Below are 72,089 nucleotides of genomic sequence, written 5' to 3'. Positions count from 1 at the left end.
AAGGCATTCTTTCTGATTATATTAGACATGTTTGTGAAATTAATAACTGGTTCGATAGTAGGCAATTCGGTTTTAGGAAAGGTTATTCCACTGAAGCTCAACTTGTAGGATTGCAGCAAGATATAGCAGATATCTTGGATTCTGGAGGTCAAATGGACTGTATCGCGATTGACCTGTCTAATGTATTTGATAGGGTGGATCATGGGAGAGTACTGGCAAAAATGAGTTCAATTGGACTAGACAAAAGAGTGACTGAATGGGTTGCTATATTTCTAGAAAATAGATCTCAGAGAATTAGAGTAGTTGAAGCTTTATCTGACCCTGTGAAAATTAAGAGGGGAATTCCTCAAGGCAGTATTATCGGACCTTTATGTTTTCTTATATATAAATGATATGAGTAAAGGAGTGGATCGGAGGTAAGGCTTTTTGCGGATGATGTTATTCTCTATAGAGTGATAAATAAGTTACAAGATAGTGAGCAACTGCAACGTGACTTCGAAAATGTTGTGAGATGGACAGCAGGCAATGGTATGTTGATAAACGGGGTTAAAAGTCAGGTTGTGAGTTTCACAAATAGGAAAAGTCCTCTCAGTTTTAATTACTGCGTTGATGGGGTGAAAGTTCCTTTTGGGGAACATTGTAAGTATCTGGGTGTTAATATACGGAAAGATCTTCATTGGGGTAATCACATAAATGGGATTGTAAATAAAGGGTACAGATCTCTGCACATGGTTATGAGGGTGTTTAGGGGTTGTAGTAAAGATGTAAAGGAGAGTACATATAAGTCTCTGGTAAGACCCCAACTAGAGTATGGTTCCAGTGTATGGGGGCCTCACCAGGATTACCTGATTCAAGAACTGGAAAAAATCCAAAGAAAGGCAGCTCGATTTGTTCTGGGGGATTTCCGACAAAAGAGTAGCGTTACAAAAATGTTGCAATGTTTGGGTTGGGAAGAATTGAGAGAAAGAAGAAGAGCTGCTCGACTAAGTGGTATGTTCCGAGCTGTCAGCGGAGAAATGGCGTGGAATGACATTAGTAGACGAATAAGTTTGAATGGCGTTTATAAAAGTAGGAAAGATCACAATATGAAGATAAAGTTGGAATCCAAGAGGACAAACTGGGGCAAATATTCATTTATAGGAAGGGAAGTTAGGGATTGGAATAACTTACCAAGGGAGATGTTCAATAAATTTCCAATTCCTTTGACATCATTTAGGAAAAGGCTAGGAAAGCAACAGATAGGGAATCTGCCACCTGAGCGACTGCCCTAAATGCAGATCAGTATTGATTGATTGATTGATTGATTGATTGATATGCCTCGAACAGACCACATCTACAGTACCGTGGTACGGAAGCACGTGAGAAAGTATGAAGAGCTAAAATAAATTAGCATGATCAAGAAGAGGTAGAAAGCCTACTTATGACATAAATTAAGGGGAACAAAAAGAACCGATGACCGATGAGATCGGGGCCAAAGAAGACGCTCTTGGCAGAGAAAAATACCATTACGAGACTGATCAGGAATTGATTCAGGAACATCGATGAGAACAACAGGATATCGAAATAACTCCGCCAAGATTATAACCAACCTTTAGTAATGGAGAAGGTACCCAGAGAAGAAGAAAATTAGCTTAATGCAAGTACAATTTCATCTCACATTAATATTATCAAGATATATTTTGTAAGTCTTTTAAACTATATAAACTCAATATTATATATTTTTCATCAAAACGCAATAAAACGCACGCCAAATTCAAACGTGTAAATGTTAAAATATGTTTAATGTACAAATGGAAACGCTGAATTACTGATCGTTAATCCTAGTGATTGCAAACGATGAATGATAGATGTATTTTGAATCCTCAGCCCGAAGTCAGGTTAAATCCGCTTCAGTACCACTATCAGATGTCGCTGAAGAAACATAGCAGGAAATGAGAAGTTATTTAGATCCCCGTTGCTTTTCTCGCTGTGATAAATTATGCTTTTAAATACACTGACTGACAGTGACAATGCAACACCAAGGAGGAGTGGTTCGAAAGGGATGAAAGTTGGGAAAAAAACAGAGACGGCACGGATGAATAATTGATGTTTATTTCAAACCGATATGCAGGTTACACAATGCGCACGGCATCGACTCAGTAGGATGTAGGACCACCGCGAGCGGCGATGCACGCAGAAACACGTCGAGGTACAGCGTCAATAAGAGTGCGGATGGTGTCCTGAGGGATGGTTCTCCATTCTCTGTCAACCATTTGCCACAGTTGGTCGTCCGTACGAGGCTGGGGCAGAGTTTGCAAACGGCGTCCAATGAGATCCCACACGTGTTCGATTGGTGAGAGATCCGGAGAGTACGCTGGCCACGGAAGCATCTGTACACCTCGTAGAGCCTGTTGGGAGATGCGAGCAGTGTGTGGGCGGGCATTATCCTGCTGAAACAGCATTGGGCAGCCCCTGAAGGTACGGGAGTGCCACCGGCCGCAGCACATGCTGCACGTAGCGGTGGGCATTTAACGTGCCTTGAATACGCACTAGAGGTGACGTGGAATCATACGCAATAGCGCCCCAAACCATGATGCCGCGTTGTCTAGCGGTAGGGCGCTCCACAGTTACTGCCGGATTTGACCTTTCTCCACGCCGACGCCACACTCGTCTGCGGTGACTATCACTGACAGAACAGAAGCGTGACTCATCGGAGAACACGACGTTCCGCCATTCCCTCATCCAAGTCGCTCTAGCCCGGCACCATGCCAGGCGTGCACGTCTAAGCTGTGGAGTCAATGGTAGTCTTCTGAGTGGACGCCGGGAGTGCAGGACTCCTTCAACCAATCGACGGGAAATTGTTCTGGTCGATACTGGAACAGCCAGGGTGTCTTGCACATGCTGAAGAATGGCGGTTGACGTGGCGTGCGGGGCTGCCACCGCTTGGCGGCGGATGCCCCGATCCTCGCGTGCTGACGTCACTCGGGCTGCGCCTGGACCCCTCGCACGTGCCACATGTCCCTGCGCCAACCATCTTCGCCACAGGCGCTGCACCGTGGACACATCCCTATGGGTATCGGCTGCGATTTGACGAAGCGACCAACCTGCCCTTCTCAGCCCGATCACCATACCCCTCGTAAAGTCGTCTGTCTGCTGGAAATGCCTCCGTTTACGGCGGCCTGGCATTCTTAGCTATACACGTGTCCTGTGGCACACGACAACACGTTCTACAATGACTGTCGGCTGAGAAATCACGGTACGAAGTGGGCCATTCGCCAACGCCGTGTCCCATTTATCGTTCGCTACGTGCGCAGCACAGTGGCGCATTTCACATCATGAGCATACCTCAGTGACGTCAGTCTACCCTGCAATTGGCATAAAGTTCTGACCACTCCTTCTTGGTGTTGCATTTGCTCTATCAGTCAGTGTATCAATCTGCCACGCCCACCGAAATGTACATACCAATCGACTGTAAAAGCCATGAAACTGTCCGGCTGAGGAAATGTGTTACCAGCCTACCGTCGTTGCATCTAGAAAAACCGCTATGTGATAATATTTCAGCTTAGAACTCTGAACAGAAAGGTTCTGTCATCTAAGTTCCAGTATTGCATGAACTATATCGAGAGCCTCCGTGAATCAGGCGGCAGCTCTCCAGCCTCTCACCGCTGGGTTCCGTGGTTCAAATCCCGGTCACTCTATGTGAGATTTGTCCTGCACAAAGCGGAGGTAGGACAAGCCTTTTCCCGGGTATTCCGGTTTTCCCTGTCATTTTTCATTCCAACAACGCTCTCCAACATAACTTCATTTCATCTGTAATTCATTAATCATTGCCCTAGAGGAGTTCGACAAGCTTAGGAAGCCGGCACTATTCCTATCCTCGCCGCTAGATGGGAGCTTCATTCATTCCATTGCTGACCCGGTCGAATGACTGGAAACGGGGTGTGGATTTTCATTTTCATTAACTATATCAACGAATTTTCGTTCTGTGATACATGTGCTGCGGGCCAGTATTTCTTCTCTCAGTTTGTTACAAAAATCGAAATGACGTATGGCGTATAGTGCCGGGAGTGTCCGAGGACAAGTTTGGCTCGCGAGATGCAGGTCTTTTCATTTGACGCCCGTAGGCGACCTGTGCGTCATGATGACGATGAAATGATGATGAAGACGACACATGCACCCAGCCCCCCTAACAGCGAAATTAACAAATTATGGTTAAAATTTCCGACCCTCCCGGGAATCGAACCCGGGATCCCTGTGACTAAAGGCCAGCACGCTTACCACTTAGCCATGTAGCCGGAAAACTTTGTTACATAACGGTATTTTTAGGTGCAACCACCATGCAATGATCGTTCTGTTACAGGCAAGCTATATGTAGACATGTGGCTGTACCGTGGTAGCCGTCGGATTAACCGGCCGACCCGGTGAATAATATCCTCTCCGGTTTCCCGCTCTCACGAGCTCCATTGCAGTCTCCCACTTCGCGGGCAAGATGGAACTTGTTTCAGCTTTCTTACAGCTTACAAGAGTGGAAGTACTTTTCTAGTCCAGCTCCTTGGCTGAATCGTCAGCGTAGAGGAATTCCGTCCAGATGGCCCAAGATTCGATTCCCACCCAAGTCAGGAATTTTAATAGCGTTTGGTTAATGTCCCAAGCTCGGGAGTTTGTGATCGTCCTAACACACGTATTTATTTACGTACAACCCATCACACTACTAATTACCACAGACACATACAGGAATGGATGCATCCTTTCATATAGTGCTTGTGTCAGAAAGGGCAGACTTCGGGTCAACCTAAGATAATTTGCAGGTTATTTTAGGCGCTTTAAACTTGATTTCCTGGTGCTGAAACTTCTGAGGTCTGATTGAATCAGACATTTAAGAAAGGGCACTTGTCCAAAACTACAACTTTTCAGAATCAACAAGGAATTGCTATGTATGTTAAATACGTAAGTGATCTTATTATTAGTACGGATGATTTTGAAGATCATAATGTATTCGAAATATATTTTAATAGGACACACGCCTTTTATGCAATGCAATGTTAATAAACGGGTAAATGGAAAACTATTTTGCAACAATAATATTTTTTCACCCAAATAAATTCAATACTCCCTGCCATTTTTAAACGAATTACAGTATGAATACCACTTCCATTAAGCCAATAGTATTCATTCAGTTTCTTCATCAGCAATTGACCACGCATGAAATTGTATAGACAAATTCTCCGAATGTTTAAAGAACGCATATCTCATGGCAATCGAAGTCCTTCATGTTATTCCTGCTTATATGATTTTATTCTTCATAGGGTCTCACTGTTGAAAGCTGGAAATTTATTCCCAGCCTCAGGCAGAAAGCACTTTTAAGAAGGCCATCGATGCTTTGTTTAGTATATTCAATTCCTAGAATTTCAACAGAGTGTACACACTGCATGGAGGCTTGTGTGACTTTGGTCGTTACAATAGATATAATGCTCCTACCTCAGCTGATGGAGTTCCGTATCTGTAGGCTAAGAGCATTCATTCATTTATTTCTGCAATAATTAATTAATTCATTCATTCATTTATTCATTCAGTCAATAATAAGGGCCCTCTACCCAGATAGGGTTATCCGTGATTGGTAGAAAGAGTTTTCTCCTTTTCCTTTCAATTTTTAATTTTTTAATTTTTCATGCATGCTTGAACTCAGTTCATTCATTCATTCATTCATTCACTCATTCATTCATTCATTCACATTCGAATGTTCTCACCTAATCTAATGGGCTTCTGTAGATTTAGGCCGAAAGCATTCGATTCATTTAATCATTCAATCACTCCTTCAGTAATGAATTGTTTCTGCCCAATTGGTGGTTATTCGTGACTGGGAGAGAGTAGTGTTTATTCATTCATGCATGCATGAATAAAATACAATCATGGAATCATTCATTCATTCATTCATTCATTTATTCACTCATTCAGTCAGTCAGTCAGTCGGTCATTCGATCATACAATCATTCAGTTAATTTATAATGTGTATTGTAAGGTAAGGCACTAATTTGATACTCGTGACATAAATAAATACTTGCAATAATACAAATTCATAAGGATAATGTACATTTTGTTCTAGACTAGCGATGGCAAACCTTTACCGACTAGGGTGTCAGTTAAGGTCTTGTTTATTACTTTACTGTCTAGGATGCCATCGATTATTTTCCTTTAAAATCATCATGAAGCCCAATCATTTTACTTTATTTAGGCATTAGATCGCATTACATATAAATCCGTTGCACTGAATGTTTCATAATTTTAGTTTGCGAACTTCACAGAAAATTACATCTTTTTTAACAGATACATTTTAAGAATGTCTGTCTGTTAGGTCACGAGCCCAGAGGCTGGTTAGATCCTCAAACAACACCACCAAAGGCTATGCAGTTATAGGGAAACCACAAAACCATTGGCAGAGCCCAAATGAGGTGTACTAGGCAAGATGAGGAGTGAGGCAGTTTCCCCATTGCTTTCCTCACTGGGCCAGAATGTGCCACTGCAACACGACTGACCCTATGAGCAACACCTTTCATAACACTCAGACACTACTTGTGCTCCGAATGGCATTACTCAGCGGCATCCGTATTGTCACAGCCATGGATGAGACTGGGACTTCAATGGAAACTACACTTTGCTTTGGCCAAGAGACGGATACAAAAGTACTGCATCCATCAAGAAATGGCAACAGGCAGATTTTAAGAATAAAGTGTAGTTTTGCTCTAACCTAACAACACTTGTAAAAAATATGGCCATATAATTAATTGAGACATACGTTTTTATTAATGCGTAATATTAAAATAAGCTATGTTGCTAGACTTCCGACCTACTCATTATAAGTTAAAGTATTAAAATATGGTAGTATATTGTGTGACGTGCCAGAAAAGTCTTGTACGCGTGTCACTTAGTGGCACGCGTGCCGTAGGTTCGTCATCCCTGCCCCAGACTACATAACACTATTAACGTCCAGGACAAAAGTTAAATAAAATTTTGAAAACTGCAATATAGATATTTGGTGTTAATTATAATTAAATTTAATTGGAGAGTTCTCTTAGCCTCTCTCATCCTGATTCTACCTACACATGGTGGCCCGGTTAAGCTGAGCAACCCAGTGAAATGTTGGGTATCAACCCCAGCAGGAATCTGGGTCAGCGAACCAACAAGATGTGGAGGACAGTGGAGTGCAACGGGAAACCATCACTGGCAGTACTTCCCAAGACGATCAGATGAAATCAACATAATGCTAGAAGAATATGGAATGAGAATGAGGAAGAAGGAGACCAAAATAATAACTGATGGAAGAGGTAGAATTTGTCGTATTAGTATAAGGGGGGGGGGGGGAATAGAGCAACTCAGTAACTGTAAGTATTTGGGAAGTATGATCAGTGATGATATGTATTGCACGACAGAAATTAATAAAATAATTGCCATAGAAAAAGGAGGCTTTAAGGGAAAATCTAAATTCCTGTGTAAGCCACTAAACAAAGATTTGAGGAAAAAACTTGATTTGGAGCATGAAGATGAGAAAATATTGGAGGCTCTAGGGATGTGGGTATGGAGGAGAACAGAACGAGTGACATGGGAAGACCGGGTAAGGAATAAGGAGGTATTATGAAGAGTTGGAGAAGAACGAAGTATGTTACAAATCATTAGAAGGAGAAAAATGAACTGAATCGGACATTTACTGAAAGAAGGAATGGTGAAAGGCAAACGAGGAAGAGGAAGGAAAAAATATCAAATGATCGACATTGTCAAAGGAAATAAATATTCGGACATGAAAAACTTGACGCGGGACAGGAAAATTTGAAAGAGGTTCATCCCATGAAAAGACCTGCCATAAGGCAGAGCACCTGGATGATGATAATTGTATTTTTAATGTACCGGTAGTAATAGATAAATTAATTGCAACAAGAAATTCAAGTATGTATCTAAAAGAAAGTAATTTGGATTCCAATAAATGATTACTCCCTCCCCAGTTCCAGATGATCCAAAACTATGGGATGTGAGTATTTTATTCTATTTTATAACTTTGGTCACCCTGCAGAGTTCAGAACATTTCCTCTAGAATAATATTGAACTCATCATGACCATGACTTTTGCTGCTTATAAGGTACGTCCAAAACACGCTTAACATCATAAATTCGATCAATTTTCTGAACAGATATCGAGAGATTAATGCCAATTTTAAAATGAACTTCAAGTCATCCCCTATTCATTCTTCATTTTGTTTATGCTACAGGCTGGATAAGTGTCCTTTATTTTATAAAAGAAGGAAGACCGTAAATTTGGACATATACCCTTTCAAAAATGATTGCTCCAGTTATAAGTTATATACATCTAGTAAAATAGTATACCGGACAGGACCGAAAACCGGTAAATTTATCTGTACCTAAATGGGCTAAATGTTCTGAGTATCTTCCAAAGCATTACTAAAATCATCGAGCAGGGACTGGAATTTGTGTTTAAGAACTTGCTAGTTATATAGAACGCCTATTAACAAGGCTAACCGATATATTTAGTAAAAAGAATGAAATACATTTGTGGGTTATGGGCGCAAGCTACAAAACACCTCACGAAACAATTCATGTTCTTGTTCACATAATTGTAGAATTGTGGAAACAATAAAACCTTTTGGTCACTTAATGAACATATTTCTTAGTTGTGAAAGAGAATAATGCAGTAATGAACGTCAGAAACTCTTAAGTCTCATGTACTGCCAATAAACGCATGAGACAAGAAACATTACTTTTCTAGCCCGCAGGGTAGCCATATTAGGATATCACCACATGTGAGTGTAATAAGGAGAAGTTATTAATAGGCACGGATTATTTTATAATTGGAAGTTTAATTTCGCCCCTATATTGATGTGCAAAAGTTTTTTTGTAGACGGCTGTATATTATACCAAACGAGAAAAGTCTTGATACGTTAAGGCATGAGAACGCCACTTAAATATCCAATTATGAAGAATATTACTTTCAGCACAGTTCATTAGGAATCGATACGAAAACATCTGTTGAACAGAAATGTTCCACAAAGGGAAAGGAAAATATTCTTTAGGAAGACGATGAAGCTGCGGGTTTTTTAATGTGAGTTGTTATTAATGAGAAGCTACCTCCAATAGCGTGTCCAGACTCTTAATTAAAACTTTAGCCAATAAGGCATGTTAGAACAATGTCGGATTACCTGTCCATGGAATGACATCTTCATTCGTCTCATTACACATAATGAGTGTAGACTTAAATGACGTTGAAGCTTATATTGCTTTATGGCCTGAGTCCTTTTGTTTTATTCGTCAGGCACTCCTCTTCCAGCTTGTTGCCAATCGCATTCCTTTAACCTTTCCAGCACGTCCATTAAGAACTTGACTGATATAATGACAAGCTAAACCACCGATTAGTTTTATTTTTATCGTGAGAATAATTGTTTTTTATCTATCAAGGAACATCATTATATATTTGGTCTACTAAATCAGGATAAATTACATATGCACAACAATGTTTATTAGGTTAACTATCACGTCAGATTTTATGCAAATACTAATTTAGTTCCTTTTACAAACGATGAGTAGTGGGGGCTAAACCTACATTACTATAAAGTATGACACACTCTAAGGGTAATATAACGCGTTTCATCGTGTCTCTAATTTCACGAGCTCGTAGCGCGAGGTTAATATTATCTGAATACGATGAAAATACAACTTCTATTTGGTATGTCTATGTATTGAATTAAATGTGGTGTAGTGGTTAGTGTGATTAGCTGCCACCAGTGGAGGCTGGGATACTATTTCAAGCTCTGCCGCGAGATTTGAAAAGTAGCACTAGGTCCACTCAGTCTCGGAAGGTCAAATGAGTAGAGGAGGGTTCGATTCCCACCACTGCCATCCTCAAAGTGATTTTCCGTGGTTTCCCACTTCTTCTCCAGGCAAATGCTGGGATGGTACCGAACTTAAAGCCATGGCCGCTCCCTTCCCTCTTCCTTGCCTATCCTCTCCAACATTCCCATTCCCCACACGGCCCCTGTTCAACATAGCAGGTGAGGCCGTCTGGGCGAGGTAATGGACCTGCACTTCTGTTGTACCCCGACTAAATGTCTCATACTGCAGGACACTGCCCTTGAGACGATAGAGGTGGTAACCCTCGCTGAGTCCGGAGAAGAAACCACCCCTGAAGGGTAAACGAATGGAATATATACATATAAGGTCGATATTTTATATAACGTTATATCATTTAATTTATTGTATATTAATGTGAATTGGAAATATTTTAATAAAACAGGTGCACAAGTTCTGCTACTTAGGATCAGTTATTACCGATGACAACAGATGCACTGTGGAAATAAAAAAGAAGGATTTCCCTGTGTAAGAAAGCCTTTGAGGAGAAGAAGCAGCTCTTAACTAATAAATCCTTAAATACTGAACAAAAGAAATTATTTATCAAAACGTTCATTTGGAGTGTGCTGCTATACGGCTGTGAAGGATGGACTCTCTTGAAGGAGGACGTGAAACGACTAGACGCAGTGGAAATGTGGCTGTGGAGGAAGATGACAAGAACTAGCTGGATTGAGAAGAAAACTAATGAAGCAGTGCTTAGAGAAATAAACACCCAGAGACATTTAATAACAACGATAAAAAGGAGAAAAGCATCAGTTTTCGGTCACATTCTCCGGCATAATAACTTCATAAAGAACTTGTTCGAAGGCAAGGTTATGGGGAGAGAAAAAATATTAAAAAAAACCTAAATATATTTATATAATCTAACAATTTCTAAAATTAAATCCTTGGGAGTAAAAGTTGATGCTACTCCAGGTCGATTAAATCAAACAAGTTTTTTATAAATCGACCTGGACAAGAAAGGCAGAGGGAAACCACGGAAGAAGATGATTGAAGAGGTAGTTGAGATGATGGGATGCCAAGGTTATGGAGAGATGAAAAGGATCGCAGAGAGAAGAGATCAATGGTTGCAGCGACAAGGCGAAGCCTTTAGATGATGATGATGAATGTGATAACATTGCTTCTGAAAATCTCTTTATAATTGCCACCATATTTGACTTATTCACTGCCTTGTAAATACTGCGCATTAGGTTAAAGGTCGGTAATAATTGCTATTCGTCCGCCTCTGTGGTGTAGTGGTTAGTGTGATTAGCTGCCACCCCCGGAGGTCCGGGTTCGATTCCCGGCTCTGCCACGAAATTTGAAAAGTAGTACGAGGGCTGGAACTGAGTCCACTCAGCCTCGGGAGGTCAACTGAGTAGAGGTGGGTTCGATTCCCACCTCAGCCATCCTGGAAGTGGTTTTCCGTGGTTTCCCACTTCTCCGCCAGGCGAATGCCGGGATGGTACCTAACTTAAGGCCACGGCCGCTTCCTTCCCTCTTTCTTGCCTATCCCTTCCAATCTTCCCATCCCTCCACAAGGCCCCTGTTCAGCATAGCAGGTGAGGCCGCCTGAGCGAGGTACTGGTCATTCTCCCCAGTTGTATCCCCGACCAAGGGTCTGAAGCTCTAGGACACTGCCCTTGAGGCGGTAGAGGTGGCATCCCTCGCTGAGTCCGAGGGAAAAGCCGAACCTAGAGGGTAAACAGATGATGATGATGATGATGAATAATTGCTATTCACCTTCGGTAATTTCCAAGCACTTGCCTATCAGGTGCAATAATCTCATCTCCTTAATGTCTGAGTGATATTCGACAGTGATTGTTTGAAACTGACTCGGACTATAAATTGGATTGGTCAAAATATTCAATGCGTCGCGGGATGGGGATCAACTGAATCAACTGTTAATTATACAATATATATCTGAAAAATGAAAACCTACAACCTGTTTTCCAGTCATTAACCGGGTCAGGAATGTAATGAATCAACAAGATATAGGCTATTATTACCATGGTGTCGCCACTCCTAAAGTGATTTAGTAATGACTGATAGATGCTATGATATGAGAATGGAGAGTGTTGCTGGAATGAAAGATGACAGGGAAAACCGGGGAAACCGGAGGAAAACCTTCCCCGCCTCTGCTTTGTCCACCACAAATCCCACATGGAGTGACCGGGATTTGAACCATGGTATCCAGCGGTGAGAAGCCGACGTGCTGCCGTCTGAGCCACGGAGGCTCACAATATTTATCTAATACTTCAACATAATGTTAAAATGTGCTCTTGTGATACATTCAGTTGTAATATTTAGGATATATAAGCAGTTTTTCTGGTAATTCCGCAACATGGTATGGATAATTCCACAATAGTCCGTGAATTAATTGCCAATAACACTCCACTCCTGCTTGAAGTAGTAAGAAATGTACAAGCATTCACCTTAAAGAAACTTGTCATCGAAACACATTACACAGGATAAGTACTGACGTATCCTGATGATATAACCAAAGGAATGTACTGCACAATTTAAAATTATTACGCTGGAGTAAAATAAAGTTCTATTTCACGTACTGCGGAATTAGTTGTACTCTAAATTTAACCGAGCTTCCCCTATATTTTCTCTAATAAATCAAAGGAGATTATAAGTGCACGACAATGTATGTTGGGTTTTATTTTCATTGCACCTCAGTTATGGTAGATGGCAAAATGGTTAGCGTGCTGGCCTTTGGTCCAAAGGACCCGAGTTCGATTCCCGGCTGGGCCGGGAATTTTGACATGATCTGGCTAATTTCTCTCGCTGGGGGACGAGGTATGTGTGCCGTCTGAGTGTTTGAAATTATCGTAGGTAAGTCGTCATCCTCACAGACGCGCCAGTTCCCTATAGGCGTCAATTCCAGGCCTCTCCACAGGGCATAAGAAAAAAAAACCTCGGATTTTATACTAATGCTTATTTACTTCATTTATAGGGGAATGTTACGTAATAACACATCTTAACGGCGGGTGGCAAATAAAGAGTACTGGAAGCATTTTATAGTGGCAAAATTGTCCTACGGAGTGAGTTGCCTGTACGTATAGAATTGCGCAGCTGTCAGTTTGCATTCGGGAGCTGATGGATTCGAATCTCACCGTCAACAGCCCTGAAGATGCTTTTCCGTGGTTGCCCATTTACACACCAGGAAAATGCTGTGGCTGTACCTTATATTTCCAATCCTAGCCATTTCCCACTTTTTAATCGCCTAAAACCATCGATGAGTTAGTGCGACGTTAAACTACTGGCAAAAAAGAAAGGAAATTAAATATGGGTTATTGTCTATTTCTCATATTATTGCCTAAAATTAACCATTTTAAAACTTTGCACTTTTACTGAAGAGTTACATTTTTGCTTTTAAGGGCGGTCAGAGTACGAAATAGAAAAAAAATGAGACATGTTTAGGTTTTCGTTCTAGAAATTATTTTAAAATTTCTGTATAAAGTTCTTGTTAAGAAAATCGATCCAGAAACAATTTTCTGACTTTCAAAATTACTCCATTATTAACTTTAACCTGTTGATACTTCACGATAACCTGTAACAAATGATGCTCAAGGTTTGGTTTCTATGAATTTGTAGAGATTGCTTCACTTTTCAGTAGATAGTGTAGCCATTATTAAGTATGATCATTTGTAGTTTAGTGCCCTTTAGCCTGAGACGAGATTCAGAGAAAATGATATGAAAATTAGTGTATGGAAGACTGTTCTCAGTAGGGAAGGAATGTAAGAAGATTGAATACCAGGCAAAGAAATATGAAACAGAACTAGGCTCAAGCACATAGGACGAGTATTTTGCCAGGTTGGTAGTACACAAGGTGAAACTGGATGAATGTGCGGCAAACCTAATGCTTTCAACCCGAAGTTACATATAGAGAAACGTCTGTGCGTTCAGTACACTAAACCATGCAATGTAGAGGGGCTCAGTTAATTCACAGAGTCCACGGTTTTCTTTAGGAAAGAGGTAAGTTTTCATACGAAGCCATCTTTACATCGCTCTGTTTTCAGACCGATTTAGATAGTAGCCGGGAAAAATAGGTTGATTGGAAACGAAGAACTGTATCAGGGAAATAAATGACTGATGGAGTAAATAAGGAAACAAATACTGAAGTTATACTGACATCTATACAGATCCGAGAATGGATGAAAAGCAACTGACAAAGCAGATCTTCAAAATGCTAGATAATATCTCTGAAGTTTCAGATAAGTGGTTTCAGGAGGCCAGAAAGTCAGATTGGTCTGATGCAGAACATATCAGATTGAGCACGATACAGATTACAGATCAACTACTTCAAGGGTCTTGAATTCGTGAAGCAGACCAGAGGATGAACGGAGGAAGGAAGTCAGCCTACCAGACAATGAACACAGCGATCCTGGGCTGCCAGAAAAGGCTTCGAAAAATGTATAAATCACTTAATATTCCCTACACTGGATATAAACGAATTAATAATAATAATTATTTATTTATAGCTTATCTAAAAACATTTGAAAATATGCAGTAGGATATCATACTTTATCTTTGCAATTATTTACACCTGCAAAACACTTGATGTGCTTATCTGCCGGTGAGGTTATTTCATATTTGTACACATTGTTGCAATCTTTAGTTTACAACTTTAATAAGGTTCGTACATTTACATTAGCATTGTAATTTTGTCCTGTGGGGTGAGGTTTTCTCAATCCATGAAAGTATCATTCAAAACAGATAAGTCTGTGGTACATTTTTCATTCATGAACAAATATTTAAACTGTAATTTTATTTTCCATGATCCATAGTTTCACACGATTTTATAGCTGATATTTTGTTTTCACGTGTGTCAATTCTGAGGGCAACTTGTTCAAACATTTAGGAATTACAACTTGCAGTGTTCTGGATCCATACTTGTTGTAGTACCTGATGACCTGAAAGTAACTTATATACCTCAGTCTTGTTCTATGTGTATGCTTATTTACAATTCTATATTGTGGCTTCCGGTAATTTTCTTTAATTATGTTGTACAAATAAAGTTGTTTAACTCTCAAGAACCTTTCCTTCTGGTACATCCCTGTTAACATATACTCATTTAAGCTAGGTATCCCTCTGTTTTAGTACCAAAAGAATGCTTTGACAATACGATATTGTAACATTTGTACCACGTTTATGTCTGTATCAGAAGCCGATCCCCATACACTTACACCATATGCTATAAGTGTCTCAACAAGTAAATGAAAACCATTCTGTAGCTATCATGAAGTATTATACTTAACCATTTGTATTTTGAACAAGCTTAGCCTCAGTCCTTCACACAACTCATTAATATGTTGCTTCCATGAAAAATATCTATCTATTGTTATACCTAGATATTTCATGCTATCAACTTCCTCTATTACATAGTCACATTTGCATGATTTTTGTTCACCATCATAAATGGACTGAACTGAATGGCCTGTTATTTTAATGTTTTACTCTCTGCATTTTTGGGGTAGTAATGTACAAGACTTTCGTTTTTGAAGTGTCATGTTATTAGACCCTTATCATAGCACCATTCTTGAAAGTAGTTGTACTCCCTTTGCAAATGCTTCTCTGCCACTTTTGTGTTTTTATGTACTGATACATTTAGCTTATCAGCTGCATACATGAAATATTGACAGTTTTTAAAACATGAGCTTATGTAATTGACAAAAAATATACAAAATGGGTCCTAGTATACGTCCTTGTGGAACACCTCTTTTAATAGAAGATATTTCTCCATATATATTATCAATTTTTACCCTATACGTTCGGTCAGTCAGATAACTTTCAAAAACTTTTAGTTGTCTTCCTCTTACCCCAATTTCGCTTAAGGCTGCAATAATTTTGTCATGGGAAATTGAATCAAAAGCCTTTGAGAAATCAATAAACATAACTAAAACGTGCATACCTTGATTTAGTTCCCCATTGATCAAATATGAGAATTCCTCGAGAAGATTACTTGTACCCTTGTGTTTCTGATAAGCAAATTGCTGTACATCAATAATTCTTAATTTTCTCTAAATACGTGGTAGGGTGCTCAGCAATGTATCTTTCAATTAAGTTTACTTTACCTGTAGTTTCAAGAATAGATATCCTGTCTTTAGTTTTCATACTGTAAATGTGAACCTTGCTTGTAAATAGGTCTCACTATGGCAGTCTTCAGAACCTTTGGGAAGAATACCTGTCTCTATTATTTTATTGATCATCTTCTGTATAAATGGTGTTATTATGTCTATGTTATATTTCAGATGTTTAACTGTTCATTTATCCATGCCTGGTGATTTATTTTTGCCCATTCCAACAATTATGTTTGCTATGTCTGCTTTACTTGCTAGTTGTGGGTAAAATGATGAAAGTCCCTCTGTATCAGGTAATGGTTTTCGTTGTAACCCTTTTCTAACTGTTCTGAACATGTTTTTGAAAAGTTACCAACTATATTTTCTAGTGAGTTTTGCCTTCCTAAATAATGTCTTACCTTTACTTCTATTGTCAGTTTGTTTTTAGTCTTTAGCACATCATTTAATAGGGGCAGCCAGGCCGAGGCGGTAAAGGCGTGCTCGGTTCGCCCGGAAGGACGTGGGTTCGAATAGGAAGTCGTAAAATTTAAGAGAAGAGATTTCCATTTCTGGGGGTGTACATGCCCCTGAGGTTAACTCAGCCTACACCAAAAATGGGTACCCGGTTAATTCCTGGGTGCAAAGGCGGCCGGGCGTTGAGCTAACCACTCAACCCCATCAAGTGCCGAGGTTACGGATAGTGGAAGCCTTTACCTTCCTCTCCTCCAAGGGCCTTCGTGACCTGTACGGAGATTACTTTGCTTTTTTTTTTACATCATTTAACACTTTCCAAGCTTTCTTCATGTCCCCTCCACAAAGTTCAAACTGCAATCTGTATTACTTTCTTTTTGCTTTATTAATATCTGCTATTATAGCATTCTTCACTCTTTTTTATATAAATATCTTAAATTTTCCTTATTTTCTGGATTTAAATTTGATGAATTTTTTCCATCTTTTGAAAAGTCTGTACCTTTCGTCTCACTAGTTGCCTTGTTAACTGCATTCATGTATATACCATATGAACTCATATTCTCATTTATTTCTTTTCCTATATTTTCTGTTTCTGCTCTTAACATGGATTTACTCACCCTTTCCTATATGTTAATTATAACGTTTTCACTTGGAACATATTTTATTACACCTAGTATCATGTGCTACTTCTACAGTTATTATACAATGATCAGAAACTTTTGTCTGAATTACAGCGGAATCTCTTACATTTTTTCCCGTTCCTAATCAACGCATGGTCGATGCAGGATTGTGTTAGTTTTCCATTTACACACTCTTTTCCTTTGTGAACTTGTTAATGCATTGAACTAACTGATGATCTGCTAACACATTACTGTATAAGGATGTGACTCTGCTGTCTTTCAGAATATCTATATTCACGTCCCCAATAAATATTAAGTTTCAGGCATTCATACTTTACCGAGCTCGATAGCTGCAGTCGCTTAAGTGCGGCCAGTATCCAGTATTCGGGAGATAGTAGGTTCGAACCTCACTGTCGGCAGCCCTGAAAATGGTTTTCCGTGGTTTCCCATTTTCACACCAGGCAAATGTTGGGGCTGTACCTTCATTAAGGCCACGGCCGCTTCCTTCCCACTCCTAGCCCTTCCCTGTCCCATCGTCGCCACAAAACCTGTCTGTGTCGGTGCGACGTAAAGCAACTATCATTCATACTTTGTAAATGAAGATCTGACTCCTTCACAACATCCTTCGGATTATATTCAGGTGGTCAGTATGAGCCGTATCCTGCCGGCCCATAATAATAATTAGAGTATTATTTGACCCAATATGTAAAATGTATTCATAAAAGTTATAGTCTAAAAAGTTAAAGCATCGTATCCCAAGATAGTTGATACCGGATGTTGAGCAAGACAGTGAGTCGCTGGACATTGCTTCATATTTCCGTATGACCGTGAGAAAGGGTGGCGTAACCAAGCGCTGGCAAGGATCGACATGTGTAGTAGATGCAGACTAAGCAATATCTTTCAGCCAATGGAAATTAAGGACTTGGGAAACATGGAGGCCACACCGCGCCCAATCTTAATTCCAGAATGACCAACGTGCTCAGTTGCTAAAGTCAGTTTCTGTCAGTAATCGGTTTTCTACAGTTTCAGAAGTCAGATAAATTTGGAAAAATAATATAAAAATTGGTGGAAGTGATTTGCTAGTGTTTGAGCTGTGTTTTGTAAATATATCACAATACATATTGTGTCATCATAGACGACGAATATTCTGTTTGGTGGTTGGTTTAGACACCTGGGAACCCCATTATTGATATGGTGTCACCGAAGCCTCCTCAGTAACCCTAGCTCTGGAGAGCGTCACTCTGTGTTAAATGCTTGGATAGTGCGGAAGCACAAACTCTGAATTGGTGATCGTGATTCCAGTATCAGTAACTGTTCTAAATGATATTTTAAATTGTGCAGTTGGAAGATTTTACTGTTCTTGAGTAAATGGAATAGTATATTTTGGCAGAGTTTACTTTCAATATATAAAGACGGTGCTTAGTGACCGCTGTGTAGCAAGTGTAGTGGAGACGTGCTATTGTTTCACTACTTCGCGACGGGCGCGTTTCGCGAGGAACTTCCGTAGCAAACCGTGTGCTGCTTTAAAAACTGTATTCTCACCCTTTAAGTGAAGTGTATTATAATTATATCAGTGTGTTTAGCTGGTCTTGTATAGAGAAAAGGTATTTCGGCTCGTAGCATTAAGCAGCAAAGATATTGTCAACCATAGTCTTCTGTGTTCCAGTGGAGTATTTTCCAGCAAGATGATGGCGATGCATGCAGAAGAAAGAAGTGCATTCTCACATGTTAATGCTGTGATTAACATGGAGTAAATCCCTCAATCAGCGGGGATGTAAGCTGCTATCCTGGTATCTCGAGAGTCGTCGGATGGAATTCAGTTAAGACGCATGTGTTATTTATGGCATGATATGTAAATTATGTTAAGGTACTAGGGCAGTGTAGATAGAATTTTTAATTTTCATGTAAAGTAAGCCTGACGGCATGTGTTTGTTTGATTCTGTTAATATGATAGATTCGGATACGAGAATAATGCATGTTTATTTTATTTTCATTTTGCTTTATGATTAGATGATTGGGAAAATGAGGGATTGATAGGATTAGTTGTTGTTTATTTACGTATGTTACTTAGTATAGGATATTCTGAGTTTTCCTTATTTATATGCTAGAAGGGCTAGATTGACAGGTTCATTTTCATACAACGTTCAATACGTATTAGTTCATTTCATTTCGGTTATTTAGAGAGACAGGTATAGATATTCTGCATGACGCATGATTTTATGGAAGCTGACTGAAGGAGCTGCAGAACGTCGTTGTTAAAATAAGATCTTTGAGTTAAGTTGGATTCTGTTTACCTGATGGTTTGTAAAGGACACGAACTGAGTCTCATAATTTGGAAGGCCAGTGGGATTTATGAGAAATAATGAGATAAAGATTGCATGCCGAATTATAGTGTATTAATGCAGGCTGATTGTATGCCTGACAAGAGAAAGAATATTGTGCAGATGTGTGTGCCTGCTAAGTGTCTTCTGAGTGTATATTGTGATCAGAATGGACAGTATTAATTCCAGACTATTGAGTCTGATGATATTCAATGGTAAAAGCATGCTAAGAAGGTATGAATATACGTGAGTTTCCGTGTAGCCGGCGAAAGGCGTTATCTCATGGCAAGCTGATTTCTGGCCTGTGTTTATCTGTAGGTGTGAAGGAGACGAAACTTCCTAGTGACAGCCTCGGGAGACAGAATCTAACTTTAGCATAGTGTTGAGTTCAACATCTCTTTTCAGCTCGTAATCTACCCGGAAGTACATGACGGATGACCGCGCAGTTGAGCGCTCAAATGCAGCAGAAGGAGGCAATGTTGCCCATTGCTTTCTTCATTATATCAAGGGTTATTTATATGTCTTTCCCTTACAGGTTGATGTGTTAAATTGTTATTTGCGGTTGTGTACCGTGTCTCATTGTTTTAATAGGGAACAGCCCGAGTGCTGAATTATTGGTGGTTTATCTAGTTCTGTCTAGATCTTTTGCAGTGAACCGGGTTTCACATTAGAATCTGTGTAGCATTTAAGACTTTACTCGATATCCGATGTATATAGATGTGTTGAGTTTGATTATTTGAATTGTTGTAAATATAGTGTAGGATATGCCCCTAGTATTTTGCATAACTTACATAGCGTCCATTGCGTCTTAATTATTTTCCTTTTCGTCGTAACTTTTCTTTATAATGTAACTTTTATTTAACGGTTGTATTTCGGCGACTCTCGGATTTAACTTAATTTGGATACCGTATCGTTGTGATGCGATAGTGTGTAACTCCATACGGAAATACTACATGTCAGTGTTTGCGTACACTTGTTGCCATACAATATAAACAATGGACTATAAGAAGCAGCTCAGTCTTGATGTATATAATGTTCTTTGTTGAACTTGGTTTTTGATTTCAAATTTTGTCTTATCATTCAAGTAACGTTTTGATTTCCATTAATTTTCTACATTTTTATTAAGTTCATTTTGACATATTATTTTTTTCTTGATTTAATTGTTTCTCGTAATATGATCGGGGATATTTATCAATAAATCCATCTTACCCCCTATGATTGTTTCTCATTCGTGTTATACCTCCATTTCCTGTCATTGATTGATATTTTAGAGTAGAACTTCGACTTTTTATCCTGACCCAACCGACAACCTACCCACACTCTGCCCAACCCTGAGTTAGTCGGATGTTCATACAGGAATGGAGGCATCGTCCTAGAGGGTATTTACCTCTGGGTACGGTACAAGTATACTGCCATAATGATCCCATATAGTGTTCCATTAAACCAAACTTCCCCCGATAAATTTTCAAATTGATTTGTTATAAATTTCTTTTCTTTAAATACGGACCCACATGGGGGGATGTAATCACTATTGGGTGTTTCTGTGGTGGTTGATAGTGTAGTGCGTAGTCTAAGTACGAAGCGGAAAGTGTTGGAAGAAACACAAACACCCAGTCCCCGAGCCAGAAGAATTAATCAGGCGCTATTAACATCCCCGGCCCAGCCGGGAATCGAACCCGGGGCCCTCTGAACCTAAGGCCTCAACGTTGATCATGCAGCCAACGATTTGGACAATAATAATAATAATAATAATAATAATAATAATAATAATAATAATAATAATAATAATAATAATAATAATAATGTCAGCCTCTGTGGTGTAGTGATTATAGTGAATAGCTGCCAGTCCCGGAGATCTGTGTACGATTTCCGGCTCGGCCACGAAAGTTGAAAAGTGGTACGAGGGCTGGAGCTGGTTCCACTCAGCCTCGGAAGGTCAACTGAGTAGAGGTGGTTTCGGTTCCCACCTCATCCATCCTCGAAGCGGTTTTCCGTGGTTTCCCTCTTCTCCTCCAGACAAATGCGGGATGGTACTTGACTTAAGGCCAGGGCCGCTTCCTTCCCTTTTCCTTGTATATCCATTCTAATCTTCCCATCCCCCCCCCCCCCCAGGATCCTGTTCATTATAGCAGGTGAGGCCACCTGGGTGAGGTACTGGTCCTCCTACCCTGTAGTATCCTCCGACCCAATGTCTCCCGCTCCAGGACACTGCCCTTGCGGAGGTACAGGTGGAATCCTTCGCTGAGTCCGAGAGGAAAACCAACCCTGGACGGTAAACGGATTAAGAAAGAATTTTGAATTTGAATTTGAATTTATTGATCATGATTTACATGCCACTGAGACTGAATAGCCCCTTTATGTAGCGTCTTCTTATAATACAATGCAGATTTATGAAAACAGTAACTACATTTTTATAATATTAAAGTATTAAACTAAACAAGAAACTTAAAAAAAAAATGAAAATACAGATACCAAATCCAGTAAGGTTAAGACATACATTATATAATAAGTAAGAAAGTAAATCATTAAGCCCTTCTGTTATTTTGGACTACATGGGTTTAAATAATATAAAGCTAAAGCAGAGAAACAATTTTCTTCGAAATATACATATTCCTGATTGTTCGACACAAGAATGACTGATCTCAGCCTCTTGCGTACTCCTCCAGAAAGATAGATGTTAAGAACTGCTTTAGTTGGGTACAGTTAGTGTTACTTGCGAAACGGTGAAGATTAAAGACGTTAAAGATACGTGATGCAGTGCAAACAAAGGATTTGTTAAATTTAGTGGTACGATGAAGGGGAATTTGAAGGGTGGTTTTTGTAAACCTATTATCTCTGTTATGTACCGACTCCATAGGTTTAAATGCATTATAAAGGTAGGATGGTGTCTTCCGTTTGAGAATTTCCTGCGTAGCAACAGCTACTGAGATTTCCCGACGTTCATGGAGTGAAGAAAGAAAGAAAGAGAGAAAGAAAGAAAGAAAGGAAGTAATAATAATAATAATAATAATAATAATAATAATAATAATAATAATAATAATAATAATAATAATAATAAATTCTTTCTTAAAATAACAATCTTTTTACAAGCATTTTGATTCCTTGCTGATGCTTGTTCAAATATTCTGTTGTCGCAAAACAATCGTAAGAGTGTAATTTTATTTCTTGTTGATTATTGAAGTTACCATTATTTAGGAATACAATGGTCATAAATCAATGGTTGTAATTACTTTCTATTGTATTTGGAAATAAAGTGATGAGATTTTGGAGAAGATGCCGGCTCAACATTAACTGGACGTTGAGGTGGGACACGTCAGGAAATCATTTCAAAAGCGATTTACGAACCACCCCACCCCCACCCTAACCGATTCGTCACAAGTTCCTGTATTCTGTGCTTACGAGATGAGCCTGTTACATAGATATTACTTGCTTAAAACTTCCCGGGTAACATTAAAACATACACGCAGCTGAAATGGCCACGACATGTAGTTACTTGCCAACACATAATTAAGGCAGTCAACTTCAGGAAGTGCTCTGCTGCTGCCTGCCATGAGGGTTACAGCCGAGTTAAAGCCGACCAATAAATAATGAAATATGGCCGACAGTCCTATCTGACGAAGGTGAGGTTCCTGCCTGCAGCCAGTAGCCACAGGGAAGTATAATTAGTGTGAACGTGAGCTTGGAGTCAATTAGCTCCAACAGATCGTTCATAATTGCCAAATTCTGGCTCCACAAACATCCATTAGATTTTCGATCGTAATTTATAGAGCGTGGGAAATCATTTAATGTGAAATTCTAAGCAAGTAGTTCCTGTGAGCGTATATTATGCCTGTAAAAGTTTACTTAAATAAAAGTAAGTAGTTTGTAATCGGAAGATTTGGTATATTTAGTGCCTTAGTCTGATGTAATCGGAATCCTGATTGGTTAACCTGATTTTCCCTCTCATTTGTTCCTAGGGCAATACATTGTCGTTTTAGAAACAAAGCCTCGTATGTTGCAATGATCTCCCTACTTACTATTTTACTTAAGACTGGTCACGCCACCCAGCCACATATCGATATGCAGCCCATCAGAACCATTTTCGTTATGTTCATTTTCCTCTGCGAATGTGGAAAGTAAAATGAACCTTACAATACCGTATTGCAGGAATGTAAGTTTGCATGACGTATTCACGCACTCCTGCAGTCATATGTATTTAAGGTTCACTTTCCTTTACACCCTCGCATAGGAAAATGAACACAAGGAACATCGTTCTGATGGACCTCATACTCATAAGTGGCTGGGAGGCGTGACCAGTCTAAATTCCTGAGGCCCAGAACATTTCTCTTTTGGTCAAATGTCATAAAAGTGTATACTTCTTTAACGGTATCTTGGTGGGAGTATGGTGGTGATTATTGTCTTAAGAGGAAGTACAACTAGGCAACCATCCTCTATATAACACTAATCAGAGAGAAAGAACGGAAGGGGCCGACACTTCGAAACATGAAGGTATCGGCCAAAGGAAGACAAGGGCCACGAAGGGCGTGAAAATGAAAGACTCCTTAGGTCTCCATACGTAATACCGTCGGGGTCGAAACGAACAAAAGTTGACCAAGGGAGGTCGTATAGGATAGATGAAAGTGAGGAGCCTGGCACAAGTAGGTGGAAGCAATGCCAGCACTCAGCTGAGGGCCCGTGGTCGCCAACCCACGCTCCAAAGTTCAGAGCCCATGGAGCCCCTTTTAATCGCCTCTTACAACCTCTTGTTGGGAAACAGTGAGGTGAGAAGCATATCACACCAAGGTAAATAATTCCCAAAAAACTGGAATACCAACAAAAGGTCAATTTTTATTTATTTTATTTTGAAAATATTCCTTTTATGGGATATTCCATTTTTAAAAGTGTTCTTTTAAAAGGTCACCAGGCCTCAGGAGGTTTAAATGGAAATATTGGATAGGAAGAGCATTGGGACATATGAGGTTATGTTACTTCGCCGAGATATAGCTTTCATTGGTGTCTCAGTCTCGTTCATCTTCTTCTTCCACCGCTTTTCCCACACCTGCGGATGCGATCTGTGTCGCACATGTGGATTTGGTCCTGCTTTACCGCCGGATGCCCTTCCTGACACCAACCGTATGTGGAGTGATGTAATCACTAGTGCGCGTTTATTTGATGGTTGGTAGTGTGATGTGTTGTTTGAATTTGAAGAGGAGAGTGTTGGGACAAACACAGAAACCCAATACCCGAGTCAGAAGAAATAATCACACGGGGTTAAATTCCCCTACCCGACCGGGAATTGAACGCGGGATCCTCCGAATCAGAGGCCTGAACTCATAACCTTTCAGCCTCGTCTCGTTCATGAATGGTGTAAATACCGATATGTGGACAGTGCTGAATAATAGTATTAACGATATCGCCTTTGTTTGTGGATGTTGTGAAGGATATTTCTTATAGTATCAGCAGTGCTGCTATAATTCTACCTGCCTTCAAGTGGAAAACTTATGGATGAATTTCGCTCCTCGTTTTGCTCATAAATGACACTATCCAAAGTGTACAATCCTATTTTGACGAAAATAATGTCACTGAAAATGCCTTCAAACAGATGAAAAACAATACCCATTATGTCGATAATCGTCAGTTGCCCGCTTGACTCTGCCATGAAATTTGAAAAGTGGTACGATGGCTGGAACGGGGTCCACTAAGCCTCGGGAGGTCAACTGAATAGAGGAAAAGGGGGTGGGGGGTAGTTCCATTGCCACCTCAACCATCCTCCAAGTGATTTTCTGTGGGTTTCCACTTCTCCACCAAGCAAATGCAGGGATGGTAGATAACTTAAGGCCACGGCAAATTCCTTCCCTCTTCCTTGTACGTCCCTTCCAATCTCCTCATCCATCCATCCGCCCACTAAGCCCATGTTCAACATAGCAGGTGAGACAGCCTAGGCAAGGTACTTGTCATCCTCCTCACTTGTATATCCCGACCCAAAGTCTCACGCCGCAGAACACTGTCACCGAGCTCGATAGCTGCAGTCGCTTAAGTGCGGCCAGTATCCAGTAATCGGGAGATAGTGGGTTTGAACCCGACTCTCGGCTGCCCTGAAGATGGTTTTCCGTGGTTTCCCATTTTCACACACGGCAAATGCTGGGGCTGTACCTTAATTAAGGCCACGGCCGCTTCCTTCCCATTCCTAGACCTTTCCTATCCCATCGTCACCATAAGACATACCTGTGTCGGTGCGACGTAAAGCAAATAGCAGGACACTGTCTTTGAGGAGACAGAGGTGGGCTCCCTCATTAAGTCCGAGGGAAAAAAAACAACCCTGGAGGGTAAACGGATTAAGAAAGAAAGAAAGAAAGAAGGAAGGAAAGAAAGAAGGAAAGAGAGAGTCCACCTCTGTGGTGTAGTGGTTAGTGTGATTAGCTGCCACCTCCACAGGCCCGGGTTCGATTCCCGGCTCTGCCATGAAATTTGAAACGTGGTACGAGGGCTGGAACGGGGTCCACTCAGCCTTTGGAGATCAAATGAGTAGAAGTGGGTTCTATTCCCACATCAGCCATCCTGGAAGTGGTTTTTCCGTGGTTTCCCACTTCTCCTCCAGGCAAATGCCGGGATGATACCTAACTTAAGGCCACGGCAGCTTCCTTCCCTCTTCCTTGTCTATCCCTTCCAATCTCCTCATTCCCCACCAAGGCCCCTGTTCAGCATAGCAGGTGAGGGCGACTGGGCGAGGCACTGGTCATTCTCCCCAGTTGTATCCCCCGACCCAAAATATCGCGTTCGCTTAGTCCGAGGGGAAAAACCAACCCTGGAGGGTAAACATATTAAGAAGAAGAGGATGATAAAAGTGAAAGAAACCTTTTTCGGACCAACTGTAGGACAAGAAGTGAAAATCTGCGGACTCGTGACGTATGGTTTCAACTTCGTGCACATTATAATAGGTATCGAGCGAGTGGCTCCGTGATTTGCGTCACCTGGCTATCAGCTTGCATTCGGGATTTAGTGGGCCCGAACTGCGTATGTTTTTCAGTCGTTTCCCATTTTCACGCCAGAAAAATTGTGGGATTGTACCTCAATCAAGGCCGCGGACGCTTACTTCCTACTCCTAGTCCTTTCCTAACTTAACGTCGTCATAACTCTCTGTGTTTTTGCGACATAAAGAAAAAGCCAAAACAAAAAGCATTAACAGGTGTCTATGTGTTTGTGCGTGTCTTGCAAGCATTAAGAACCATACCTAATATGTTACCTGGACATATTTTAGCCATCTCTAAAACTAGCAAATGTACCCGTGCTTCGCTACGGTACTCTACATTGTATACGGATATCGAAGTAAATTAGTGCACATTAAGTGAATAAGATTTTTAAATTGGGTTTGTCTTGGCTTTATCCGAGAATCAGTATTGTGAAAACCACAGACGTTGTTTCCAATGAAAGTGTGATTTCCGGCATTGCGATGATAACGGCAAGTCCACTTGTTTACTGCAATTCACAACGAAGAAAGTAATTTTCATTTAACGGCAGACTCCATTGCCTAGTGCGCGGCTAAAATCGATTTGGGGAGGTTTCATTACAATGGCAGACCCCAATTCCTACTTTCAGATAGATTACAGTTGAGGAACTTTTATTTTATTTGCAAGGACCTTCCTTACTGCCAGTCAAAAGTGAGTTGCGTTCTTATCTTTATAATGGCAGACGCATTTTCTAATGCCAGTCAGCTTCCTGCCAGTCACACCGAGTGGGTGAGATTCCATTATAATTAGCAGGCCACTATGCCTATCGTCAGTCACATTTTAGACGGGTCAATTTATTTAAAATGGAAGACTCGCTCCCTAGAGTTCTGCTAGTCGAATCGAGAAGGGATTTATGCATTAAAATAGTGCACAAGAGATTGAGGACGACCCCATTCTTATTGCCTGTCAAAGTCGATGTGGGGAGGACTGAAAACAATAGCAGAAGTCCTCCTTCTGAGAGTCACTATCGATTTGCTATGTATTTAATACCCATGGCAGACAAACACTTTATCGATTGCTACAAATCGACCTCAGTGAAAGAATATAGTCGTCATACGGAAGTATAAGGATGTTAACCATCATTTACAGAATAACTGCTGCTAAACGGTACATCAAATCGAAAAACAGATTGTACGATAAGACGAACTTTCTGGCCATATCTTGGGGTCATCAGCTTACCCGTACCAAGTTTCACATTTCCGAGATTTCTGGAAGTGCCTCATTAATTCACGTCTTTTTTCATTTTTAAATATTTATATATACATCGCTCCAGCCCGACTTGCTTTTCTATATATAGATGACGGATAAGCATGAGCACGTTGAAAAGTGCAGACTTCCACTTCGAGATTCATATCTCCTAAACGGTTTATGATATTAAGAAACGGTTTGCGCCATCAGACGCCTCATTTATTGCTCTACAGGTTTGTTTCTAAACCATATCCTCGTATCTCCCATATTAAGGGGGTAAATTGAGTTCAAATTTTGAATAGGGTGAAATTTGGGTGCATTTTTAACATTTTACATTACTTTTTGCCTACTTATGTATAAGCTAGAATCATGAAATTTGGTACACATATGTCCCTTAATCGTGCCAATGTGCGCACCCAACGTGATGATCCTATCATTCTTATAAGTGTGTCAAACAATGAAATATACGTGTAAAAATCACCAAATTTACGAACAATCCAGAAATACGGCCAAATTTAACGTATAAGGGGGAGAGATACGACAAAATGTCACAGGACCAAAGTTGTAGATCACTCCTAATTGAAGGGACGTTGTGCCATCCGTTTTGTGATACGACTTACCGTTTAGCCACAAAATAGCTCAAAAGGAATGTCTGCACAGTCATTAAAATTTCCACCATATTTCGATATCTTTGGGGTTAAAAGTGAAAAATTTGAACATCTTGGAATTTTCCCGTCGGTTAGGGACCAAAAGCTATAATTTCACCAAATTTCAATTGTTTACCTCGTCTAGCTCTAGCCCGACTTGCTTTTATATATATAGATTACAGACTTCGCCTGTTGGAGAGAGAACACATTATTAATCTCTGAAATGGGGACTACCGTACAGATGTGGATCAGTGGTTGAGTGTCGGCGTCCGGATCCCAAGATAGCGAGTTCAAACCCGGCAGAGCTAGTCGGATTTTAAATGGGCGGAAAAAAAGTCCATTCGACGCTCCATGTCGTACGACGTCGACATGTTTATCCGACAGAAATCATTAAATCTCAGCCACAGACGCCGAAGGGAGTTTCGGTTTAATAGCCCTGCCATCTAGTGGGCCTAGAGTAAAACGGAACGTCGAAATGAACGAACAGACAGCCAGATGGCGTCAAATTGAAATGTCTGCACACGGTAGTTGAGGCCATACGATTATTATTATTATTATTATTATTATTATTATTATTATTATTATTATTATTATTATTATTATTATTATTATACAAATTAGAAACAGTAGGTTTGTTTAAATAAACTTAGTGCTGAGATATGCAATCAAGTTGTATGTTAAACAAACAAATCAAACCCCATGGTATTACAGCCTTGATGGGTCTTGGCCTACCAAGCGGCTGGCAGATTACCGAGTAAGTTGCGTATCGGGTTAGGAAATAAGACTAGGAAAGACAAAAATAGTAAAAGTTTCCTTGGTCTCTTAAGTCTAACATGGTCTGTATAGTCTTGATCGGAAAGAAATAAAAGTTGTAATAATAATAATAATAATAATAATAATAATAATAATAATAATAATAATAATAATAATAATAATAATAATAATAATAATAATAATAATTGTACCGGGAGGTACACCTCAACGCCGCGCATTCAAAATAAGCGCCTTAATGAACTCCTCTATCGAACAAAGTGGAAACTAATACAACAGAAACTTGGAACTTTAATCAGAAGATGTCACCACTAAAATATTGAGTAATTTTGTTATTGTGAAGTTTCCTAAACTGACTGAATTTCTCCTGTTTTGTTTGCCATTCATCAAGAAGTTTGGACATTCTCTCATAGATGGCACTATAAAAAAATTATGAACATGCCCTCTGGCGCAAAGTGAAAGAACATATAATTTAAATAAGTTTTGTATTTCTAGGGTTTTGTAACTGATTAATGTTCATTTATTTTTGGGTTGGCAATGTTTCCTTTTTCTTTCCGCCAGTTTTGAATCCCTAATTTATTTTATTAATTTTCAACCTATCACAGGCTTCTTATTCGATTCTGAGTGTAACTTTGGAATTGACTAATTAAATTGAGAGGGTGTGGCCGGTTTAGTCTTGAATGATCTCGAATCTTCCCTGCGGGTTTGTAAACTGCGGCTTTTCACGTTTCATGGCCAATTGATCGACGTGTATGTGAGTGTGTGTGTTAAGCAGGAGGTGGACGGCCTCTTTCGTCGGCAGCTAGAACATCTTGAAGGTAATGGCCACTTAACTTTATTCTTTCCTGCTACCTCTGCAGTTTAATCCGAGGGAAAGGTCCGAATCTTTAACTATGAAACAACTTTTCTAAAATGTAACTTTCTTCCGGCTAGTGTAAAAAAAATCATAAAATCTTTAACTGTAAATCGGGGATAGAGAGTGATGTACCCTCTCGAGCTCCCCTTCATCTTGGTTTGAGGTGACTACGTTTTGTAACGGTTTTCTGCCTGTAATATTTTAAAGTAATTTCTATACGAGTCATCTCAGTAGTTTGGGAATAGCCCCTGTTTCATCGGCCTAGAGCCCCGTAGCCCCATGTATACGCCTTCATTCATTTGGTGTTCGGGCCATTAATTTAACCTGTTATTCTTACTCCACGAAGGTCCAGTAGGTTGGGTATTTAATACCCCTGTAAAAATAACCTCCATTTGTAAATGGTGGTTTGAGAGACCCGAGATTGATATAATGCTGCCTTGAGTAGGCAGTATAGAACCGAGAGCCCGTTAGTTTTTTTTCAAATTTTGTAATTGTAAAGAATGCCCCTGGAAGGCTTGATATTTTATTTTGGAGAGCAAGTGCTCGTGAATTAGGGTCTTTCTGCCCTTGAATAATTTGTGCTCTCTTGTAAATTTGAGCTAGGAACTCAGGAAATGCAAAGCGAGGGGCTTGAAGCCCAGGATCTCTTAGGACCACTTATCTTGTCTTTTCCTAGACTTGTTTTAAGATTATCACTGTAACCTGATGTTTGATTGTTATGAAAAATTGTTAAGTTTGAAGTTCTGAAAACATAACCTTCAGTTTAAGTTTTAAATTAATTTTGATATTGTAGTTAGACCCATTCAAGCCCGCACCTTCTTTCATCACCTCTGCGTTCCACAGATACTCCGGAACAATAACAATTTCAGAAAACCTGAGAAATGCAGCAATATAAGTCAATCTCTTGGAAGAAATAGCCAACAGAACAGGTTTAACAGGTTTTAAGAATTTCTATAGAAAAAAACAATTATGACAAATATAAAAATGCTCGTCCGCCTCTGTGGTGTAGTGGTTAGCGTGATTAGCTGCCGCCCCCGGAGGCCCGGGTTCGACTCCCGGCTCTGCCACGAAATTTGAAAAGTGGTATGAGGGCTGGAACGGGGTCCACTCAGCCTCGGGAGGTCAACTGAGTAGAGGTGGGTTCGATTCCCACCTCAGCCATCCTGGAAGTGGTTTTCCGTGGTTTCCCACTTCTCCTCCAGGCGAATGCCGGGATGGTACCTAACATAAGGCCACGGCCGCTTTTTTCCTACTTCCTTGCCTATCCCTTCCAATCTTCCCATCCCTCCACAAGGCCCCTGTTCAGCATAGCAGGTGAGGCCGCCTGGGCGAGGTACTGGTCATTCTCCCCAGTTGTATCCCCGACCAAGAGTCTGAAGCTCCGGGACACTGCCCTTGAGGCGGTAGAGGTGGGATCCCTCGCTGAGTCCGAGGGAAAAGCCGACCCTGGAGGGTAAACAGATGATGATGATGATGATGATGATAAAAATGCTCCAGAATTTCTAATAACAGAAATTTGTCGATTAAGGAAGGTAAAAAATTCAAATATTTGGGAGAAACAATTCAAGAAAATGGTTTGGAAAAATCCGCTGTGGAAGAAAGGATACACAGATGGAAAGAACATACGGTATAACTAGGAATATTTACAGCAAAAACTGTTTATCTAAAAACCTCAAAATACAACACTAGAATACAGTTGTCATCTTGAAATGCCAATAGGCGAGTGAATGTCTAGTGCTGAATTACAAGGTGAATTAATTAGAAGTACTAGAAAGAAAAGTATACGGAAAACATTCGGTCCGCTATGAACTACAGAACACTGGAAATCAAGAAGTAAGTATGAAATATACTGGAACATAGAAAACATAACTGATATAATTCGGAAGAGGCAATTGATATTTTTTGTACATTTATACAGAATGGGTGACAGCAGGTTTATCAAACAGATTTTCAAATATCTTTGGAACAAGAAGTCAACAACAATTTCGTGTCATGAAGTCAACAGATTTGGAAAGAAACAACAAAAGGGAAGAAGAAGCAACAAGGAGAGAGAGAGAGAGAGAGAGAGGAAGAATTTTAGAAAGAAAGTGTTCAAAGTGGAAGAATTCCAAGGCAGGAAGGAAAGAAAACAGGCTCAAAATTGTCTGAGGAGAGGGAAATATGGCATTGGGAGCAGATGAATGAGCACTGGAGGAAGAAAAAGGGATTACACAGGATGAAGCATTGAAATTGTCACGTGGTCCCTAGGAGACCCTACCGGAGAAAGAATAACAATAATCATAATAATACTACTACACTTTTCTTCTTCTTCTTCCTCTTCTTTTTCTTCTTCTTCTCCTTTAAATCTTTACATTCCAGGGTCGGTTTTTCCCTCGGACTCAGCGAGGGATCCCACCTCTACCACCTCAAGGGCAGTGTCCTGGAGCTTCAGGCACTGGGTCGTGGATACAACTGGGGAGGAGGACCAGTACCTCGCCCAGGCGGACTCACCTCCTATGCTGAACAGGGGCCTTGCGGGGGGATGGGAAGACTGTAAGGGATAGGCAAGGAAGGGGGAAGGAAGCGGCCGTGGCCTTAAGTTAGTTGCCATCCCGGCGTTTGCCTGGAGGAGAAGTGGGAGACTACGCAAAACCACTTCCAGGATGGCTGAGGTGGGAATCGAATCGACCTCTACTCAGTTGACCTCCCGAGGCTGAGTGGACCCCGTTCTAACTCTCGTATCTCTTGTCAAATTTCGTGGCAGAGCCGGGAATCGAACCCGGGCCTCCGGAAGTGGCAGCTAATCACACTAACCACTACACCACAGAGGCGGATAATTTTTTTGCTATTTGTTTTTCGTCGCACCGACACAGATAGCTCTTATGGCGACGATGGGATAGGAAAGGGCTAGGAATAGGAAGGAAGCGGCCGTGAAAACGGGAAACCACGGAAAACCATCTTCAGGGCTGCCGACAGTGGGGTTCGAACCCACTATCTCCCGGATGCGAGCTCACAGCTGCGCGCTCCAGACCGCACGGCCATCTCGCCCGGTCGAAAATTCGTTGATATAGTTCATGCAATACTGAACCTTATATGACCGAACCTTTTTGTTCAGAATTCTAAGCTGAAATATTACCACACAGCGGTTTCTCCAGGATCAACGACGATATGATGTATTACTCAACCCATTCAGCAGTAATATTTCTTTGAAGAGAAACGTTCCTAAACACTTCCTTTCCTGGTGTCAGCTAATTAATTCCTACTGTTTGTTATAAAGAATACGTAAGGAGCTCTGCACAGCTGTGCGGAAGAACGCCACAAAGACCTATATATTTCTTTAGATCTACTGACCGATATGGCTGAATATTCCGGAAGTGAACTTGGGACTTGTTTGGTGTCGGGTTAAAGACCATGTGTAGGTCGTGAGACCATGTACTCGCTGACGTGCTTTAATTGAATAAAATATTTCCAGGCGGTGGCGAGAACTACCTATGCGATCGGACACATAATATCGTCACCGTTCTTTCTTTCTTTCTTTCTTTCTTTCTTTATTCGAGCTAGACAGTACTACAAAATATGAGTGGCCCAATGCAGTAAGAAATGGATACAATATACATATGATCGAAGTATTGCCGGCCCTTTGGTGTAGGGGTAGGGTGCCTGCCTATTAACCGGAAGCCCCGGGTTCGATTCCCGGCCAGGTTAGGGATTTTTACCTCGATCTGACGGCTGTTTCGAGGTCCACTCAGCCTACGTGCTTACAATTGAGGAGCTATCTGACGGTGAGATAGCGGCCCCGGTCTAGAAAACCAAGAATATCGGCTGAGAGGATTCGTCGTGCTGACCACACGACACCTCGTAATCTGCATGCCTTCGGGCTGAGCAGCTATCGCTTGGTAGGCCAAGGTCGTTCAGGGCTCTAGTGCCTTGAGGTTAGGTTAGGTTTACACATATGCACAGTAATCATAATAATAAGCAGTAAAGACCAAATCGTGCGGGCAACATAGAAACAAAGGTAAAAACAAAAAGAACATTTTTCATACACTGTATATTGTGCCAGATAGTTACTTTTTAACAATGTGTTTTACGTCACACCGACACAGACAGGCCTTATGGCGACTATGGGAGAGGAAAGAGCTATGAGTGGGAAGGAAGCGACCATGGCATTAATTAAGGTATAGTCCCAGCATTTGCCTGGTGTGAAAAGAGAAACCAAGTCAGTGCACTGGTTATTCAGCGAAGGCAATCTCAACCGTTTCATTTTATTGAAAACATTATGTAATGTTACAGAAATGACACTTATCTCGGATTTAAGTTGCATATAACACATGAAAAATACATGTAGCCTAGGCCTAATTACTAATTTGCCATAAGTAGTAAAAAAAATACTTTTCCTTTTTGCGAGAAGCTAGTGATAACTGATAACGAACTGAATAATTATTCAGTATTTTATTATACAAGAGAATCATCTAAACCTGACGAACAGTATATCAAGGAGAACTGTAACTCTCCGTCAAAGGAACTTGTAGCCGCAACATCTTTGGCGACCTAGGCCTAAGATAACGACTAATGCGAAGTTACTCCTGTCACTTTTTTCGCGTTACGCAGATTTTCGGATGACCCCCAGCTATAAGCCATATTCATGTCAGTAATATTTCAGCGAGGCTATTATAGTACCGCTGAAATTGCCAAAGTTAATTGGCCTCACTCCATAACACAACAGGATGACTTTTTTTTTAATTCGAGCACACTGGTTTTGGGAAATGAAAGGGATAATACCTAGTTTGGAATAATAGAACATCTGTCTCATCCCATCCTTAAATAGTGGGGGGTAGGCAGATCGGATTTATTATTGGCCGCTTATCGAGCATGCGGATGATTAGCTTGAGGTGTGGAGACTTGATTAGCTGGGGTTCGAATCCCAGTCGATCCTGGCTTGAGATTTTCGACCCAAAAATCACGTGGCATCAGAAATGTCATCCGGCCTTATATCCCAAAATGATCCTGAATTACCACCATAAACTCAAGACATTTTTATCGAGCAGTCAAGGCGTGCTCAGTTGACCCAGAGAACGTGGGTTTGATTCCCAGTTAGAAGTCAGAAAATGTAGAAACGAGGTCTCATCTTCTCAAGAGCAACATGGTCCTGAGGTTCACTCAGCCCACACCTGGTGACAAAGAACTTACCACTCTCTCACACCTAGTGCCGAGGTTACGGATAAAAAACACCTTCACCTTCCACTTCTCCAAGTAGACTATCTTCGTGGTCTGCACAGAGGTATCTTTGCTTTGTTGCTTTTTATTGAGCGTGTTTGGCACGAGTCGTCTAGCTCTAAGCTTGCATTAGGGAAACGTCGGGTTCGAAATTATTGTCGTCAGTCATGAAGATTATTTTATGTTTAACATTTTCGCAATGAGGCATATTCCGTAAATTAAGATCCTGGACGCTGTCTTTCCAGACCTAGATCTTTCTCAATCGAGCGCTACTGAAAATTTGACCTATGTCTTTTTCTTTCTATTATTATTTATTTATTTATTTATTTATTTATTTATTTATTTATTTATTTATTTATTGTGAACATAACAAGTCACGAGTCCCAATTACAATGTCCACAACAATTGATAATTAGACATACAAAACAATCGCTAGAAAATTGTTAAAATGGAGATAGGTTACACAGAAGTCACATTTTAAAAAACGCGAAGGATACAGTATTTTAACTAATATTACATGACAGTACTAATCAGTACTAATTAAGATGTAACATAATACTTAAAACAATTATTAGGTCAGGATATTTCACTAGAGATCTAATAAATTAAATAATATGAAGCAGAAAAATCCAAAGAAAAGCAGCTTGATTTGTTCTGGGTGATTTCCGGCAAAGGAGTAGCGTTACGTAAATGTTGCAAAGTTTGGGCTGGGAAGACTTGTGAGAAAGGAGACGAGCAGCTGGACTAAATGGCATGTTCCGACCTGTGAGCGGAGAGATGACGTGGAATGAAATTAGTAGACGAATAAGATTGAGGGGTGTTTGTAAAAGTAGGAAAGATCACAATTGGAATGTAAAATCGCAAATCAAGAGGACAAATTTGGGAAAATATTTGTTTATAGGTAGAGGAGTTAGAGATTGGAATCATTTACCAAATTTCCGAAGTACTTGCAGTTATATAAGAGAAGACTAGGTACGCAAAGGATAGGAAATCTGCCATCTGGGCGACTGCCTTTAGTGCGGATCGGTGGTGATTTATTTATTTTGTATTTATTATTTATTTATTTATTTATTTATTTTATTTATTTATTTATTTATTTATTTATTTATTTATTTATTTCTTTATTTATTACAACGTATACAGTGTTTGTCTTTTTAACGTTATTTCTTTCACTTTACATTTCTTCTTATTCTTCTTCTTCTTCTTCTTCTTCTTCTTCTTCTTCTTCTTATGTTATTGCGTCCCTGCGTTAATAGAAAAGGTATTGGCCCTCGTAGAGTTAATGGTTAGAGGAAAATAGGATTAAGGTAGTGAATAAAATGATAAAGGGCCATTAAGCATAGGTAAAATGTTCTGGATTTCACAGGGCTAATATATTCGGAGGTCAGACAAGAACAAGTTCCAAGCGGAAGCAATTTATTTATGTAATTGAACTCATTCTCACAGTGGTAAAAGGTCAGTAGCGGATACAGTAACTAATAACATAAGCTGATTGACCGGATGTGTACTATACTTGATAGAAACTTTCGCTTTCTGTACGCAAAGTTTTGGGACCGAATCAAAACGAAGTCGATTGAAATTTAAAATGGTTTTAAAAGGAGAGGCCTGTATCGTAAAGAGCGAAAGCAAGCAAGCATGCTTGTATTTTAACGTGACACCATGATCATAGCCACAGGACCTCTAGTTTCACGTTGAATCCTAACCATATATATATATGACTTTTCGTTTTTAAATTCTTCTTTCCATTGACCGATATTCAAACCCCGGTCGGCTTGGTGAGAAGCCATTTACGATGTTGCTGGGCTATCACATCTCCCTTAAAGAATGCTTTCTCGGAGTAAAATTTCTTCACCCTTGTGTTCTTGAAATATATAGCAGTTGATCGGACATCAAATTATTTTTAATACTCGTATTATTAAAGTTTTCTTTTTATTTCGTTAGGGCCATCTATGGACCACAGTGCTTGTGTTTTAGCTGTTTCTTGAATGCATCGTCGTTGTTTGCCACAATTTGTGTTCCTAGCGGATGGTTTGGCAGCTGTTTTCTTATTGGTACCTCGAGCTTTTCTGATGGCCCAGTAGTCCTTCATTTTCCGGCTAAATTCAATCTTACGTTCCTCAGACCATTTCCTGGTCTCGTATTTTGGTTCGTGGGTAACTTCTGTGAAAGATGTTACAAATGATTTAGTTTTAAGAGTTGTAGGATAGTTACTCCGATCAGCTATGTCGTTTTGATTTATTTGGAGTTCCGAAAGGCCCTTCTCCACTTGCTTTATCCACACGAATCCAGTAGCTTTTCCCTTGCTAGCAGCCTTGAAGATCCTATGGGATAACCTATTTGAGTCCATTCTGGATAGGTGTCCGTAAAAAGCCAGTCGCCTTCTTCTGATGGCATTTATGAGATTTTCTTGGTGTTTATATAGCTCACGATTTGGTTGAAACCATCGACTTCCATCTGGTAAAATTCTTGGTCCCACTATCCGTCTCAGGAACTTTCTTTCTTGTACCTCGAGGGCTCTTAGTGGGGTCTTCTTTGTTAAATATAGACACTCTGCTGCATAGAGGACTGAAGGTCTGATTACTGCATTGTAGTGTCTTAGTTTGACATTCGACAGATTTTTTGAAGCATTTAGTTTTCTGTAGGCATGGTAAGCCTTATCTAGTTTGAGTCTCCTGTGTTCAAGAGCCATTGTTTCACTGAGGTCCTCTGAGACCCATTCCCCACGGTACTTTACACTTTTGACTCTCTTGATGTAGATATTATCACTGACTCTCATTATTCCAGGGGCATTTTTGATGTTAGTAACAAACTCGGTCTTTCCTATGTTGATCAAAAGACCCGTTTTAGCCGCTATTGAGTGCAGTGTTTGGCGCTGAGTAGTAGCCCACTGTGTGTTATTTGCCTGTAAAGTCAGATCGTCTGCAGAGGCTAGGCATGGTATCCTTAGGTTGTCGGCCTTAACCCCCATCCGTAATCCAGTGTTCTCTGCAAGGAATCTCATCCTCTCTCTAATGATCTTTTCCAGAACGCAATTATTTTATTTTATTTTATTTTATTTTATTTTATGTTATTTTATTTTATTTTATTTTATCCGTTCACCTTCCAGGATTGCTTTTTCCTCCAGACTTAGGGAGGGATCCCACCTATACCGCCTCAAAGGTAGTGTCCTGGAGCGTCAGACATTTGGTCATGAATAGAACTGGAGTGTAGGACCAGTACCTTCTCCAGGCGACTTCACCTACAATGCTGAAGAAGAGGGTTGTGGGGGACGGGAAGTTTTGAGTTACCTCCGCGTTCGTCAAAAATTCACGCTACTCGTGATATTAAGAAATCTTGGCAATCACTACTCATACTTAACAATTTCTCAAACTAAACAGCTGCTCAGCTGAGCGAGAACTGTTTCAGAAACAGATGGCTGGTTACCGATACTTAGGTAGAGCACAACCATACAAGATCACTTGTGTCTATTTGACTGTGAAGGAAATGAATTTGACTTATTATTCTTCGTTGGAAAATTTTTTGTGAACATGAATTAATAGTATGAAGTGTATAAAATGACGCGTATTTGACTGGAAAGAAGGGTTGAATTTTTGTTCATTTAACAAACGAGGTAATGAATTATCTGATTTATTTGGTCAATCTTTATAGTCTATAGATTTTCTTCTTCTTCTGGTTCCACATCCATGATATCTTATCGGCCCACGGCTGCATTTTCCTCCTATCTTGCCTGTCTGATCGCTTATAACAGGGTTTATTTGTCATTTATAAAAATAATGTAGTATATCAATAGAGACGATTACTTTTAAGTGACACATTTCAATAAGTTAGATCCCGTACCTTAAAATAATTTGCCTTTAACGCGCATGAATTCTTTCTTCGCAACGTCTAAGGCGTCGGAAACGTAGATGCCCATCAACTTGGTAATTTTGTCACTCAATCCACAGGACTCTTCATATGCAATATGTTTTATAAATAGCATTTTTTCTATCAGCTATGAACCGAGCTCGGTAGCTGCAGTCGCTTAAGTGCGGCCAGTATCCAGTATTCGGGAGATAGTAGGTTGGAACTCGACTGTCGGCAGCCCTGAAGATGATTTTCCGTGGTTTCCCATTTTCACACCAGAAAAATGCTAGGGCTGTACCTTAATTAAGGCCACGGCCGCTTCCTTCCCACTCCTAGCCCTTTCCTGTCCCATCGTCGCCATAAGAACTATATGTGCCGGTGCGACGTAAAGCAACTTGCAACAACATCAACATCAGCTAAAAGCTCCCGAGTTTCGATTATAGGTATGGCAAATAGATTTACATTTATGACTTCTTTGGTGTAATTCCTGTAACTACAGAAAAATATTTATGAATGCATTTGTTTTGAAATTACATTTTAATTTGTCGATGAAAATATTTGAGAGAAATGAGACATTAAATCATGGAGATCAATTGATTAAAATTATTATTATTATTATTATTATTATTATTATTATTATTATTATTATTATTATTATTATTATTATTATTGTTTTGCTATTTGCTTTACGTCGCACTGACACAGGTAGGTCTTATGGCGACGATGGGATAGGAAAGGCCTAGGAGTTGGAAGGAAGCGGCCGTGGCATTAATTATGGTACAGCCCCGGCATTTGCCTGGTGTGAAAATGGAAAACCACGGAAAACCATCTTTAAGGCTGCCGACACTGGGACTCGAACCCACTATCTCCCGATTACTGGATACTGGCCGCACTTAAGCGACTGCAGGTATCGAGCTCGGTAATTATTTTAGTATTGAAAGAAATTACAATTTGATATATTAAAATGAATGTGAAATGTGTTCTCTTCTCCATACTGAGAGAGGAAAATAAATATAGGCTCTTTAGAATAGTTCTTTGAATTTCAGAAGATTAAAACTTTCCTCCTGGAGGTAGAGTGGCCATCAGGGGTGTAACGAAAGCGAAACGGGTCCGTCTACCGAAATAAAAATTCGGGCCCCCTCAAATAAAATGTAAAAATCTAAGAATAACTAATATAAATTTACTTACAGCAGCTGGAAGGATTATCAAGCTATATAATCAAAGGGATTATTCGTCATTGTAAGATTATTTAAAACAATGTTTATGGGTTTTATTTGACAGCCTCCGTGATTTAACGGCTGGCCTGTTGAAATGCCAACCATGCACCACTTAGATTTTCTTACTTAACTAATTAGCTGAATTTTTCAGTAACTACAGAACTGTACTCTGTAACCGATACTGAAGTCTCTGTTATAATTTATTCGATTACAACACAAAACGATGTTCTTTCTTTCTTAACCCGTTTAACCTCCAAGGTTGGTTTTCCCCTCGGACTCAGCGAGTGTTCTCACCTCTACCGCCTCTAGGGCAGTGTCCTGCTGCATGAGACTTTGGGTCGAGGGATACAACTGGGGAGGAGAATCAGTACCTCGCCCAGGCGGCCGTATCTGCTATGCTAAACATGGGCATTGTGGGGGTGGTGGTAATTATAAGAGATAGACGTAAAACCAGACGATCTTCCCATCCCTAAGGCCCCAGTCCAGCATAGTAGGTGAGGCCGCCTTGCTGAAGTACTAGTCCTACTCCCCAGTTGTATCCCTCCGACCCTACGTCTTACACTCCAGGACACTGCACTCGAGGCGACAGAGGTGAGAACACTCACTGAGTCCGAGGAAAAAGCCAACCCTTGAGAGTAAATGGATTAAGAAGAAGAAGTAAAAGAAGAAGGAAGCGGCTGTGACCTTAGTTAGGTACCAACCTGAAATTTGCGTGGAAGAGAAGTGGGATACCACGGAAAACCACGTCGTGGATGGCTGAGGTGGAAATCGAACCCCCCTCTACTCACTTGACCTCCCGAGGCTGAGTAAACCCCGTTCCAGCCCTCGTAGAATTTTTCAAATTTCGTGACAAGGACGGTAATCGAATCCGGGCCTTCGGGACTGGCAACTTATCATACTAGCCACTACACCACAGGGGCGGACACAAAAAGATACACGAATAAAATTTAAATAAAAAATTGTACTAGTAAATTTCAATAAATATCAAACCGCACAACTGATAAGCAGTCATCCTGGAAGTGGTTTTCCGTGGTTTCCCACTTCTCCTATAGGCAAATGCTGGGATGGTACCTAACTTACGACAACGGCCGCTTCCTTCCCTCTTCTTTGTCAATCCCCTCCGATCTTCCTACAATAATAGACTAACTATCTGTGTCAGTGCGACGTAAAACCAGCCGATCTTCCCATCCCTCCACAAGGCCCCAGTTTAGCATAGTAGATGAGGCCGCCTGGCTGAAGTACTAGTCCTACTCCCCATTTGTATCCTCAGTCCCTAAGTCTTACGCTCCAGGACACTGCACTTGAGGCGATAGAGGTGAGATCACTCACTGAGTCCGAGGGGAAAGCCAACCCTGGAGGGTAAATGGATTAAGAAGAAGAAGAAGTAAAAGAAGAAGACAAAATTCTAGTCTAATATTAACTTCGGGCAGAGAGCTCGATCGAAACCGAGTTGACTGGTCGTTACTACACCATCTTCTTATTGGCATTATACGAGTACATTGTTGTCGAATGTACGTGTGGCAAAAGTTAAATGTTCAACAAAAGTTGTGCCTGATAAAATATCAGATGAAAAATTTCATTTTCTAACTAAAATACGATATTCTGGTATCAATTTACATTGCTGTGATTATTTTTCAATAAAATGGTGCAGGTCTATTTTGAGGAGCGTCTAGCGGTGTTGCGATAAATGGCAAGGGCAGGCAATGTGTACAGCTGTGCTGTGTTACACTCTCAAGGAGATGCCAGACTCTGCGTCCAACCGATTTCAACGAGCTTCAATATACCTGTTGGGGGACATTCAACAGCAAATCGTGTTTCGTTTTCGAAAATATGAGGTCAAGTGTCATGATGCAGGTGACGGAGGTGATAGAGCATTAGAAGGCGAACAGATTTTACTTACACAAGTCAGGTCCTCAACCTAATAATTTTCGAAAAATTGATGAATCCCCGATACCATACTCAACCGGACCGGTGGCTGAGTGCGGAGACGATGTGAGTTCGAGTCTCGTAGCAGTTTTATTTTTTGCACAAAATAAATTATTATTTGAGGGAACTTCAAGATAAAAATGCGAATAAAAATATTACACATATTGCAATACACTTTATCTACCTGAAATTAATACAGGCCTAAACGTTATCTCTGTTTCTGCTGGATCTCTCTCTCTCCCTCTTTCTCTCTCCTTCCGTGAATAGAAAACGGCCAGGAGGGTAGTTAATCATCAGTTTGTTGTGAATCTTCGAGCATGCAAGCAAAGACTTGTAAAATAGGGATAGGCTTATTACTGCAGTACGTGTTTGAATAAGTGATCACCACAGTGAGCTACGATGAGTGAATCATTCCACGTGTGAAATATAGTTGTACTTTGCAACATGGCTACTGTCGCTTCCTTCCCTCTTCCTGGTCTATCACTTGCAATATTCTCATCCCCCCCCCCCCACAAGGCCCACTCTCAGGGTGCATGCACTGTGCACGGTGCAAGAGACGACTTCGCTTGGGTGACCAGAGTGCAGACTCCCGCTCCTCGATTTGGAGCAATAGCGCTGTCTCTCTCTTTCTCCACGCCTGTCTCGCTCGTTCCCCCTGTTTCCCTCTTCCTCACTTGCTCCGTAGCGCTCGAAATCCGAGCCGAGTTGAGCCGAACTTAGCCGAGTGGCCCAGAGACGAAGCGTTGGTCCGAGCCGAGCCGAGTGGGACCGATGCACTGTGCACAGGAACTCCGCCCCGAAGTTTGCACGCATGAGATTTTGGGCGTTTGCGAGGCCCTGCCCTAACGCTACGTTCCTGGTAGCCATCAATGCTGTCCTAGTGATACCGACTGTTCCCTAGCAAACTGCTAGTAGTACAGGCGACATTTCTCTCAAGGAGGTCAATCCCTGTGAGTGGGGGTGGCAGAATACATCCATCGTATCCCCTGTCGGTCGTAGAAGGTGACTAAAACGGGTCCTAGGAGCTCTTAACTTGGGCGTGTGGTGTGTGTTCGCGAACTCGGCGCCCTTAGCTGAATTCTGACACTGCTTCCAGTAACTTGTGCCAGGTTCCTCACTTTCATCTATCGTATCCGACCTCCATTAGTCAACTCTCTTTCCTTTCCGACTCCGACAGTATTAGAGCAGTGGAGGTCTAGGAAGTCTTTCCTTATCACACCCTTCGTGGCCCTTGTGTTTGTTTGGCCGATAGTTTCATTTTCCGAAGTGTGAGACGCCTTCCATTTTATCGCTTTGATTTTTTGCTAATGGCTTTATGTCGCGCCGACACAGATAGGTCTTATGGTGATGATGGGATAGAAAAAGCCTAGGAGTGGGAAGGAAGTGGCCGTAGCCTTAATTAAGGTACAGGCCCAGCATTTTCCTGGTGTGAAAATGGGAAAATACGGAAAACCATCTTCAGGGCTGCCGACAGTGGGATTCGAACCCACTATCTCCCGGATGCAAGCTCACAGCCACGCGCCCTTAACCACACGGCCAACTCACTCGGTTTCAGTTTGATTAATGTTAATGGACGATGGTTGCCCGGTTGTACTCTCTCTTAAAACAATAATCACCACCACCACGTCTGTTTTCGGGGTAACATGTATGGGCCGATAAATAATTTGATCATGGATAATTTCACACACCGCAATGCGTCCAAAGGGTTGTTGATGACTAATTACAACCTTACCATGTGGGTTTTTAACTGCTCGTGTGTGCATGTGTGTGTTCTATGCACGTTCATGATGTCATCTCTACCAAATGTGGCCCCGTTGGTGAACGAACTGTTCGGCGAATGACAAAAACGCCAGTATGATCGTGGCCGTGTACAACTTCTGCACCTCAATATCAACGAAAATTAGGGATATGTTTCATATTTTGATCTTAGGAATCAACCTTCACCACCTCGACGTTTGTCAGAAACGTTTAGATACACCCTGTGCAGCAAGTGGAGACCAGTGAAGTTCCTTCCGATGAATGATAGCACTGAGGCCAGTCAGAACAAGTAAATATCAGTATATTAAATGCTGGACCCATGAAGTGAAAAACATCCACAGTTCCAGCTCTGCAGGCAAGAAGCTGAATGTTGATAACGTCCTAGGGATATGAGCAACGAATTTTAGGTAAATAAAATACGGTATGATAAAGTATGAGTATATATATATATACTTTATTTATATCTAAATATTACGAGCGTTTTGTTAATCATCGTTATCCGGTATATAAGATTAGCAGTTTGCCTTTTTCTACCACTACGAGTGCTAATGTGAGTCAATGCATTGTTTCACTTAAGCAGCACTACGAGTGCTAATGTGAGTCAATGGATTGTTTCACTTAAGCACCACTACGAGTGCTAATGTGAGTCAATGGATTGTTTCACTTAAGCACCACTACGAGTGCTAATGTGAGTCAATGCATTGTTTCACTTAAGCACCACTACGAGTGCTAATGTGAGTCAATAGATTGTTTCACTTAAGCACCACTACGAGTGCTAATGTGAGTCAATGCATTGTTTCACTTAAGCACCACTACGAGTGCTAATGTGAGTCAATAGATTGTTTCACTTCAGCACCACTACGAGTGCTAATGTGAGTCAATAGATTGTTTCACTTAAGTACCACTACGAGTGCTAATGTGAGTCAATGCATTGTTTCACTTAAGCACCACTACGAGTGCTAATGTGAGTCAATAGATTGTTTCACTTAAGCACCACTACGAGTGCTAATGTGAGTAAATGCATTGTTTCACATAAGCACCACTACGAGCGCTAATGTGAGTCAATTCGGAGTATTGCAGTACTTAAGCACTTATAACTACATTCGTTGCGGGCATTTTTCAAAAAATCAAAAACGCCTGAGGGAAATGAACCAAGGAAAACATTACAAAAATAATTATGCAAATATATTTTGGTTAGGATTTTTATCAAAAAGAAAACGAGTGAAGAAACAAGCTATTTTAGATGGTTTCTCCGGAACTGCATTTAGGACGGAAGTTATGTTCGACATTCGTTTTTCTAGTTTGATAGAGCCATCCAAGACTCACAATTTGAAACCTTTCCAGGCCCTTTTGCCCTTCAACTTTCGGTACAATTGAGGAAATTGCTTAATTTTACGTTTTTCGTAGTATGGATACCCCTAATTTTTCTGCTAGGAAATGTCTTCAAAATTAAAAGTTAAAATTTCTACTGTTGACTGACTAGTCTGACATTACAGTGGGGAACAAGTGAAATTCGTTCCGTTGAATGATATGTCAGAGAGCAATGAAATACAAGTCATATATGTTCTATAGAGTGATATGTTTGATTTAGTTGTATTTGGTATCATATATGAGTCCCAGTTTCTTCTACTTCCTTGAATAAATTAATATTTGGCAGTGGTGCAGCATGGATTGTGAGCTAAAGCCTCAAGAACTCCATTGTACCTAAGTAAGCTGTAATGTTTTGTGAACGTTTATGGGTAAGGTAATACAAGACTTGTTAAAGACTTAGAAATCGCTGGTTTATATCTTCAAGACGAAAAAACTGGCAATATTGCATCCAACCTATGAAATATCTATAAAGCTTCTTCTCTATATTCTCCACTGACACAAGAATTACTGTATGCCGACAGAATTACGAGCAGTGGTCTGCTTTATTATCACTCGCAACGCAAGTCATTACACACTTCTGAGAATCATAGTTGGGAGATAATTTGCCTATAATTTTCCAGCCGAGGTGAAGAAAACAACTTATAACGAGGCAGATTTCTTTAGTCTTAGCACTGCTGGGATGTATTAACAAAATTATTAGCTGTAAAGTTCTTGTAAGAAATTCCTTCTGGTTCACCTGCTCCTAGTGGCCCGACTGCCATCCTAGGACCACGGGCTGTTCGGCACGCTCTTGCGTAATCCGTGATCAATTTCAAACGTTGTGAGAGGACGGATTTCATACTTTATAGATGGTGTTATTATTATTATTATTATTATTATTATTATTATTATTATTATTATTATTATTATGACTTCTTCCTTACTCTTTTTATCCTACAGTGTTGCCTTTTCCCTCGGACTTAGTAAGAGATCCCACCTGTACCGCCTCAAGGGCAGTGAAACATTGAGTCGGGGAATAAAGCTGGCGATGAGGACCAGTACCTCACCCAGGAGGGCTCACCTGCTATTCTGAACTGGGGCGTTGTGCGGGGAAGGGGAGATTGGAGTGGTTAGGGAGGGAAGAGGAAGGAAGTGGCCGTGGCTTTGAGTTAGGTACTATCCCGGCATTTTCTTGGAGGAGAAGTGGGAAACCACGGAAAACCACTTCCAGGATGGCTGAGGTGGGAATCGAAACTCCCTCTACGCAGTTTACCTCCCGAGGCTGAGTGGACCGTGGACCCCGTTCCGGCTCTCGTACAACTTTTCAAATTTCGTGGCAGAGCCGAGAATAGAACCCGGGATTCCGGGGGTGGTAGCTAATCATGCTAACCACTACATCATGGAGGAAGGTATTATTATTATTATTATTATTATTATTATTATTATTATTATTATTATTATTATTATTATTATTATTATTATGCCGGACGAGTTGGCCGTGGGTTCAGGGGTGCACAGCTATAAAATTGCATCCGGAAGATAGTGGGTTCTAACCCCATCGTCGGGGTTTCCCATTTTCACACCAGGCAAATGCTGGGCTGTGCCTTAATTAAGACCACGGTCGCGTCCTTCCTACTCCCAGGCATTTCCTATTCCATCGTCGCCATAAGACTTATCTGTGTCGGTGCTACTAAAGCAAATTATTTACGATGAGGCCTGCTAGCCACCACGTGTCAGCTTCAGTTTATCCTTCCTTGTTGTTTCCTCCTCCCTTCTTTCCAGTGTTCCTTCTCCATTGCACTAATCTTTATTCTTCTCTCCTCAAACCACTTTGCATCGGGTTCCCTTTAAATCCGTCTGTTCTTATAACTTTATATTTTAAAATCTCTCTTTTCCTATACTGTCCTCTTCTCTTATATTATTTCCTTCTAGGTATATCTTTCTTGACCTCTTGTATCCACCCCATTGTTGGTATTTTCTCCCAAAAGTGCTTCAATATCTGTTTTGTCAATCTATTATCATCCACTCTATAGATATATCCAAGAAATTGCAATCTCCTTTTTCTTAATGTTTCTGTTACATTTTCTTATTCTTCTTTTCCATTGTCCCGTCGTTTTCTTTGGCAATAAGATTTTTCTCATGTTTCTTCTTTCTAATGCATCTATTTAATATAAACCATAGTTCAAAACAAGAAATTCTCTGCGTAAGGACATTCTACTTTCACCACTGTATTGTAGTGCTTAATTGTTTAGATAAGCAGTTCCTGTTGTAAAAATTCTTAGTAACGCCTTTACGCTTTTTCCATCTTGTGTAAACTTTCTTCGACAGTAGATGTTTGTGAACCATTTTCTTGAAAGACTTCTCCCAGTTATTTGCATTTTTCGAGCCTTTTTAAGTTTGTAATTAGTTTGTTTTTGATACACAGATTCTTAAAACCCTGGTTTGTTGACTATATCTTCCAAGAGATTGATTCGTATTGTATCTGTCAGGCTCTATGAAAGTATAGCAAAATCGTCTGGAAATACCAGGCAAGTAATTTCAACACCTTTGTTTTTCTTGTAAAAGTTATTGGCGAAATTATTCATAATATTATTGTTATCCGCCTCTGTGGTGTAGTGGTTAGCGTGATTAGCTGCCACCCCTGGAGGCCCTGGTTCGATTCGCGGTTCTGCCACGATATTTCAAAAGTGACACCAGGGCTGGAACGGGGTCCACTTAGTCTCGGGAGGTCAACTGAGTAGAGGTGAGTTCAATTCCCTCCTCAACCATCCTCGAACTGGTTTCCGTGGTTTCCCACTTCTCCTCCAGGAAAATGCCGGGATGGTACCTAACTTAAGGCCAAGGTCACTTCCTTCCCTCTTCCTTGTCTTTCTCTTCCAATCTTCCCCCCACGCACAAGACCTCTGTTCAGCATAGCACGTGAGGCCGCCTGGGCGAGGTACTGATTCTGCTCCCCAGTTGTATCCCCGACCCAAAATGTCACGCTCCTGGACACTGCCTTTGAGGTGGTAGAGGTGGGATCCTCGCTGAGTCCGAGGGAAAAACCAACCCTGGATGGTAAACAGAGTAAGAAAGGAAAAAGAATTATTATTAGTAGTATTATTATACATTTATTTGACTTGCTACAACACAAGTTATTTAAGTAATGATTTACACCTGCTTAGCATTTACCTGCTGTTAGGAGTGGCCGCGGTGCGGGGATATTGTTTTTCAAGAGTTATTTTAGGTCCCAATGAATCTACCGACATGAAACTGGTGTATTTGGGCTGTTCCCAATACCACTGGGAGAAGACAGGATCAAACACACTTCTCGTAAGTTAAATTGTTGTAACTGTGCATTGTTATAATCGTCACTATTTATTTATTTTTAATATGTACTTATTTTTTAGGGGCTGTGATAAGGAAGTTAAGGAGAGGGCGTATAATGTATTGGCAAGACTCCAATTAGAGTATAATTTCGTCCTAAGGGCCCCCTCACCAGGATTACTTGGCTCGAAAAATGGAAAAGATCCAAAGGAAAGCATCACGATTTCCTAAAGATGAAAATGTACTTCTAATGCTATCCTAAACAATCTATGTTAGGCATATTAAAAACCTAAAACGATAATCCAGAAGCCCTAGTAATCCTCGTTCTCATCTTAGCACTCTTATTTCTAACTATAAGAGAAATAATGATTATAATAGTTATTGGTTTTACGTCCCACTAACTACTTTTGCTATTTTTGGAGACGCCGATTTGTCGGAATTTAGTCCCGGAGGAGATCTTTTGCGTGCCAGTAAATCTACCAATACGAGGCTGACGTATTTGTGCACCTTCAATTAACACTGGACTGAGCCAGGATCGTACCTGCCAAGTTGGGGTTAGAAGGCCAGCGCCTCAACCGTCTGAGCCACTCAGCCCGATGGGTGTGTTAGATAAATCAATGTAGAATCCAACAGGACATGTATGTCCAACCCTTTTCCCGTTTCTCTGCGGGGTCAGGTATGAAGTGAGATGAATCTTTGTAGCGGGTTTCTATGACCGGATGCCCTTCCTGACGTCAACCTCATCAGAGGATTTGAAATGAAATGGTGTACGGCTCTTAATGCCGGGAGTGACGGAAGACATGTTCGGCTGACCAGACGCAGGTCTTTTGATTTGACGCCCAGTGGTATTTGATGATGAAATTATGTTAAAGACGATACATACACCCAGCCGCCGTGCCAAAAGAATTAAGCAATGATGGTTAAAATGCCCGATCCTGCCGGTAATCGAACCCGAGTCCCCTGTGACCAAATGCCAGCACGCAGACCATACAGCTACGGAGCCGGATCAGAGAAGTTAATGAGGCGAAATGAATGACGTGATACTTTATATGGTAGCAGGAAGGGAGAGGGTGAAACCCGGTGCCGGCACATAGCCTACTCATACCGACTAGCACCAAGGGTTCTACTCAAGTCTTTGCCTCCCCATCCGACGAACGAATCATCATCAACAGCGCTATATCAATGGCTTGTTCGGCTCCATGGCTAAATGGTTAGCGTGCTGGCCTTTTCTTACAGGGGTTCCGGGTTCGATTTCCGGCAGGGTCGGGAATTTTAACCATCATAGGTTAATTTCTCTGGCACGGGGCTGGGTGTATGTGTTGTCTTCATAATCATTTCATCCTCGTCACGAAGAGCAGGTCGCCTACGGGTGTCAAATCAAAAGACCTCCAACTGGCGAGCCGAACATGTCCTCGGGCACTCCCGGCACTAAAAGCCATGCGCCATTTCGTCGATGGCTTACATCTAAATCCTCGTATGTCCCAATGTTCTTCCTACCCATTAAATCCCTTGAGACTGGTCACGCCTCCCAGCCACCTATTTTTATGCAGTCCATGAGAATATTTTTGTTGATTCATTTTCCTATTTTAACGTGTAAGGAAATATGGGCCTTCCCATACCGTATTGTAAGGACGATGTTTGCCTGGCGAATTTACGCACTCCTGCAGTATAATGCATTTAAAGATCATTTTCCTTTATACGTTTTCACAGGAAAATGAACCCAACGAAAATTGTTTTGATGTGACGCATATCCATAGGCCCCTTAATTGTGCCTTGCTTAAATTTCAACTAAAAATGGAGTGCATCCATATCTATTGCAAACTCAACTCGCACTCCGTGGCATGGCAACTCACAGCGGGAAGTGAGTCACCAAACATTTGAACGAGGTCGGAACATTTCGGAAAACCTCGGGTAATTACATTCTGGATAATAACCCCCATTGCGAGAGATTTCAGCCCTGCCATTAACAAAAAATGAGTAATTAAGAATTTTGGGAAATATTTGATGAATCTTATATCCAAAGGATGGAAATGCACTTAATTAGGCTCGGAGAAAAGTTAGCATCCATACTGAAAGAATAGTGCACACGTGTCGAGGACATGCAGTCAAAATGCGCGGGAACCCTAATGCACGAAATTAATTGATGACGCACGTTAAAGAGAGAGGAACAATCAGCAAACAACGCCATCATGATCGGAAAAATAGGATATCTGGAGTGAGTCTCGAAGAAATCGGTCCAATGGTCATCAAGAGGAATGATTGCACAACGGTACATAACGCCATGCAGAACGTCCCTAGAAAAGGCTCGAATATCCCCTCCTCAACCAAGAGCGTCAGTCGTCATTCTATGCTCCGAGAGTGTGAACCTACGTTAGGCAACATCAGGAAGAAGATTTAAAGTGGGAGAAATAGACTTGTAGAGTCTCTAATGCGGGCTGGATTGAGAGAAAATATTTTACCAAGTGGTAAATGGTGAACGAAGGCAAAATTAGCTATTGAAACATTGTAGTTACGACATCTATCACAGTAGAGGAAGAATATCATAAGTTGAATAATTGTAGGATTCCTGAACTTCTGTGTAGGGAGACAGCAGATTCATAGATAGCTGTTGTGAATTATTGCGGACGATTTTATTTTGGTAATCGGTACGGGAGAACAGTTGTGGGTTGGCCGAGATAAGCTCGTGTCTCACGGTCCATCACACCTTTGAAACATCTGGAGAGGACGGAGTTGGAGATTTCCACAAACTGCGTCAGTTGAATTCTCGATATGAAGCGGGGCTGCTTAACTGTTATACGTGGATAGAATAAAATTGATTATTATTAAGTTTCATAAAGTCAAAGTGTGTTGCTTCAAGACGAAAGCAGAATCTGTGTATTTATAAGATAATATTTAAGCAAGGAATGTGTCCTGAAATTACGAGGGGCTAAATTGCAGGTGGCTGGCACAAGATGAAGCCGAGACAATGCCACGCCAAATGACTACAATTACAGGTCTATCTAATTTAAATATTATATTTTGTAGTTAGAGATGTAAATGATTGTCCCTTTAAAATAATAAATCATAACATCGCGTTGTATAAGTGGTGTGTGTAATCAAGTATATTGCGATGATGAGGAAGTGTATTGTCGTTATTCCATTTTATATGCGAATTGTCTAGAATTTATGTCAGCGCGTGAAACTTTAAACCAATTTTAAATTTCTTAAAAAATAAAAGTGAAGTTAAATATTGCAATGAAAATCAATGAAATAATGTTCGAGCTGGTAAACGTTACAATAATGAGTATGATAAAGTCATATATCAAAATACACAATAATAATATATTCACGTCAGCATAAAATTGAGATGATAAATCATGTGTTCAGAAGTAATGTCAAGCGAGATTTTCAGTTTATATCGATATTCAGTGAAGAAAATCATAAGATGGCATTGTTGGGAAACTTACATTTTGTGACACCGTGTATTTTTGATACAGAAAATCACGGTATGCTATTTTGCTCCCGATGTCGGGAAAAATTTAAAGCAGTTAAGTGTGAGATCATTATAAAGGTGTTTGATCATGGGTTCGCTTGTATTTAAGTAAGTTCCAATTATAAAGGAAATGGATTGTAATGGAAATATAATGAGAATAGTTAGGAAGATATTAAAGGCAGAGTAAGCCTGTATTTTATGAGTGATGTAGAATATGCAGGATACCGAGGCAAGAGGAATTTTCGTAACATAGTGTATAGGTTGAGATGTAATATTTCTGAGACAGGCTGTATAAGCGGAATGGTGTCCTGCAGCAATCCAGAACGACTGAAGAATGTAAAGGTTGTCATATCCTAGTGAGCCCGTTGTAACGCCTATTTTAAGTACAAGTTGATGTTCTCCCATGATTACTGGTTTATGTAAGACCGTAGGTAACGGCAATGAAGTCTACATGACGGTTCTATTTGATACCAGCGAAGTGCATTTTGTGATAGCCGATCTCACGAACAAAATGCATTCTGACACACAGTCAAGATAACATTTGATTATTGTAAACAGAAATCTATTCTGTATCCTTAAGAGACGAAAATATCGCTGAATGGAAACATTGCGGGAGTGAAAAATGGATTTTATCTGAATGATAGTTCAGCTTGTGTAGATTGATGAAGAGCAGTAGCGTGCATTGTGGGTATGCAGGCTAAGCCGGGCTTACCCGTTGGACTTGAGAAGCAAAGTAAGCAGTAATGCAACTGTAAGTGTAACAAATAATTTTATTTTGTCAGTTGGCAATGCTATTTTTTTAACTAAGATCATTTGCTGCAGTGTGGTTTTCTGCAGTATGCAGGAATATTATTCTGCAGTACGAATTTCTGCATTAGCGAGGGTACGCGACACACCTACCGCTTGGCTCGCCCAGCGTTGAGTTCAAAGTGACGCAAGCGTAGTAACCGCGCCAGTAAGTGAGCTTGGTAAGCCGACAACTGAACGCTGCCCGGCTTGATCGCATGGTGTAGCAGTGTGAAGCAACTTTGTACTGGTTTATGATACGTTTATTTATTGTTATTTGGCTTGTTGCTGAAACAGCTTGTGCCCGTTCGCACGTCCACGACAGATTACAAAATGGCGCCGACCGAAGGTATGGGCCTTGTAATCTAAAACAAGCAAGGAATAGTCACCTGCTATGATGTCTCAGAGGGCCATATACTTCACGGAATGGTCTTGTATTCGAGTAAAACGGACAGTGGACGGTCTACAGTATTGTTTTAAAAAAATAGAAAAAACATTATTATTAAATAATCTTCATCTTGAATTTTCACGACATTGAGAGCGGACGCAATTACCGTCTTCGGAATATTTCTTTTGGAGAAGCAAAGGATTGCGTATGAGAAAAGAAAGAATACAACGATTGAATAAGAATAAAATATAAGTCTTCGCCAGAATTCAGTCGTGACGAAAATAAACGTACTGAAGTCGTTACGTAAGAAATTGCGGATACGACGAAGAGTTACGAAGAAAAATAAAAATAAATTAAATTAAGGATAAACGACGTCAGAGAAGAATATTAAAATGGCAGTATATTGCAATATTATCTTCAACATTGTGACTGTCAAGAAGATGATCAAGATGATGTGCTAAATTCACATGATGGACCGACCTGGGAACAATTCATCTTACCATACGACCTGGAAATGACGAGGAAGGCGACGGGTAATCATCCGACCGAGCCATGACGAAAGAAGGCGACGGGTAACCAGATTGTACTACCAGAACGAAGGAGCGGATGACGTTCCAGATGTCTAACCCGTGACCGAACTGAAGACCCATCTACATCCAATGGGAATGGAACAGCTGGACCGGGGACAACCATGAGCGAGCTAAGTCATTCATAACATTTTATTGCATAATTTTTGGTTTGCTTACACATGTACCTTAGGTATGTGCTGATGGCAATTGTAGACCGATAATATAGCAATGCAAGTGATGATTACCAACAAAGTGTGAGATAATTAAGTTCGAAGTTACGATTTAGTAATATGGCAATAGTTTATGCTATATCGACCAGATTACTTCTAGGAAGCGTGAGGTTTGAAGAGAAATGTGAAACAGCTGATTGAAATGACATACTGGGAGATTATAGAGATTGCATTGAAGTAATACATGAAGTTGACGTCACGTATGGTTGTGCGCGGTGTGGAAAGAAATATGGAATTACGCATTTGTTTGGTTCATAGAGAGGGCATTGAACTTCGTCTGTAGGTTATGAGAATCTGCGACTTGTTAATATTATTAAGAATCAGTGTGGTATTTTATCGTAGTCGTCAAGTTGGGAAACGCGATATATTTTTATGGAGGCTACGGTGTTTATATAAGATTGATGTTATGAGAATATGAATATGGTAATTGGATGGAAGTTTCGAGTTATGTATAGTGATTTGTGAAGGTTTTACGCGATGCAGGACCATCGTGTACCTGCAAGTTAAGTTATGCCACACTATAAGTGAATTATATGATTTATTTGCGTAATAGTGCCCACACCGCGGGAGCTACAAAAGCCAAGGTACGAACTGGATTTATTAGTATAGATGTATGCTCGTGACGTAATTCTTTTTCAGTGTAGATGACTTGTTATGAACATTAGAATACTACGACTTTGAATAGCTGTAGTTAACCAGAAGCATTACGACACCGATATATATGAGATTATGTTTTCCAAACCTCACAGCTTAGCGCTTCCATGTTAATTGCAAGAAAGTAAAGTAGCTTGCATTGTGGTTGAATGTTATTGAAAGATAACTATTAAAAGGGACGTTGAACCTATAAGGGCATGTGTGAGACAGCCAAAGATTACGCTGAAGTTAGATAGATAGCTAGATCAGTTTATATTCTCCGTTTTTGAACATACATTTCTTTAACGAACTTCAGCTAGGGAAAGGCTAGAGTAGGAGCCGTATTTATCTGGCATTAGGAAAGAATGCCTTACTTCGTAAGGAGTTTCAATGCACAACGAGATCGATGCAACAAAATCATGTTTTCGGATTTTATTAGAACCTAACTTAATATACTCAGTTCTTTTTTCGATTTCCTATAATTCGCTCAGAACTACTTAACGTATTCCAATTAATTCACACTTAATTTATTAATCTATTTGTGACGCATTGCGGATGGATATTATATCCATGTGAGACTGTTTATATACGACTAAAGAAAGTGAACTTTCGGAACGAGTTAATTCTGTCGATGTTATACTTACATTGCAAATGCGAGGTGGACCTCAGATGTGTCCAGTGATCTGTTGTAAATGAGCAAATAGTGAACTTCAACTTCACAAAGGAACTGATCATTTTAAATAATTTAAATACTGGATATTATTTCATTTTAATATACGAGCCAGCGCTGACTCATTTTCATTACGAATTTTCAGTTAATTTGAATAATGCGTTGCATAATATGAAGTTAGTTATTTAATATTTTATTAATGAATATTTTGTTATTTTTCTAATTGCTGGTGTCATGAGTTCTTTAATTACTGTCTAGATTATAAGTTAATTAATAGCTAAGTAAGGTACCGAATATTTAAAAGTTCATATAACCATGGTAAGTTCTCTCAAGGTCAAACTCTGATAAGGTTGTCGGCGATGATTATCATTATGTCATGAGTAACGATAGGTATCACCCGTGAGTTGGAATTCTCTTGGACTCACGTAAAGCGAACTCTACAGTAGGATTACATGTCCTACTTGCCATAAATAAACCCTGAGGTATCCGCTGAGCGACTCCATTTCGTCAAACTAGGCTGCCCAACGACGAGTTAGAAAATGGAGGTATCGGGCAAATAATGTTTAACCCGGAGCGGTTGCAAGCTCTTGCGAGTGATAACTGACAGCAGTGAAGAAAGTTATAAAAGTACGAATACCCAGTTCATTTTCGATTTGAAAATTATTTTTTCTTAAATGTAACAGGGTGAGAAAAACTTGCCTACTATATAGTAGGTACCAGCGTTGTTGTGGACCATGTGGCGTATTTGTAGGGGCGTACGTTCTAATTATTTTCATAATAATAACATGCAACGTGGACAGTGCTGTGTCGTGAGTGCATCATTGTGTATTTACGTAGAAGTACTAGTGAAATATACGGTACGGTAATTTCTTATTAGTTTCAACTATCGTAATATTTGCGGTGGCTGACTCTACTTGTGTGATTGAACAACTGCTGGACAAACCATATCGTTTTAGGAGCTTATGTGAGAAACTAGAAATTGTTCAATCTGGAAAACCTTCTCCAAATATGCCCAACTTTAAAGGGACGCGTAAAAACAAAAGTGAAAAGTGCGTTCGTCATTTCCAAACTTCACAGTACAGTAAAACAGAATGGATTGCTGGAAGTTCCAAATTTAATAAACTGTTTTGCTGGCCATGTTTACTCTTTGCAAGAGACCGAACTGTTTGGTCTGACACTGGTTATGATAATCTGAGTAACTTGCACAATGCCATTCAAAAGCATGAGAAATCGCAGTCACACATTTCTGCACTATTACAGCTGAGAACGTTTGGAAAATCTAGAATTGATATTCAGCTTGATGCTCAATTGCGTGCAAGCACTGCACAATATAATGAGACCGTTCGGAAAAACAGAGAAGTGCTCAAGCGATTGATTGATGTTGTGTGTTTTTTAGCTACTCACGAATTACCATTCCGTGGACATTCTGAGGGTGAAGATTCTTTGAACCGGGGTGCTTATTTGGGTGCAGTGAACGTACTCGCCACTTACGATGCGACGTAAAGTACACACCTAGAAACATCGACCGTATTCCGCGGGACTTCAAACAGGATACAAAATGACTTAATAAGGGCAGTCAGTGATGTAGTTTTGGAAAAGTGAAGTCAGAAATAAAACACGCTATTTTCGTTGCCCTTCTTCTTGACGAGACTTCAGACATTATGAATTTGTCTCAACTATCAACCACTCTGAGATATGTTGATTCTTAAAGTGGTAAAGTTCACGAAAGGTTCATTACTTTCACTGATGTCAGCGCAGATCGAATAGCCAGTGGTTTGTTTGTACATGTGAAAAACATTGTTACTGAGTTTGACTTAAACTACAGGTTGGTTGCACAAACGTTCGACGGAGCAGCTATGATCTCCGGCCACACAAGTGGACTAAGAATCAAAGTACAAGAACTCTTTCCGAAGACCATATTTATCCATTGCTTTAGTCACAAGCTTAATCTGATTTTGTCACAGTCAGTTTCCTGTATCAAGGAATGTAGAATATCTTTTCAGACCTTAACGGGATTAGGATCATTTTTTTCACAAGTCCTCTAAACGATGTCATGAACTGAAAGAATTTACTGCAAAGAGGATGCCTAGAAATGCTCCAACACGGTGGAATTTTTCATCTCGTCTTGTTCACACAGTTAAAGAACATTGCACTTCATTCCTTGAATTCTTTCGGAATGTTTTAGATGAAAGCTCAAACTGGGAGAGTGAAACAGTTGTAGCGGCACAAGGTTTCATGAAATCTCTAACCAGCACTGAAACTTCCTTTTTGTTACTGATTTTTAGCAACATTTTCACCTTTACTGATATCCTTTTCAATATCCTTCAATCCAAGCATTTAGACGTCCTATATTGCTCCCAAAAAGTTCAGGAAATCAAAAGAGAGATACTAAACCTCAGGAAAAAGTGCGAGGTAATTAGGGCCGAGACACTGGTCTATCATGGTGTCGAAGACTCTCTACCAACTAAGCGACAATGTCGGGAAGAAAATCACATAATGTCAAGGAAATGCCTTTACCACTATATTTTTGACAACATTATTGTACAATTAGACGAACGATCTGGGTCATTAAACCAATTACAGTTTACTTCCTTGTTGGATCCTCTGAAGTATGAAGGGTACAAAGCTACTTTTCCTCATTCTGCCTTTGAAAATCTTAAACTGTCCTATAAAGACTTGTTTGATTTTATCCGGTTGAAGAATGAACTTAACGTGCTGTATGCGTTTGATGAATTTTATGGTCAACACACTCATCAGTTTGTGTGTTCCCTGAAAGGCAAACAATTAGATACAGCCCTGCCTGAAGTGTACACATTGGGTGTACTTATAGTAACTGTTCCAAGCACAACAGCGTCAGTTGAAAGATCGTTTTCAGCCCTCAGGAGGATTAAAACTTATCAGAGGTCAACACAGAGTCAAGAGCGGGTATCAGGCTTGGCAGTTCTGTCCATAGAAAAGGAAGTTCTGCACCAACTGAAAAGCACAGACACATTATATGATAACGTCATCACAACATTCACAAAACAAGAGAGACGACTAGATTTCACCTTCAAGTAGACTCAAAGCAACCAAAAATCTTGTGAAGGGACTTAATTCATAGTTTTGTTAGTAGTAGATAATACAGTGGACAATAGAAGAACTTCTCACAAAAACGTAGCAAATAAGTTACTATCAATTTTTGATAGGCCTATGTGGACAATGTAATATGCATGATACTGTTGCATTAGTGTCAAAGATATTTTAAGGGTGAAAAGTGTAACAGGACATAGAGTTTTCTGATACATACATAAGAGATCAAATAGTTTTTAACTGAATAGTGAGGGGTGATACACTAAATAGACGTGATTTCTACTAATCTCTGCACTTCGATGTAGGAAACTGAATAAAATAAAAAATTTTAGACTAAAACGCAACAATGATACGTTAATCTTCCTTTTTTTAACGGATTATGCATTGTCATTGGGCATACATAGACTATTTCTATACGTCTCAATAAGTTACTTGCAGCTTTAAAAATTATATCGATTTTTTAAATCTATAGATGTGATGTCACTAGTTATTTTGTGTTTCCTGAAGAGCAAAGGATTTGATATGATACCGTCCGCTCTGGTTAGAAGTCTTTCAATTTTCATGAGATTACACATAGGTAAGTCTATATGGTTACAACTTGGTTATATTCCTTTATATAATGATGCACTTTAAGTTATACTTCCTACGCCCGGTAATTAGTACGTCCTACCTTGGACAGCATACCCACTTTTCAAAACCACCGCACGCCACTGATGAAGAGGTACCTCACTGGACAGTTGACGTTGATATATGATTGGAGTGGGGACATGGTAGGTCAGTTGGAGCCTCGCACTCGAGTAATGCCATGAATGTCGTGATAATAGTGATTGTTATTTTCAGTGATATTACGTAATGTCAAACGAGAGATGAATATATTTTTATGTAGCGAACTTCACTGCATGTGTTGAGATTGTATTGAGGAATAGATCAAGCTATTCGGACATGTTGTTTAATTTCGATTTCAGGCTTAATTGTAGGAAATAGAGACAGTGATATTTCAAGTTCGAGTTCATTTTCTTGTAGTGAATTTCACTTCATATGTTAGAGTTTCAACGAGAATCAAGTTTAAATATCCAGAGAGTGTACTAGAAATTTCGATTTCGCCTGGCAGTATAAATGGCTCAACGATAGATTTAGGATGCCGCGTGCATTATATAACTTAAGAACGAGTAGACAATGTAACGTTGGCTCAGCGACAGGTTTAAGATGTCGTCCGAACATAGTCAAGTCATAGATTAGTCATTTCTGCGAATCGACTTGAACGATATTACTGTCTGCAGTGCCGGGCTGAGTGGCTCAGACGGTTGAGGCGCTGGCCTTCTGACCCCAACTTGGCAGGTTCGATCCTGGCTCAGTCCGGTGGTATTTGAAGGTGCTCAAATACGTCAGCCTCGTGTCGGTAGATTTACTGGCACGTAAAAGAACTCCTGCGGGACTAAATTCCGGCATCTCAGCGTCTCCGAAAACCGTCAAAGAAGTTACTGGGACGTAAAACAAATAACATTATTACTGTCTGCAGTTGCTGATACGAATGTGAAAGATATCAGCAGGTCTATTCAGACCATGTTTCGGCATAATTCTTACTAGCCAGAAGGTGATCCCATAATAGCGTTGCATCAGTAGTGGCATGAATGTAATGGTTGGCACTCGTGGAAACTGGGCTAATGGAGACTGATCATTACTGCATAGCTGCGCGCTGTCAAGTTCGATGTGCTTTCGTTCTTTATTTACTTTTATTTACTTCAAGTTTTATTGTTCGGGTGCCGGTATATTATAATAGTGGCGTGTGTTGACACTTAGTTCATTTTTGTAGGATTTACACTATGAATGCGGTTTCGATTCGTCAGCTGTATATATATTTCACTTTCGGTTATTAACATTATTTGGACGTTGATCTAATGATCACTTGCAGTTTATTTTAATGAGACAAGTGTAGGTAGACAGATTTGTAATTGTGGTCGTAGTTATATAAAGTTGGAAAGATTTCCATTTATTTGTTTATATTGTGGACTTGTATTTTAACACTTTTAACAACGTAACTGTTTCCTAACCTGTAAGTTGGCTTAGTAAGAACATTTTCAAGTGACTTATCACTTTTCTTTAACTTCAGTGTTTGGCATTTCTTCTAAATGCATAATGAATTAATGTTTTCCAACCGGGCGAGTTGGCCGTGCACGTAGAGGCGCGCGGCTGTGAGCTTGCATCCGGGAGATAGTAGGTTCGAATCCCACTATCGGCAGCCCTGAAAATGGTTTTCCGTGGTTTCCCATTTTCACACCAGGCAAATGCTGGGGCTGTACCTTAATTAAGGCCACGGCCGTTTCCTTCCAACTCCTAGGCTTTTCCTATCCCATCGTCGCCATAAGACCTATCTGTGTCGGTGCGACGTAAAGCCCCTAGCAAAAAAAAAAGTTTTCCTGCAATTCGCAGTTTTGTTGCTTCAGAACGATGTATCGCAAGATCCCATCGGATCAAGTGTTATTGGTTCTTTCTGAACATCCGTTTGGGGTGATGCATGTTTCAGCATCGGGATCCCTCTGTAAATTAATGCCATGTGATGACAGTATATGTTGAAATTTTATTTTAGTTTCTGACAATTGATGTTAACTTGTAATGAACACCATGCTTTCAAGTAATATTTTGCAAGCTATCCAAAGCAACTGATAGTCGATTTGGTTCGATTAAGAATCCATTCGTGGGATTTTCCAATGTCCGATAAGATAGAAGACTGGTGGATAACCTTAATTAAATATAAATCTGAAATTCTACTTGTTGAACAGATAACCTTAATTAAATATAAATCTGAAATTGTACCTGTTGATCAGATTTTCCGCGGATCATGTGGGAGTTATCGTTATCGTTTGGATCGATTGTTCCCGATTTTCAGGTTTTATTCTCGTTTTCTGGTTTTTGCTGTACACAAATTTTAAAATTGCGTTTTCATTCCTTGGAAGACAATCATAAACAATTCCAAAAAACTTTACCACTTACGTTATGCATTGTGACTGCGTTAAAAATTTGTAACCCCACAAGGTACAGAGACACAACAATGCTCATACAAGAAATGGCAAAAAACATAAGGCACAAAATTACTTACCTTAGGGGCAGTAGCATAAAACATTCAACGTGGAGGGCCCAGAAGGACTGGATCTTAAATGCTACTTGACGGGTTGCCAGGTCAATATCGCTAACTACTAAATAAGAGACGAAATTAAATATGTAAATAAGATGTTTATTTAAAGAGATGAAAAATTCCTAGTATTTATATTGAAATATTTCCTTTTTCCTTAAATAATAAATGAGGATAAATAACTTACCTTCAAAATAATAAATAAAAAAAAATAAAAAATGAAATTCATAATAATTTACAGTGAAAGATTCCCACCTTTAAAAATTAAATAAGTTAAGTGACCAATAAATAAATAAATTATTCAGTTACTAAATTATACTAAGTTAAATCAGTTGTTTACACTATAATACAGAATAAGTTTACAAGCTTGTAAATATTTATGTTGAGCAAAAATTAATTTTAAAATATTAAATTTTAATTTTAAGTTTTAAGGTAAACTTTTGTAATCAAAAATTCTGGTCAGTAATTAGGAACCTGGTTTAAACAAGGTTTCAACCTTCCTTAAGTCAATCGATAGACAGTTACCAACTCTCTGACCAATACACACAAACCCAGAACATGTCAGAATCAGTACCAATATTAAACAATAAATTAATAAACGAACCAAATTTTTATTAGCAATTAACGGAAAATCATTCCCCGGAACAATATAATATTACAAGGGGATACGAAAAAGTATGTTCCACAATGTGATCAGAACGACAATATACACCAAAGTCCGCTTGCAACACCCGAGCCATGCTATCTATCTTATCAATAATAGGCAAGGCACACCCAAAAAAATTAACGTTCACCAGATAATAAATATGTAGGCTAGTGACGTAACAAAGCTAAGAAGAAAACAAACCTAGGTAAGAATAAGATATGTGAGCGTTAATCACGACGAAGTTTTTCTACAACTGAGTACTGTAGTTACCTAGCATGAATAATAATAATAATAATAATAATAATAATAATAATAATAATAATAATAATAATAATAATAAGAATACATAAATCACAAGATTTAAATTCATAGGTTGTGATATTTCATATAAGAAATAATTTTACAAAAGACCAAGATGGTTGTTATTAACTCAGCTGCGAGGTGGCCTTGGAACTGCGACAATGGGCACATGAGGTAAGACTTAAGCGAGGAAAATACCGACAAGAAAAGGATTACATTACAACAAATCACCAAGTTAGATTATCACACGAAATACTCGACAGGATAGAGCCTGCATTACAAGATCAGGGAAATTTCACGGAAAGAAAACCACCCGCAAAAAATACTATTGATAATAATAATAAAGCCGAAAGCCAAAAATATACGCATACCGTATATGGAGCAGAAAACAAAACATGTACAATAATATCAATAATACCAAATTTAGAATGATATAATGCACATATGCTGACACCGCGCGTTTCCAATTCACCTCGTAATTAAATTTACATATCACTTACATGAAAATTTTTAACAATAGTGATTTAGTTTTTCAGTCGGTTACTAAATTTTCAAATACCGGATAGAGAGTCCAGATTCAATTTTCACAATATTGGAGTAAACTCAAGATAGGCCTAAAATTTAATAACGGTGGCAACGTTGGCTCATAAACAGTCTAGTATATGTTTTTCCAAGACGGTTGTGAATAATGTCTCCTCCAAATAATTCATTTCAGTAGATGATGCACCAAAAGAATTTTTTAATACATATTACTCACATGCCGGTGGTTCTGTATCCAATTTAGGGTAATCCAATATCACCAAACTTACATCAGAGTAATCTTGTCAGTGCTAGAATGCCTGCTGCACCCAGGCAGCCGTGAACGCTCTTACATAATAAAAGAGTCAATAAAACTTCGGATTACAGTAGGTAGAAGTACATATAAAATAGAAAACGTATTAAGGCATAGCCTTAGTCGTTATCCAGTTCAGCCGGGAGAGTTTATTTCCATCCCGCCACTTTTCCAAAGTATCTTCCAAAGAGCTCTACTATTTGCGTCCATATTGGAGCTCAGTAACAACGAAATTGAACTGCTCGCTAGCAGGCAAGCAAGAAAACAACCGCAGAGAGCCCAGTTCAAGAGAAACCCGCACACGCGCGAACGAAGGATTTGCTTATTGAGCGAATGAGCTAAATTGAAGCTATTGACGTAATAATGCAGATTACAAATTTAAATAGGCATAGTTCAGTCTCACAAATTATCGGCAACTCAAGCAATGGATGATATTTGGAGATAAATTCCCCATACACAAATACATAGGTCCAATAAATTAGGGTAGCTTTAATTCGTTACAAAAATGTTGTGGAAGTTTAAAGTGACTTTTCTTGCCTATCTAATTGTACCGGGAGGTACACCTTAACGCCGCGCATTTTAAAATTAGCGTGTAAATGAACTCCTCTATTGAACTAAAGTGGAAACATCTACAACAGAAACGTAGAACTTTAATCAGAAGATGTCACCACAAAATATTGCGTCATTTTGTTATTGTGAAGTTTCCTAAACTGACTGAATTTCTACTAGTTTTGTTTGCTATACATCAAGAAGTTTGGACATTTCTCCACAGATGTCACTACCAAAAAACTATGATCGTGCACCCTGGTGCAAAGTGAAAGAATTTATAATTTAAAGAAGGTTTGTATTTCTAGGTTTTTGTAACTGATTTTTTTGGGTTGGCAATATTTCCTTTTCCTTTCCGCCAGTTTTGAATCTGGCCAATGAAAAATTTCTGTAATTAATTTTCAACCTATCACAGGCTTCTTGTTCGATTTTGAGTTTTATTTTTGAACTCAACCAATAAAATTGAGAGTGTGTGGCTATTTTAGTCTTGAAAGATCTCGAACATTTCCTGAGGGTTTATAAACTGCGGCTTTTCTTGGCCAATTGATCGTCATCTTTCTGAGTGTATGTGTTAAGCCTCTTTCGTTGGCAACTAGAACATCTACAAAGTAATGGCCACATAACTTTATTCTTTCTTGCTACCTCCGCAGTTTAATCCGAGGGAAAGGTCCGAATCTTTAACTATGTAACCTACTTTTCTAAAATGTAAATTATATTTCGGCTAATGTAAACACTTCGTAAACCCTTTAATTGTAAATCGGGGTTAGAGAGTGAATTACCCTCTCGAGCTCCCCTTTATCTTGGTTTGAGGTGACTACGTTTCGTAAAGGTTTTTCATTCTGTAATGTGGTAAAGTAATTTCTATACGAGTCACCTCAGTAGTTTGGGAATAGCCCCTGTTTCATCCGCCTAGAGCCCTATAGGTTTTTAGGTTTTCATTGTCTTGGAGCGCAGTGTATGCCTCCATTCCTTTTGTGTTTGGGCCAGTTATTTAACCCGTTCTTTCCGTGAAGTCCGCGTAGGTTAGGTATTATATACCCCTGTATAAAATCATTTTTTCTAATTGTAAGTTGTGCTTTGAGAGGCAAGTGATTGCCTTGAGTAGGCCTGGAAAACTGAGAGCCTGTTAACTCTTTTTCAATGATTTTTTAATATTAACGAGTGCCTCTAGAAGGCTAGAAATTGTATTTTGGGAGCAAGTGCTCCATGAATTAGGGGATTTCTGCCCTTGAGTAAATTTGTGCTATTTTCTAAATTTGAGCTGGGAGCTCAGATATTGTAAAGTAAGGGGCTTGAAGCCCAGGATTTGTAAAAATTACTAAACTTTGGATTTTCCTTGTCTTGTGTCAAGTTTGTCATTGTACCTGATGTTTCATTGTTATGAAAAATTGTTAAGTTTGAAGTCCTAAAAGAAATATAACCATTGTCAATCTTTTAAATCAATTCTTGATATTGTAGTTAGACCCATTCACCCCGGCACCTTCTTTAACCTCTTTCTGCTCCACGGGTAACCCCGTAACACTAATAAAAAATATCCTGATTTAAATTGAATAAATATTTTAGTAAGCTTATTTTTGTTCCTCATTTGAAGCAGTTATGCTCTCCTCTGAACCCTGTCAGTTGATCGATGAAGTGACAGAAAATAAAACCCCTAACAACCCCAAGATCCAAGAGTACGATATTGCTCTACTGAAACGGCAGAGGCAGGCAACCAACGATGGAACGGTAAGTTCAAGGGTTCACCATATGTGGACAGGAGGCGTGACCAGTGTTAAGGGAAATAATGGATAGGATTGCATTGGGAGATACGAGGTTTTTTAAGTAAGCCATCGATATGCCCTCACCCTATATGAACACTGCGGAGAGGTTTTGAATTTAATCCAGGCTCTTCGCATGCAATCTAGTGATTAGAAATTGAATACCGCCACCACCTCTCGCACCCTGCCGGCCAACATTCTAATGGTGAACACTTTTTAGAATCGGTTAACAACGGTGTCAGACCATACATATTTACGGCTCAAATGTATGGCTCCTCCCGGGATCGAGCCGATGAGCCCTTGAACTTACCGTTCCATCGTAGGTCGTCTGCCTCGGCTGCTTCAGTAGAGCAATAACGAACTCCTATTTCTTGGAGTCGTTGCGAGTTTTTTTTTTGTCACTTCATCGACCAAACGATAGGGTTAAGAATAGAGGCTAACTACTTTCAATGAGGAGCAAAAATGTGCTTACTAAAATATTTATTCAATTTAAATCACAATGAGTATAATTATTATATTAGCCAGAACAATCACATAAAATTTTTACGATATGTTTTAACCCAGTCACAATGCATAACGGGAGTCTTATCTCTTTATTATGATTTATCATTATCTTTCAAAGAATGAAAATGTAGTGTAAAATTCGTGGAGAGCAAAAACCAGAAAAACGAAAATAAAACCTGAAAATCTGGCACCATTGATCCAAACGATAACTGTGAGTTAATCCACACGATCCGTGGAAAATCTGACCTTCAAGAAGTAGAATTCCAGATTTACTTTTAATTAAGGTTATCCACCAGTCCACTCTCCTATCGGATATTGTAACATCCCCCGAATGGGCCCTTAATCGAACAAAATCGACTATCAGTTGCTTTGAATAGGTTGCGAAATATTACTAGAAGCATGGTGTTCATAGCAAGTTAACAGCAATTGTCACAATAAAAATAAAATTTCACAATGTATTGTCATCTCGTTACACCCTTAAGTTACAGAAGAATCTGGATGCTGAAACATGCATCACCCCAAACAGATGTTCGGAAGGAACCAACAACAACTTGATTCGAGGGAATCGTACATTACGTCTTCCTGAAGGAACAAAACTGCGAAATGCAGGAAAACATTAATTCATTGTGCATTTGGAAGAAATGCCAAACACTGAAGATAAAGAGAAGTGATAAGTCACTTGAAAATGTTCTTACTAAACCAACTTTCAGGTTAAAAAACAATTGAGACGTATAGTTTCAAACATGGCCAAGTCCGTTGAGCTGTTTTTTTTTTTTTCAGGAGAAGCAAAAAAACTCGTTTAGGATATTAATTCATATACTGTATATTCAGACACCTTATTTTTATGCTGCTTAACAGAGGTTTCTAATTCGTTACCATACAATTTTTACAGTCTAAATACACTGACTGACAGAGCAAATGCAACACCAAGAAGGAGTGGTTCGAAAGAGATGAAAGTTGGGGAAAAAACAGAGACGGCACGGACGAATAATTGATGTTTATTTCAAACCGATATGCAGGTTACACAATGCGCACGGCATCGACTCAGTAGGATGTAGGACCACCGCGAGCGGCGATGCACCCAGAAACACGTCGAGGTACAGAGTCAATAAGAGTGCGGATGGTGTCCTGAAAGATGGTTCTCCATTCTCTGTCAACCATTTACCACAGTTGGTCGTCCGTACGAGGCTGGGGCAGAGTTTGCAAACGGCGTCCAATGAGATCCCACACGTGTTCGATTGGTGAGAGATCCGGAGAGTACGCTGGCCACGGAAGCATCTGTACACCTCGTAGAGCCTGTTGGGAGATGCGAGCAGTGTGTGGGCGGGCATTATCCTGCTGAAACAGAGCATTGGGCAGCCCCTGAAGGTACGGGAGTGCCACCGGCCGCAGCACATGCTGCACGTAGCGGTGGGCATTTAACGTGCCTTGAATACGCACTAGAGGTGACGTGGAATCATACGCAATAGCGCCCCAAACCATGATGCCGCGTTGTCCAGCGGTAGGGCGCTCCACAGTTACTGCCGGATTTGACCTTTCTCCACGCCGACGCCACACTCGTCTGCGGTGACTATCACTGACAGAACAGAAGCGTGACTCATCGGAGAACACGACGTTCCGCCATTCCCTCATCCAAGTCGCTCTAGCCCGGCACCATGCCAGGCGTGCACGTCTATGCTGTGGAGTCAATGGTAGTCTTCTGAGCGGCCGACGGGAGTGCAGGCCTCCTTCAACCAATCGACGGGAAATTGTTCTGGTCGATATTGGAACAGCCAGGGTGTCTTGCACATGCTGAAGAATGGCGGTTGACGTGGCGTGCGGGGCTGCCACCGCTTGGCGGCGGATGCGCCGATCCTCGCGTGCTGACGTCACTCGGGCGGCGCCTGGACCCCTCGCACGTGCCACATGTCCCTGCGCCAACCATCTTCGCCACAGGCGCTGCACCGTGGACACATCCCTATGGGTATCGGCTGCGATTTGACGAAGCGACCAACCTGCCCTTCTCAGCCCGATCACCATACCCCTCGTAAAGTCGTCTGTCTGCTGGAAATGCCTCCGTTGACGGCGGCCTGGCATTCTTATCTATACACGTGTCCTGTGGCACACGACAACACGTTCTACAATGACTGTCGGCTGAGAAATCACGGTACGAAGTGGGCCATTCGCCAACGCCGTGTCCCATTTATCGTTCGCTACGTGCGCAGCACAGCGGCGCATTTCACATCATGAGCATACCTCAGTGACGTCAGTCTACCCTGCAATTGGCATAAAGTTCTGACCACTCTTTCTTGGTGTTGCATTTGCTCTGTCAGTCAGTGTATATTACATGAATTGAACAATGTATTAAAATTTGAAACTAAGTATGGGACTTGGCCAATTTTAAAACTTACCTAAGAGGACTTGGCCATCTTTGAAACTTAGGTTAGAAAATTTGACCTAATATGCATTATTTCTGCTTCGCCCTCTTTTGGGTATGCTTATGCGACAGTACCTTAGAACAAAAGCATCTTGTTTAGCTTTAATGGGGTGTGCATAGTATGCACTATGAAAGTCTTTTATATATTTCATTTTCAATAGCCTACACTTTTTTGTTCCTCTATGATTACAGGTTGGATACTGTGGTAAAGACGTCGCCTAATACGTAAGGAAAAAAGAAATCTAGATTAGGTCTATTTTCCAACAGCGTTCATCTTGACTTTACTTGGAATAAATATGATTAATAATGATATAAGATTTTTAAAAAAATTAAACTTTATGTTTGTGTAGAATTACCCAACATTGTAACCAACGTAGAGGCTAATTAACATTTAAATAGTGTATATTTTGCAAATATGTGGATTCATATAGTTACTTCAATGTATATCCTTCATATTATACCTATTCAATACCATCTTGCCTTCGAAACACATCACCAAGCATTGATTGAATCACCACTACCAACACGTTGTTGATTGTACTCATCTCAGCTGTTTTTCCCTCGTGCGCGTCCTGGTTGAAGGATCACGTTGCCGCTTTCTGGAACGGCGTTTATTTATTTCCTCCATTTTATTGCATAACAAATATGAATATTAAAAACGGCCAATTAATTATATATATTTAGTATTCCTAAAATGGTAATAAAAATACACGCAAACAAAACCACCGCATGTGACTCGAACAAACTTCAGTCAACCATTTTACCGGAAAACACGACGTGACTGGATAGCGCAAGGTTATTGGCTCGTGCGGGTTAACAGGGACTTGGCCAACTTTGACATGAAACGTCATTCTTTGCTGTCATTTTAAATGTGATCTGGCCGGATTTGAAACCCATTTTCATTCTCGTTGTATTCATCTTGTAAAGAGGAATCTATGGAAGTCAAAACATCAAAACGTGCAAAATCGCTTTATTATTTTGGTATTAATATTTGTATTTTTGGTATTAATATTTGTATTAGAATTGGTGCATCTTTCTTCTTCATCTCCTATCAAAAATACTAGAATCAAGATAACTCATATTTATTACCATTGTTTTAGTAGTACTGAAAGTAGGATTGATACCATACTAATGAGCTTACCATGTTTATAGGAAATAATACAGTTCGATTTGAGATTATACTTTCTCAAATAATGAAAATAAGGAAGATAATTCCAATAAAAGAGATAGTTGACCCTAGACTTGAAACAACATTTCAAGATGTGTAACTGTCTGGATAATCAGAATATCGACGTGGCATACCAGCCAATCCTAGGAAGTGTTGTGGAAAGAATGTTAAATTTATTCCTACAAATATGGTTGTAAATTGAATTTTTAATCATTGGTCGTGTTTGAAACTATACGCCTCAATTATGTCGTTAAGATTGTTAACGTACAAGTCCACAATATAAAACACATGAAAGGAAATCTTTCCAATAATCTAGAACTACGACTACCATTACAAATCTGTCTAACTACACTTGTCCCATTAAACTAAACTACAAATAACAGGTAGATCAACGTCTCACCTACAATAAAGTGAATAACAAAAAATGAAAATTATATATAGAGAGCTGACGAATCGAAACCGCATTCGTAGTCTAAATCCTGCATAAATCAACTAAGTGTCAACACGCGGCATTTTCATAAGATATCGGACATACGAACAATAAATCTAGAAGTAAAGACAAAGTAAATAGAAAACGAAAGTTCATCGAACTTGAATACGCGCGACTATGGAGTAAGGATCAGTCTCCATTAGCTAGGTTTCCACGTGAGACAACCCTTCCACTCATGCCACTACTGTTGCAACGCTATTATGGGAGCACCCTCTGGCTGGTAAGAAGTATGCCGAAACATGGCCTAAATAGTACCTGCTAATACCTTTCCACTACTGCAAACACTAACATCGTTCGAGTCGATTGGCAAAACTGACTAACCTATGACTTGACTATATACAGACGACGCCCTAATCTTGTCGTTGGGCCTAAGTTACAATGCCTACACATACTTAAATAATATAATACACGCAGCATCCTAAATTTATCGTTGAGCCAACGTTATGGTATCTACACATCATTTATACTGTCAGGCGAAATACAAACTTTAATCTTAATCTTGGATATTTGAGTCTAATCCTCGTTAAAACTCTAACACAATGAAATGAAATTCGCCACAGAATGAACTCGAACCTGAAAATATAACTGTGTCCATTTGTTATAATAAACCGTGAAATCGAAATTAAACAACATGTCCGAATAGTTTAATCTCCAATACTAGAAACATTACTGTTAATCCATAAGGTGAGTTACCGTAATGTAACATGACAATCTTAAGCACTTTCAACGGGCGGAAATATCCTTCTTCCTAGACTTTTCCCAGTTATTTGCGGTCAACACTTAACGCGGATTAGGCCAAGTTTACGACCGGGTGCCTCTCCTACTCCCAACCCCTCGTAGAGGGTTGTATTCAATATCGCGTTGCTCTAGTGGTTCGTAAATGAACATGAGTATTAAGATAAATACAGACACCCATGTCCGCCACTGTCGTGAAGTGGTTAGTGTGATTAGCTTCACGTCCTGGAGGTCCAGATTCGATTCCCGGCTCTGCCATGAAATTTTAAAAGTGGTACGAGGACTGAAACGGAGTTTACTTCGTCTTGAGAGGACAACTGAGTAGAGGGGTTTCGATTCCCACCTCAGCCATTCTTGAAGTGGTTTTCTGAGATGGTACCGAAGTTAAGGCCACACCCGCTTCCTTCCATCTTCCTTGTCTATCCCTCCTTATCTTCCCATCCTACATTAGGCCACTGTTCAGCATATCAGGTGAGGATGACTGGGCTACGTACTGGTCCTTTTCCCCAGTTGTATCCCCGACCAAATTTGTCACGCTCCAGGACACTGGCCTTAGATGATAAAGGTGAGATACCTCTCTGAGTACGGGGGAAAACCAACCCTGGAGGCTAAACGGTTTATATAAAAATAATTAAACAGACTAGAGAAATTAACTAACATGGATAAAATTCCCGACCCAACCGGGGATCAATCCCGAGACCCATTGAACCAAATACCATTGCTGGGCTTTCAATAGACTCAAGAAACTACGCAATACCTTGATAACATAGGGTTGGAAAACGTTATTGTGACAGTCACCTGTAATACTGTACCGATTACCAAGGTTGTCTAAGAAAATATATATTTATTAACATATCATTATCTGACAGCCGATAGATCTACAGCACCGTCTGGTGGGCAGTAGGGAGAGCGCCCATGACTGCTGAGTGACAGTGGTCAGTTGCCAACCCTGGCGAGCACCGCTTCGCATTCAATGGACACTCGATCATCTCCACCATTCAGCAAACGTCCCGACAGTCGGCCTAATGATAGAGTTGTCTCTTCTGAACATTCCGCAATGAGCGTTCGTGAGAAAGACGAAGAATAAAAACAACTATATATTAGTCCGTTAACGACCTTGTTAGTCTCATAAAAGGCAGCTCAAAAATAAAAGAACTTGGTAAAGTAACATGTCATAACAATTTTCATTACTACTTAAAGGTATAATTCATAATTAAAAATAACCAATAAGGATAGGACAGGGGTTAGCAAACGGTTACAGCGAAAGGGCGGAACTGCTTATTCGAATAATATCATACGTCGAGTTCTGCTTCGCAAAGGTTCAATTTTTTTTTCACATTTTATTCGTAATTGATCATTCA

Source organism: Anabrus simplex, chromosome 7 (assembly GCF_040414725.1).
Source record: "Anabrus simplex isolate iqAnaSimp1 chromosome 7, ASM4041472v1, whole genome shotgun sequence".
Classification (NCBI taxonomy): Eukaryota; Metazoa; Arthropoda; class Insecta; order Orthoptera; family Tettigoniidae; genus Anabrus; species Anabrus simplex.
Note: the sequence above shows the minus strand (reverse complement) of the source record.